Source organism: Opisthocomus hoazin, chromosome 9 (assembly GCF_030867145.1).
Source record: "Opisthocomus hoazin isolate bOpiHoa1 chromosome 9, bOpiHoa1.hap1, whole genome shotgun sequence".
Taxonomy (NCBI): Eukaryota; Metazoa; Chordata; class Aves; order Opisthocomiformes; family Opisthocomidae; genus Opisthocomus; species Opisthocomus hoazin.
Genome location: NC_134422.1, coordinates 34,422,972 through 34,477,670, shown reverse-complemented (window position 1 = coordinate 34,477,670; position 54,699 = coordinate 34,422,972). Strand labels below are relative to the sequence as shown.

General features: G+C 41.1%; 1 protein-coding gene across 1 annotated transcript; it reads left to right on the top strand.

Annotated features, from left to right (window-relative positions):
* The first annotated feature begins 3,979 nt into the window (after positions 1–3,979).
* BARD1 (BRCA1 associated RING domain 1) lies at positions 3,980–51,098 on the top strand. Its single transcript, XM_075431064.1, has 11 exons — positions 3,980–4,131; positions 4,234–4,320; positions 7,639–7,784; positions 15,217–16,214; positions 26,979–27,059; positions 27,770–27,942; positions 35,996–36,104; positions 37,645–37,780; positions 38,797–38,889; positions 48,710–48,807; positions 49,507–51,098. The coding sequence occupies exons 1-11, from the start codon at positions 3,980–3,982 to the stop codon at positions 49,834–49,836; spliced, it is 2,403 nt and encodes an 800-aa protein (XP_075287179.1). The 3' UTR covers positions 49,837–51,098.
* Positions 51,099–54,699: the final 3,601 nt, after the last annotated feature.

Genomic DNA, 54,699 nt, shown 5'->3' with positions numbered 1-54,699 from the left:
AAAATCACATTATCAGTTTAGCACAGCGAAGATGATCGTTGCCTCAGCGGGGTGCGGAGCGGCTGATTCATTCACGTACCGAACGCGACTGTCGCACTACATCACACCACTGCTGAAACGGCTTTACTGGCTTTCTGTCATGCAACAAATTTATTTTAAAGTGTGTGGGCCTTATACTGCCTGGAATGGCTTTACTTGTACTTTAAATACTGCATAAACCAAATTTAGAGATATATTATATATTTCTCGCCTGCCCCTGTTCTCCGCATCATTTTTTTTTCTTCTGACTCTCCAATTGGTTGCAATAATTCACTGCAGAAGAAGACGTTTCTTAGATTTCCAAGAGCACCAACTCCTTAACCTTTATAAAATTAGAGAGAATGAATCACTCGTGACTTTTACATCTTTCTCGAACACAAGTATTTGTTAGATGCTGGCTGCCCAGGGCAGCGCTTTGCCTCAGTTTAACTTAGTTGTAAATGTTTGTAAATTCGCACGTAATGTCTCAACACAAAGGAGACTACGCGCGCACACGGGGATTTATTGAGACGGACACTAAACATATTCCAGCTAAAGGAAAGGAAGACGAGGTACTTATCTGTTTTATTGTCCTATACAGTATGTATCGGCATCTCATCTTTTGTGAACATAAATGCCAGGTTGACTCAAGAGATCTATGGATCAAGTGTTGTTTGTAACCTGCGCTGAACGCTTCAAATTGCGTTAAAGTTTCATCTCAGCAGCAAGGCCTTGTGCCATCTTCCAGTAACTCCGGCGCACCAGGAGACGCCGGGTGCTCGTTTTTTGGCGCACAGGAGGAGCGCACGATGGCCAAGTAAGAGGGAGTAGGACATTAAGGTTACACCTGTCAACTGTTCACATTTAAGGGACAAATGACTGTTTTAGCTCATTTTGTGAGTTTATCCTGGTTTCGGCAGCATTCAGGTCCATCCCCTGCAGTCACAGCAAAGGAGTGAGGGTGCCCTGTCCAGCTGTGCCCCTCTATGTCATCCCTCTCCTGCATCCAGATGTTGTTTTTGGTGCCTGCGCACAGGACAGGAAGAGACACCATGGGATGGGCCTGTCCCCAACCTCGCTGAGTTTGGGGACAAGCTCCCCTTTGAGCAGGACAGGGCCCGGGGCACCTCTCCGTGTCCCTTTCCTCCCCCAAGACAGGCAAGGAGGACGCTGTGCTCTGAAGCAGCTCACCGCAGTCAGCTCCTGCCAGCAACACGCCCGAGCCCGCCTGCCGCCCGGGAGCATCCGACACCTACGCATGTCTCTTAACAAGGTGCAGTCTGCCTTTGGTTTTGTTTTACCTTCACACTCGCCTCCAAGGCTGTTGTTTCTTTCCCCAGAGCTGCTTCCCTCAGCGTCGATCCCCACCACCGGGGATGACAGGCCTTTAGCAAAGGGGACACTGCTCAGTGTTATTAACGCAGCGGGGGGTTTCCTGAGCACCAGAAAACAACAGGCTATTACAGAGATACAACCACACTTTTCACAGCTGGACCCAAGCGCACAGATGCAGCTACCATGCTGCCGACGACAACAAACAGCCGCCTTCCCCGCACAGGCAGGAACGAGAGGTGTGCGGATGGGGACGTCGCCATCCACCCCGCTCCCTCCAGTTCTGCACGGACAGGATCACCTGCAAAGCACGGGCTGCTGTTTGACCCTTCGGACCCTCCACACACCTCCGCAGTTTCCTTCCTCATGGGTGAAGACCAAGAGCTATCATGAAGACAGAGGTGAAGATGGTGTTTGCTGGGATCAAACAGGTGAGGAGGTACAACGGCACTGATTTAACAAAGGCTGAGTATGCCACCATTCAGATCAGCGTGATGGTGTTTCACCCCCGTGACACATCAGCTTGCCCCGGATGACAGTAGCAAATTTTCTTGGATCAATGGAGCTGAGAGATTTCAGAATTCCCCATCCTTGCTGACCTCCTTGCATCTCTGGTGAATATTAGTAGCAAAGATCATAGAATCACAGAATCATTGAATGGTAAGGGAAGGGACCTTATAGATCACCCAGATCCAACCCCCCTGCCATTGGCACGGACACCTTCCCCTAGACCAGGGTGCTCAAAGCCCCGGCCAGCCTGGCCTTGAACACTGCCAGGGAGGGGGCAGCCACAGCTTCTCTGGGCAACCTGTGCCAGGGTCTCACCACTCTCAGAGTAAAGAATTTCTTTCTTGTGTCTAATCTAAATCTACCCTGTTTCAGTTTAAAGCCATTCCCCCTTGTCCTGTCACTACATGCCCTTGTAAAAAGTCCCTCTCCAGCGCTCTCTTGTAGGCCCCTTCAGGTACTGGAAGGCTGCTGTAAGGTCTCCCCGCAGCCTTCTCTTCTCCAGGCTGAACAGCCCCAACTCTCTCAGCTTTTCCTCACAGGAGAGGTGCTCCAGCCCTTGGATCATCTTTGTGGCCTCCTCTAGAGCAGCTCCAACAGGTCCATGTCCTTCTTGTGCTGGGGGCTCCAGAGCTGGACACAGGACTCCAGGTGGGGTCTCACCAGAGCAGAGCAGAGCAGCCAGAATAACCTATTTATAAATATTTAACCTTCCATTAAAAAAAAATAATTTAAAAAAATCCCAATTTATAACATCCCCGGTGTTCAGGAGCTGCAGAGGGAACAAACTACTGAAGTAGAGGAATGTGAAACCTGAAAAGTGAAGAACCTCCTTCTTGGAAGACGAGGACAACTTATTGCGAAATGCTTCCAGCCCTGATTTAAGACTGATCTGAGTAGCAGTCCTTCTCTCCAGACAAGGTAAGAGCTGTGGAAAATGCCCCTGTTGCCACCAGCAGGGTCAGACCAGTCCCTCCCATCAGGCTGCCATTGCTCAGCAGAGCAGTGGTACCCGATGCCTCGCTGCTTTTATTTTGGCCGATGAGCAGGGGCGAGGGGAAAGCACCCCTCACCCGCAGAGAGCCAACGGAGGGAGACGCGGGGCGAGAGACACCACCGAAACCTCCGACTGGCTGCTGGGATGCCGCTCTGATGGCTGCTTTCTACGACTGTCGCCGACCAAATTTCGTGGCTCTGCGCCACAGTATTCTTTTATGATGAAGTTCCCTCAAAGAATAACTCGCTCGCTTTAATCATGTTTGCTCCGAGATTTATGGCTTGATGCTTATTCACCAGCGGAGCTTCTCGATGCGAAATGTCAGTAAGCCTGTTATAAATCGCTCCTGGCATTCCTGCTCTATCTTTTATTTGGCCAGGAGTATTTCTACCTGAAAGTGATAAATTCCTGCTATAACTGCTTTATGCGCTTCAGTAATTACGCTGTACGGGGATGGCGGGGGCTGTGTCTGTGGAGGTACCACCTTGGAAACAGCAACCTGTGAAAAGCACGAGATTGGGCTGAGCCCTGAGGTACTACTGGACGCACAGGCTAAGGAGAAAACCACCTTTGAAACCCGAAGTACTGGTGGCTGGTGAAGTATCTCCGTCAGTCTGAAGCTGGTGAACGGGTGGAAGAGGGGGTAGGAAATTAAACGTTTAAAGTCGGAGCGGAAAGCCATCGGGATGGGGCAGGTGCCCTGCCTGGGCTACGTGCTGGGTGTGAGGGAGGAGGCCCTTAGCATCGCGACATGACACCACGCCCGCCTGCCAGTTTCAGGCCTCATTTGGGTAGGAAATGTTTGTGTCAGATTAGACATGTTCGTTATAGCCAGACAAATATTAGAAATACGTATGTAGATGCATCGGGCTTGGGTATTCGATCAATTTGGATGCTATTGAAGTATCTCTGCCCTGTATTTCAGCCGGCCTAGCAGCCAGCCCGCCATCCCCCTCAGCCCTCCCCTCAGGCGTGGCCCCGCCCCGCTCCCGAGCGCGGGAAGCGCGGCGCCCCGCGGGCCGTCAGCGCGGCCGCTCGGGACGCGCATGCGCGCTGGGGCGGGCGCTCCCTTGGGCGCCTGCGCAGCGGGGGCGGGCGGGCGATTCGGAGCGGCGGCGGTCAGCGATGCGTGAGGCGCTGCGCGGCCGCTCGGGCAACCGGCCGGTCCCTGGCCGCCAGCCACTCACCGCTACCCCCATGGCGCCGCCCGGCCCCCCCTGGGCCCGCACCCGCGCCGCGCTCGGGCGGCTGGAGAGGGCGCTGAGCTGCTCCCGCTGGTAACAGACGCTCCCCCTTTGCCCTTCACACCCCCATTCCCCCCCCCCCCCCCCCCCGGCCCGGCCGCCGGCGCTGTGCCTTTCGGGCCGCGTGTGTTAAAACTGCCGCCTTTCTCCTTCCTCTGCCCGCAGCGCCGGCGTCCTGCGGGAGCCCGTGTCCCTGGGGCAGTGCGAGCACGTCTTCTGCCTGTAAGTAGCGCGCTGCGCCGGGGCTCGGTCCCCGGCCTCCCTCCCCGGGGTCCCCGCCCGCCCCACTGCCCGGCGCCTTAGCGGGTGGGCACCCGTGGTGCTCTCTGGCCGGGGGGAGGAAGGCGGGAGCTGCTGCCCCCCGGGGGCTCTGGCTCGCTGCTCTGGGGTGGGTGTCTGGCTTGCTAGAGCGAAGGCCTGGCTTTGTGAGTGCTGGTTTGGGCTTCGGGGTGTTGGCGAGGTGCAAACGGAGGCCTTGGTCTGATGGGGGGGGGGGGAGGGGTCCGCTCGTAGTGGGGCAGGAGAAGAAAACAGCTTCCGGTTTCTGCTGCCATCGCCATCTCCTTCCTCGCTTCAAAACAAACAAAAAGGAGCAGCCTGGAAGGATGCTGCCTGTTTCCAAGGGGGCTTTGCTGTGCTTGAGGGGACTGGATGCTGCCTGTCATTCCTTCGACCTTCTGCTACGCTAATGGCTTTGCTTCTTCAGGTCTGCCACTGTAACCCTGTATTCACGTGCATCCCAACATGTTGGGATAGCATAAGTACCCCTACTTAACAGTTTGTCAAATAATCTGAGTGTTTAAAAACAATTGAGTCGAGTTAGAAACATCCTATTAGAGGCAGATCTGAGGAGGTGGTAGTTGCTTGGCCTGTCTTAGGACAACGCACTGCATCATCAGTGCAGGCTGAGGTTGAAGTATTTCTGCCCCAGAACTGCATGTGGGGAAGGTGATGGAACCTTCCTGTGTGGCACTGCTCTTCACAGCATGCAAATGCAACCACGGGGAATTAAAAGGTCAGTCATGTATCTTAAACAGTCGTCATGCACAGCACAGATGTGAGCTGTCTATTAAAATCCTATGCTTGTTACAGTGGAGAAGATAGACACCTTCTAACCTCTACTTGTAAGCCAGTCTAAATTTTCAGCTTTGCCTCTGGTTAATACTGTAGTCACTATGTTGGAAAACCCCTTCTTCCCTCATGGCTGCGTATTTACTCCCTGTCTTTAGCTGCACCTTTCTAATGGGAGCTTAAAGCGTTGAAGGCCTGAGGAGTAAAATACTAACAAAAGAATTTCTGGCTTTTTAAAGGAGTAACTGATTATGGAACAGATGCCCTCAGCATCTCTTCCCCCTAGTACAGTTATTTCCTTCTATCCAGACATGTGAGTTCTTTTTCAGCTTTGGCCCTTAATTGCAGTAGAAGATTCTGCTATCTGAAGCAATTTTTTTTGTTACTTGTTCCATTTGTGCTACCTGTCGACTGAGTACTTGGTAACCTCCAGAAGCTTGTACAAGTTATTTATAAATATATGCCTATGTATCTTATAAAATGATTCTTTTTTCTCGTATGTAGTGTGGGTTGCTGAAGGGTAGCATGAGGGTGGCTTAATAAACATAATTGTTTAGTTGTCGGGCATCTAAGGCCTTGTGGTTTTATTTTGGATAAACTCAGTGTATTCTAGGTGATAGATTTCAAACACCCACTGTTTGCTGAAGTATTTTTTCTTTTAAGAAAAATTTTCAAGACATCAGAAGGTGATGCAGTTTGCATTGGTGAGGCTGGAAAGAATTGCCAATAGGAGTTTTAAGCATTCATTAGCAGCTACATCTTACTCTAGAAGAAGAGCTTATTTGCCATTACCCAGGTTATTCTTATATCTGATTTTTTCTCCTTTGTATGCCTGGCCCTTTAGTCAGCAATTTAATGTGTCCTTCGATGACTGAGTGAGTCTTGGATAGTGGCTATTTTTTTAGATAAACCTAAGGAAATTTAGATTAATTTGTTTACAAGCAAATGTGGTAGGTTGTGGATTGGACCTGCAGTATTCTGATGTGAACTGATTCTGATCCATTGCTAAAGGCAGACATTTATTAATATACCCAGGAAGGAGTGGATTGAATGGCCAGAGCTGGCTTCTGATATATGAAGTGAAATACGTGAAACTAATGAACTGCAATAATCAGGTCACACATAATATAACCGGTTCTCCCTCAGCGTGGGTTTTATTACGGGCAGGGATATTTATTAAGATCAGTTTCTGCAGTTTTGTCTGAGTAACTCTACTAAGTTAGTTATAGTTAATGGATAATGACTGTAAAAACCCAACAGCTAGAAGTAATTAGGAAATGTCGTGGTATAAAAGTCATTCTGCTTTTCTTTTGCACTGGCTTTTACAGACATGGGAGACCTGAGGCCAACTTTCCTAGAGAAGGAGATCTGGTCGGTTCTTATCTTTGCTCCAAGTGATTTGTCAATGTCATCTAGAATATGTCAGAGCCAAGAATTGTACTTCAGTCTACTGATCGTAGCAGTGTCTCAACCGCAAGGTTCTTTACCTCCTCTGACCAAGCTGTTTAAAGCACAAAACACACCTAGCAGCAATTTTTGCATACCAAATTTCCTGTCTTGGAATTAACTGAAGGCACAATACTTTTTTACCTTTGGCTAGTATTGTGCATGCTATGTAGTGGTAAGACAACGGAGACTTTAGAAATTAATTCAGTCTTGAGTATGTGAAATTTTAACGTATATTTAATAGGATAGGTTGGAATTGAGAAGTAACAATGGCCCTTGAATGTTGCAGTTCAGATGGCAAATCATAAGGTCCTCTCATTGGACTAAACAAATGAATAAAAGATTTTAGGCTCATATGGGGAGAGTAGCATTACTAAGAAGCTACAAGTGTTAAATGACCTTTAGTAAGTAAACATATTCCCCCACCCCACCTTGATCATCTCCTGACATAAATGCTCTGAAAGGGAGAAGTGATTGAATACTTTGAACACCTACAGATCCTTATGGGAATTCTTACAGAAAAGTGTTCAGACAGGTGATACTTAACAATATCAAGAAAATTTTAAGTAGAAAAAAGTGGAAGTGATAGTTTACTCTGGGTTGGCTTTCTGTCACTTGTTTAAAAATAGAAGGCTGCAGAAGAACAGCCCTGTCTCCAGCTGAGGTGTAAAAGAATGTGAAGTTTTAACTGTGTGGGCCTAATTGTTACCTGGAGACAAACAGCTTTAGCATACCTTGAAATTTGGCATTGGCATGTGAGTCTGTGGGAGTCACAAGATACCATGTCTTTCATGACAGTGTCCTGACAAGGCTCTGGACTTGGCTGGCTTAATTATGGCTTGTCACTTGCTGTGATAAATATGTCCTCTCCTGCATTTGTGACTAACTCATATGGGCTTTACAATAGTGGTTTGTCAATACTAAAATAAGAGATTCTTGCTGAGCATTGGGCTGTATAAAGGTTGATAGCGAATACAGTAGATATCTTACGCTGGATAATGGATTTTTTCATTTGACTTTCAGATCTTGTGTGGGTGACTGTGTTGGCACAGAATGCCCAGTGTGCCACGTGCCAGCCTGGGTGCAAGACGCACAGATAAACCGGCAACTAGATAGCATGATTCAGCTTTGCAGCAAACTGCGGCATCTGCTGGGTGCAGACACCTCAGGTAAGAACAAACCTGGGTCTCTGACAGCTGTCGAATCCAGAACACTCCTTTTCATTTCATGGGCTTTATAGACAATGAGCAGTGCGGCCCTATTAAGATTCTAAAAGGCTGTTCCGAATCATGTTTGGAAAATTTGATTTGAAGAGAACTGTCTGTATGGATTGCTTGTTCTTTGAATCTGTTTTACTAAGAAATCTGCATGAGCAGGTTGGTCCATAATTCATTAGAATCTGTCTTCCAAAATTAGACGAGAGTGGGATAGATTCCAAAGTCACGTGGCAGTTAGTTGCACAAACTGGGGGCACAAGTTGTCATATTTTTTGCTTTTAGGGGAGCAGAAACATGTAATGTTCTGCAGCATACACTTCTTTAGGGGGGCCATATTAAAGGGTTAATGCACATGTTCTCTTGCCTCTTGTGTATTTGTGCACCAAGGCATGCATGCTGTCCCAGTAATTTTCAGTTTAGGGTTATGGTACATGGAAAAAATTAGCTGTGTTCCTTGCCTAAAAGGGGAAGGAGGCAAGTCTTAACTCATTTATTTTCTGGTCCCTAGCAATCAGCTAGTCTGCTACAATGGAATTTTGTCATTGCTGACTGTGCTAGAAGATTGCAGAGAGAGTACTCTGGGAATTCATCTCTTTATCAAATTTTAGGCTGATTGTCAAAATAGGAAAAAGAGAAGTGAAATGAGCGTAGGTGAATGTATGTCTCTTCTGCAAGCCCAGAGAGAAGCATTTTATGTAATACTAAGTTTTAGAAAACATTCATTTAGCTGTCAGATACAGAAAAGGTAATTCTTTCTTCATTGTTGCTTCCTAATGTGTTTGTCTAAATTAAAGATTCTTTTTCTAAGTCAATCCCATGGGCACCTTCACGTTCATTTGTGCAGTATCTCTTTATTGACATCAAAATACATTGAAGTGAGGAGGCTGGAAGCCTATGTCCAACTGTAAAGGAATACATTTTATATAGATATAAACTCCTATGGTGATTAAGTGTTCTGGAGCATAGGAAATGTGGGTGATGGCTTAAATAGGATTTCAGGGAAACATTTGAAGTGATGAAAGCTTTTAAAAACATAGTTGGAGGAGAATCTCTGAGAAGATTTTTGTAATGCTATAAATAAAACATTTAAAATACGATATGATATTGTTACTGTTTAGATGTTTTGGAGAATTCTTACAGATGGATTAACTCTTACAAATTCGTCTGTTTCACTGTACTAGGAGTTGCATAATACATTTAATCCTATAGTTCTAAAATAAGGTTTGCATGGTGTGGTTAAACCACAGAACAAAATGAGGTTCATTTTATCGTTCCTTGTTGTAACTTGAAAGCAGACACACAATTTAAGCTTACAAGAGCGTTTTATTTGGAGATAAAGTTATGAACTAATGTGGGAGTTTACTTTCCATCACTTGTAGTCGTTGTCCTCTACTGAGGATTAATGGCCTTTTGGATGTTTCATACTGAGGTTAAGGGAAAAACCTCCTGAGCTGGTGATAGTTCACTATCAGGAGTGGTTGGGATACAAAAGTAAATGAGCACACCTCTGACAACAGCCAATTGTGTGTTGTACTGTGGCAAATCACAGGATGCTGTAGCTTTAGAGATTTTGAGAGCAAATCCTTTTGGATGTTTTGTCGCTCGTCTCTGGCAAATCTGTCACCTGCCATAGATGTATGTCTTGAATGTATACAAAGTGAAATATGTTTGAGTTTGGAGAATCAAGGCATCTCTTGCTAAGGAGTTGCTTTTGTGTTCTTACACCACTGTGATTCTGGCATGTTCCTGTCAACAATGTTTTCTTTACTTTTTTGTCAGAAAGTCAGAAATTGAGTTTTATTTTCCAGTAAAGGAAACAGACCGAAAAAATCAATCTTTCTGTGGAGGAAAGGAAGAGAAGAAGTTGAAAAAGGAATCTTTCCATACATTTGGTTTATATTTCTTGTACATATTTGTTTTATATGCCTTGTTTTAAGACAGTTGTGGCTTGTCTCGATGCTTCTGTTTGAGATCCTTGTTCGCAGTGAAGTTTCTGATGCAAATGCGTCACATCAACCATTTGTTAATCTACGACATACGTAGTGAATGCAGTAGGTTGTGTGTGTTGTCTTTAAAAAAACAGAGAACTACTGTGACTGAAAAGGATAGGGTTAAGCTCAACGTGTTAAATGCTGCAAGTATAAAAATCCCTGTAGCCTGAGGTTCCTCAGGAGATATGAGGGATGTCACTTTGTTGGGATAAGAATAGCTTTTTGCCAAAAAGCGTGTGTGTTCTTAGAAGCAGCAGCAAGTAATTCAGGAAAGACGGCACAAACCAGCTAATACTTCACTTTTAAATTAAAGTGAAGCACAGCAAATGATGCTACAGATGCTGGACACAGTACTCCAGATGAGGCCTCACTAGGGCAGAGTAGAGGGGAAGGAGAACCTCCCTCGACCTACTGGCCACACTCTTCTTAATGCACCCCAGGATTCCATTGGCCGTCTTGGCAACCAGGGCACACTGCTGGCTCACGGTCAACTTGTCATCCATCAGGACACCCAGGTCGCTCTAACGCAGAGCTGCTCTCCAGCAGGTCCGCCCCAAGCCTGTACTGGTGCGTGGGGTTGTTCCTCCCCAGGTGCAGGACCCTGCATTTGCACTTCATCAGGTTCCTCTCTGCCCAACTCTCCAGCCTGTCCAGGTCTCGCTGAATGGCAGCACAGCCTTCTGGAGTATCCACCACTCCTCCCAGTTTGGTGTCATCAGCAAACTTGCTGAGGGTACACTCTATCTCTTCATCCAGGTCATTGAAGAGTAAGTTGAATAAGACTGGGCCGAGTACTGACCCCTGGGGGACACCACTAGTTACCGGCCTCCAACCAGACTCTGCACCACTGATCACAACCCTCTGAGTTCTGCCATTCAGCCAGTTCTCAATCCACCTCACCGAGCACTCATCCAGCCCACACTTCCTGAGCTTCCCTAAGAGGATGTTATGGGAGACAGTGTCGAAAGCCCTGCTGAAGTCTAGGCAGACAACATCCACGGCTCTCCCCTCATCCACCCAGCCTGTCGTGCCATCGTAGAAAGCTATCAGAGTGGTCAGGCGTGATTGCAAACTATAGGTAGCAAATGCTGAATTGCAAAATTAATTCATTTGTTAGACATGTTCCTAGTCTGTTGCAAGGTGAGGAGAGCTGTCTGAGCTTTTCACTGCCTAGTGTGGTACCTTTGTGATGGTAATAGGAAGCTATCTGGCTGGCAGACTTCGTAGATGGAATGTCTGCACCTCAAAATCTGTAGCCCTAATGTTGCAGAGCCCAAGACCTGTTGAGAATTGGAGCTGATGGAATGATAGGCTTCACAGGTGGGCAATTTGTAAAGAACTTGTTGAATTGTGGACATGGTGTATATAGTGTACCAGAGATGAAGAACATTGATTTACAGTAATGACTTTCAGTTTCTAAATACTTCAGCAGTTTTTTCTTTATGATGCTCTGTAAAAATAAGAGATTGTCATAAATTTTCACAACAACCATTCGTAGATGATTTCACCTTATTCTTTGTAACATAATCTGCTTCACTCTAACACAGTCAAACAGCAAGCCTTCCCCCCCTCTTCTCATACAAAGCTAGACCTTGCAGGTGTTGTTCAAAGCTTCTTAAGCTTATGTTGATGCCGGTGGACAGTAGGAGAGATTAACTTTTGATTAGCTTTTATAGTATCATAATTTAGTTTCACATTTACTGATGTGGAGGGAAAGACGTTGAACTCCTGTTGTAACAGATTACATTGCATTTCATGTATGCTATGACATTTTTCATAATAGCTAGAGATGAGGTTTTGAATGGCTGGAATTTCTCCCTTTTTCCGCCTGTGTTGAATACTTAACTTGCAAAATAATCGTTCTTCAGTGAAGGCACTAATGTTGCACAGATGGTACCAAAGCACTTCCCTTTGATTTTTAATAAGGGACTAGTTTGTCAAAGAGATTTCTCAACTTCTGTTCTGAAACCCATAATAGAGAATAATTTGAATGGCACACAATGTGCATCATTATATTCCTTTGATGCAGATTAATGATAGCTAAACCACATTTTGTAATTGCTCCTTTTTTTCCTGCTCTAGCCTTTTATTGCAGTACAGCAGAACTTGGAGATGTAGCTCTCTAGCTTCAAGGCGCTGTGTATCTCCTCATATTTTTGTCTGCTCTCAACACTTTTAGCATTTAAGAAGTTCAACTCTATTAAATGTTAGCATTAAGAAACGTGCTTATTATGTGCAGAAAAAGTCTAAATTAGAAAGAATTCAGTTAATATATTGTGTATATTAATGTTACATTTAATAGGTAATGGGGAATAAATTTACCACATTTATTATAGGCTGATCTAATGCTGTTATTGTGGATAGTCTTTACACTATTTCAGATGCTTAAAATCTAAAACTCGTAAGGCATGCTTTACTGATTTACCTTGTCTCAATGCATCTTTAAAGATGGGAGGATACTTCTTATGTATGAAAAAGACAATTAAATCTTAATCACGTATAGTAATTTTTTCATTCCCCTTGAGACACAAGCTCTGGCTTCCAACTTGGAGACAGCAAAAAATTCCTTTGGACTGATTTTGCTATGAACAATTTTCTCTGAAGGTAGTTTAACTGAATGCTCTTAGCTACCAGATAATAGCTCTTAATATGTAAATGTTGATTTATATAAAATCATAAGAACTTCCTTCCAGTTTCTTAGCACTATTGTCTCCTCTCTCACTCCCTCTCACAACTCTGGGTCTGTCAAAGGATTAGATTTTCAGAGAGGGTAGATTGGCCATTTGTCCTTATTACTTCTACTCCCTACCTCGTGCGCTTTGGAAAGGGAGGAAAGGGGTAACAGAGCCCAAGAATAACATTTATTTGCAGATGCTACGCAGAACTGTTCAGGTAAAGTTGATGTTAGCTCCAGAGTATTCTGAAAGATGGAGTTAGTGAAGAATGGCTGAGAGACAGCAGGCACCCTGGCAGAAATTGCAGTATCTTCCCCAGCAGGCTTCGGAGAGATACCCTGGGTGTGCGTTGCTGGCCTCTCGATGTGACGAATGTTGTTCGCAGTATGTGTGGCCTTTTAACCATGTTCTGTGAGTGCCTTCCTGTTTTAAAACATGCATACACCTGCAGTAGTTGCATGTGAGGAAAAATAATCCTGGGAAGGTATTTAGTTGGTGTATTTTCAGCAGGTTTTTAGTAATCTGACTAGGAAATCCCTGCTGAGCAACCAGTGATGAACAGATCAGTTTTAAGAACCCTTGTGGTTGATTTTTCGCAAGCTTTCTTGCTGCCATAAGTGGTATATATGTAGCTTCCTGTGTAAATACTTAATTATGTTAGGCTGCTTTAGATCCTACTTCTGAAGGACAGTGCCTTTGATTGAATTTGTCACTTGGACTTTAAAGTCTTACTGTGCTATAGACATCAAAAAGAATTCTGGCCATCACAAAATCACTTTTTCAAGCTGATTTTATTTTTGCTCTTTACTTGGAGATGACTGATAATTCTAGCAAGGTAAATATTCCAGAAGGAAATCTGTTAGTTGTGTAAACAGTGAAGGCAAGACAAGTAAATAGTAACTGTGCTTTGTATTTTGCATCTGTTTGCAATCAAGCTTTTCCATTCTTTTAGATGTTATTGTAAGAAAGAAATTGGCTATGATATCTTTCTGAAGGCTAGCTAGTTATGAGATTTCAGTCTCAATTTCAGTGCTTTTTTTTCCTGTTTGCACCAAGCTCAGCCCTACAGGAAAACCAAATAGCTGCAGCTCTGTATTTGATGATTATGTGTAGGTACCTGAATGATTGAGTAGCTAGACTTAAGCTGCGTTCTTAAAGACACTTTTGGTCTGATGCCTTACATATTACTTTAGCTAAATCTCCTAATATCTAGCATATTTCAATTCAAGGCGTAAGTAGCATAATTTAAATTAAGACTGAGGAAAGATTTAACCTTGAAATATTGTTTTAAAAGAAATCTGCAAATGTCTGTTTTGATGTTGAATTACTAGCTATACAGTTCTGTTTTAAGTGAAATTTGAGACATTTTTTTGTGGCTAAGATATTGAGATTAGTTTGTCTGCTATCTGTGAGTTTATCGCAGCTTGCTGTGGAAAACAGGCTATGGTTACTAACACCAAAAATAGAAGAGAAGGTATGGAAAAGGCAAATTATCCATAGAAAGTTACTGCACTGAAGTGAAAATAATACATTGTTGCAGGGACTGTCTGTCTTTCACTTTTAATAATTGAGACTGTGTAGTTTATTTCAGGATTAGTGGGGGTTTCTTAAACACTCAGTCTCGGTTCTGTTTAGAGATAATAATACCCTACTTGTCTCACTAGGCAAAATTAATATTGGTTTTGCAATTGATTGCTGTAAATCACCAAGACTTTTGTGAATGGTAGTTACTGAGGTTGGAGGCAACAGAAACAGTAACTTGTGCGTTTACTTTGGAGGACTTGTCCAGTAACCTAAAATAACTTTGGTTTCCAAGAAGGAATCTGTAAAAAAAACCTGTTAGAGTTCTTTTGCACTGAAAGAGTTGTTGTCAAATTAAATTAATCTCTAATTTAGAAGTCACTTTATGCTACTTAATTTATTCTGAAGCCATTGAAGACACCATGTATAGCCCTCATTCTCAATTGTTATTTCATGCACTGGGAGTACAGGATATTCCTCAATCATCTTGGTTATTGATTTGTGATATGATGTACAATATGACTTACAAAATTGCTCTACTGCATATTTTTGAAGGAATGTTTGAGATCGTCAAAATGTGTAGCTTCCTTGAATTTATTTACTGCCAAGGAGTAAAGGATCAAGTGACAGGACACAGTTACTTACAGATTTGCTATATATTCCTCTGATTGATCTGCTATATCTGTGGGCTCAGTCAAAATTTGTCAGGAATGTTCAACCTTCTTGTAAGGATGTTATTTTTGCCTGCTTTCTTCCCGTTCATCTTCAGATGAACTGTAGTATCTTTTTAGAAAATTGTTTCTGTGCTCTCTTGTGCATGCGCAGACTACCTTGTTAAACATATTTCCAAGGAAGACTCAGTGAGAGAGCCAACTTCTCTCCTTGCTATAGTCTGGTTAGAAATCTCCTATGCTCATACTACATTGTGAAGCCAGACTGTTGAGGAAATTTCTGTACCAGGGTGCTCACTTGCCCAGTGGATAACTTTAGCTGCGCTCATGAAATCGAGTGGCGTGTGACCTTGCCCAATGTTTTAAAGCCATTACATGTGTATCTTCGGAAGAAATGAAGGCATTCATAGGTTGTATTTAGTAACACTTCATCAGTTATTACAGTTGCTAGTCTGATCTTTTTTCTTTGCATGTTCTACTGAAAAGTACTCTATAAATGATGTTTCCTCTTCCCTGGTGTACTTAGATTCAACAGATGTGTCCACACCAACTGACTCGGACTTTGGAAAAAAGGATAAGAAGGGACAGATAAAAATGTGGTTCAGCCCAAGAAGTAGGAAGATTCGATGCGTCCTGAACAAGAGTCAGCCTGAGACTAAAAGCGATGACTGTTGTCCAGACACATCTTCAATTTACGATTTTTTTCCTTCCCCTCCTCATGAAAAGCCCTCCAACCCTACAAAAAAGCCAACACAGAGACAGAGTAAGAAGATGAAGAAGAAACATCTAGTAGACATTAACAAAGCATGGAGCTTAGAGAAGCCTGAGCAGAAAGGAGGAGCTGAGGAGAAAACTCCCAAGGAAAAGCGTGTGACCATCTGCAGTCAACCAGTAGTCCTATGCACTCGAGAACTAAATAGCCCTGAAGAGACACTTCAGCAGGAGTCTGTAAAGGAAGCTCCCCCCAACAAAAATACAGAAAACGTGAATATACTGCCGCAGGTAAAATCCTCAGAGAAGAAAGATAACCGTGAGGTTGCATGCCCTGCACAAGTCAGCAAGGAAAACAATTGTGCTACAGAGACATCCCTGTTAATAGAAAATGAAACTACACCTTTAAAACATGGAAGAGAGCAATCCAGACTTCCAGTTACTTCTCAGTCTAAAAGACCAAGAAGGACTGAGAGGAGCATTACTGGGACACCAGGCAGGCAGGCAGATTGCTTAGAGGAGTTACCTCAGCATTGCCCCATCTCCCCAGCAACTGAGCACAAGACACCAGTTCAGAGTTCTTCCGCTGTTTCGAAACTCGCTGGCACCGCAATGAAGACAAGAAGCTCTGCAGTCTTGCAAACAGTAAATAGCCCTTTGCTTTCAAAAGCTCCCTCTACCCCATCTACTTCTAAGACTTGTAATCAAGTAGGAATACCACACAGTCCTTCTGTGTTGAAGTCTCCTGGTGGTAACACAATTGCCAAAAGAAATTACAAAGGAGAGACTTTGCTCCATGTTGCTTCCATCAAGGTAGGACAATCATCCTCTAGTGCATTTTAAATAGGGGTTTAAAAAGACAATGTTGTATTAAAAGTATCCTGGAAACCAGTTACTTCAGTGTATTCTATTTCTGGGCCGGAAATCTCATCTTGTGGTCTTTTTCTTCGAGTGTTGTTAGGGAGTTTCCAACCTGATTCTCTTGATTTCATAAAGAAATGACTGTTGGAATGATCAAAGATGGTTATGCTTGAGAAACTCAGTGTAGTACAGTGTCAGTTATACCTATGAGTTCTAGGAAGTGATGTGCATTCAAATGTTTTAGCCTTAGTGCCAGAAAGCTGTCTCTGATTTGTCATAAGGAGTTTAGCGAAGTATTTCAGACCTCACCGAGTGATCAGTTAAACTTGACCTGGTAACTCAGCCAGGACAAGATCTGAATTACCTGCATAAAGATAACTGTGCAACCTTAATTGAGGTTAACTATTTCATAATCTTTGAGATCCTCCATCTGATGCAAGTGTTGGCTCAAGAGGAATGAAATGCTGTGCTCTGGGATTCCCGTGCTGAGCCCTATGCTCTGACCATGATGTCGTCACAGATAGTAGAGAAGGGAGAATTAGTACAGAGTTAGGATGTTCTCAGTAGATGTCACTTTTCTGTAGGATCAATGTTATTACAGTATCACAGAATCACAGAATAGTAGGGGTTGGAAGGGACCTCTGTGGGTCATCTAGTCCAACCCTCCTGCCGAAGCAGGGTCACCTACAGCAGGCTGCACAGGACCTTGTCCAGGTGGGTCTTGAATATCTCCAGAGAAGGAGACTCCACAACCTCCCTGGGCAGCCTGTTCCAGTGCTCCATCACCCTCAGAGGGAAGAAGTTCTTCCTCATGTTCAGACGGAACTTCCTGTGCCTCAGTTTGTGCCCATTGCCCCTTGTCCTGTCACTGGGCATCACTGAAAAGAGCTTGGCCCCATCCTCCTGACACCCACCCTTCAGACATTTGTAAGCATTTATAAGGTCCCCTCGCAGCCTTCTCCAGGCTGAACAAGCCCAGTTCCCTCAACCTCTCCTCGTAGGGGAGATGTTCCAGTCCCCTCATCATCCTCATAGCCCTCCGCTGGACTCTCTCCAGTAGCTCTTCATCTTTCTTGAACTGGGGAGTCCAGAACTGGACAGAGTACTCCAGATGGGGCCTCACTAGGGCAGTGTAGAGGGGAAGGAGAACCTCCCTCGTCCTGCTGGCCACACTCTTCTTGATGCACCCCAGGATCCCATTGGCTTTCTTGGCAGCCAGGGCACACTGCTGGCTCATGGTTAACCTGTCGTCCACCAGGACGCCCAGGTCCATCTCCACAGAGCTGCTCTGCAGCAGGTCCACCCCAAGCCTGTACTGATGTATGGGGTTGTTCCTCCCCAGGTGCAGGACCCTGCATTTGGCTTTGTTGAACCTCATCATGTTCCTCTCTGCCCAGCTTTCCTGCCTATCCAGGTCACGCTGAATGGCAGCACAGCCTTCTGGTGTATCTACCACACCTCCCAGTTTGGTGTCATCAGCAAACTTGCTGAGGGTACATTCTAACTCTTCATCCATGTCGTTGATGAAGTTGTTAAACAAGACTGGGCCCAGTACTGACCCCTGAGGGACACCACTTGTTACCAGCCTCCAACTGGACTCAGCGCTGCTGATGACAACCCTCTGAGTTCTGCCATTCAGCCAGTTCTCTATCCACTTCACCGACCACTCATCCAGCCCACACTTCCTCAGCTTCCCTAGGAGGATATCATGGGAGACTGTGTCGAAAGCCTTGCTGAAGTCAAGGTAGACAACATCCACGGCTCTCCCTTCGTCTACCCAACCAGTCATGTCATTGTAGAAAGCTATCAGATCGGTCAGGCATGATTTCCCCTTGGTGAATCCATGCTGACTACTCCTGATAACCTTCTTTTCTTCCACTTGCTTCATGATGGCCTCCAGGATACGCTGCTCCATCACCTTTCCCGGGATGGAGGTGAGGCTGACCGGCCTGTAGTTCCCTGGGTCCTCCTTCTTGCCCTTTTTGAAGATTGGAGTGACATTGGCCTTTCTTCAGTCCTCGGGCACCTCTCCTGTCCTCCAGGACCTCTCAAAGATGATGGAGAGTGGCTCAGCAATGACATCCGCCAGCTCCCTCAGCACTCGTGGGTGCATTCCATCGGGGCCCATGGATTTGTGGATGTCCAGATCACTTAAGCGATCCCTCACACAGTCCTCCTCGACCAAGGGAAAGTTGTCCTCTTTGTAGGCTTCTTCTCTTACCTCCGGGGCCTGGGATTCCTGAGGGCCATTCTTAGCACTGAAGACTGAAGCAAAGAAGGCATTCAGTAGCTCTGCCTTCTCCGCATCCTCCGTCACCAGGACACCCGTCTCACTCAGCAGCGGCCCCACGTTGTCCCTAGCCTTCCTTTTGCTGCTGATGTAGTTGAAGAAGCCCTTCTTGTTGTTTTTGACATCCCTTGCCAGCTTCAATTCCAGGTGAGCCTTGGCCTTCCTCGTCGCATCCCTGCACGCTCTCACCATGTTTCTGTACTCTTCCCAAGTGGCCTGCCCCTCTTTCCACATTCCATGGACCTTTCTCTTCTGCCTGATCTCTGCTAGAAGCTCCTTATTTAACCATGCAGGTCTCCTGCCTCCTTTGCTCGATTTCTTTCTCAGGGGGATGCATTGCTCCTGTGCATGGAAGAAGTGTTGTTTAAAGTGCGACCAGCACTTATGGACCCCCCTGCCTTCGAGAGCCCTGGCCCACAGGGTTCCTCCCAGTAGCTCCTTGAAGAGGGCAAAGTCAGCCCTCCTGAGGTCCAGGGTTTTGATCCTGCTTATCGCCCTGCTTCCTCCACGCAGGATCCTGAACTCAACCATTTCATGGTCACTGCAGCCGAATCTACCTCCAACCTTCACATCCTCCACCAGTCCCTCCTTGTTTGTTAACACAAGGTCCAGCAGCGCGCCTTTCCTTGTTGGTTCCTCCACCACTTGCATCCATTCTTGGAATGACAGCTGTCACTCATTTTGCTGTTATTATGTTAGCCAGTTCCTGCTGTGGTGGAACTTCATGGCTTTGGTGATTGCAAGGGCTGTCCTTCCCTATACACTATGTAAAACCTGCATGCAGGTGGGGTAAGTTGAATGCTTCCAGTCAAACTCATCAGATGCACTAACATGGCAATTGTCTTCTGAGAGGTCATTTCAAAGAGTTTGTAGTTTGGCAATTTAAATGTACTTTATGCTAAATCATAATCTAGAAATGCTGTGTGGCTAATAAACCGCCTATACTGGTAGAATTAATTCACCTGTAAGCATGCTGACATTTATACAGCACTTCTATTTGTTGAGACAAAGGCTGTTCTTGATAAATAACTGTGTCCTCTTTCAAAGGCATTCTAATAAGCCACTCCTGCTGCAGGAGACTTTTTTAAAAGGGTCTCGGCTGAGCCGAATTGAGTTCAGATATCTTACTTGATGTCATTAATATGGAATTAGGGAGGAGAAAATGAAACATTGTCTTCACAGGACTCAAGAGCTTTAAAGGATAGATTTCTTGTTACCTCTTGTCATAAGTCCTGTATATTCCTCTTTATTAAGGTGCTGTTTACAAATTATCCTTCCAAGATTTTCTGGGAATTTGTAAGGAATACTGTCATGACTGGATAGTTCTAAAAAAAATTGATCTACTGTGATAGTTTTCACACAGGTATGGTTTCTAGCAATGTGTCTGATACTTCTTTGGAATACCAGTATTTCATCCAAGAAAACAGAGCAAGCATCTCTGCTGCTTATTGTGAGACCTGGAGTAAACAGTAATACGCCAATAAGGTGATTTTTCATTACAAAGCATGTGGAAGATAAATGAGTAAAAATTAAACGGCTCATGCTATAGACAAAAATAAGAAGTTTTTATTATCAAAGTTTCGTGGCATAGCTGACACTGCTCATTGACATTGGTACAGCCCTCTCTGAGAAAGGGTGAGGGCTGTTTCAGTTACCACTCTCCTTTAAAGGTAATTAAGGTAAGGCAAGGAGAGTAGTCTTTTGGTTATGGTCTTGTTTTACTTGCCCACACCTTTGTTTCCAACCGCAAAACTTCCAGTGCAACTCTGAGAAAGTTGTTTTACTGTCTCTGAACCTCAGCTCCTTATCTATAGGAGGTTATACAGATTATCTCCTTTCATTTGTGGTGGTGTTTGTTCTTGTTACATAGCTTAATTGTGAGTATATGATGGCATTCCTGAGAAGATGCAGCATCCCCTGCTAGCCAGTAAATACAGGCACAGTTACTAGTCCATGTCAAAGTGCATTAAGACTAAGTTGCTCAAGCAAGCATGATGTGAGGACTTAGTCTTTCTAGAGAACTATTGGTTATGGGTTTTGGTAACATTTTACTTTGTGAAGCAATGAACAAGAAATAGTAGTGATTAATTGCCATGAATCTGCTGCGGATGTGTGGCAATTGCAAGAAAACATTTTTTTGTATGCGAGTATCTTTCATATGACCTGTATGTTTCTGGATCGCTCTTCTAAGTTGTAGCAACCCTGCTGTAGAACTGATAAATGTGTTTTCTCAAAGAATCAAAGAATCATGGGATGGTAGGTGTTGGAAGGGACCTCTGGGGACCATCTAGTCCAACCCCCTCTGCCAAAGCAGGGTCACCGAGCACAGGTTGCACAGGACCTCGTCCAGGTGCGTTTTGAGTATTTCCAGAGAAGGAGACTCCACCAGCCCTCTGGGCAGCCTGTTCCAGGTCTCCATCACCCTCAGGGTAAAGAAGTTCTTCGTGATCACATGGAGCTTCCTGTGCTTCAGTTTGTTTGGGCTGTTGCCCCTTGTCCAGAAGCAACTGGTCTTGAAAATACTAGGCTTTGTACTGTGTGTATATTCTCACTGTGTTTTTTTCCAAAATAGCCCTGTAATTTTTTCTGTTTCTGGAGGAGGTATTTCTCTTCCAGTTTTGTTTCATAGGTGACTTTTTTTCTTGTTCTTTCTACAGCCAGTAATGTTTTTCCATGTGTGTAATGAGAAACAGACTTGTAGCTGCCACGCTTCTCCCAACGTGAAATAAAGTCTAATTCTCTGGGACTTCATTAATTATAAAAATAAATCTGTATTATTTTCATTAGCTGTTAGGGTCTAATACCCTGAATTTAATTAAAGCTAATTGAGTTTTTCCTTTTTTCTTATTTAAAAGAGATAATAAACAACATTATCAGGCATTAAAATTAAGTGTATTGTGCCATATCAAATGATTCTGAGAGATTGTCCCTGTTTACTACTACTAGTTATAAACTTACTGAAATCAAAATGGTTCTGAAGAAAGGTTCTAGTATAGTGAACTTAATGCTGAGTTACACTAGTAAACTAAAGTAAATGCAGCACTTCCCATAGCAAACAGCAATCATGTTTATCTTCCTCCATAGTCATTAAAGGTAAAACTTCCAATTAGTTAAAATACAAAACATGACCTATTCACTCTTAATATTCTAAACTGCTGGAAAATTGCCCCATCAACAGCCCTTCCACATATGATTTTTTTTTTTTTGTAAGTAAAATAACGAGTTGTTCACAGGACTAGCTCTTACGTGGCAATTAAAAATGCAGCACAGTACTACTTAACTAGATAATATAGAGTCTTTAATATATATAGAAAAAAATCATAGTGTCTAGGTACTGTATTTCAAGTCTTGGTTATGCCAGTGTGTCTTCTGCAAGGGAGAAGGGAGATGATGGGGCAGTTCACAGCGTGGAATCGCTGCCACTATGGATTCCAGGAAGAGGAACAGTGAACTGCAGTGCAACAGAGGACCGTGGCAACAGCCATACTGTTACAAAGGAGTGGATGGGAGGTAGCTGGGAGAAGGTTTTGGTTTTTATACTTCAAGTTAAAACAATTAGGGAGTTGTTGCTGTTCTGCGGGAAAGAGGAAATTGCATGTATGCAGAGTATCTGCATAGTCTGAAGAGAGAAAGTAGCAGCATTGGGACCAGTTTTGGTTATGTCCTTTTCCAGGGGCCTTTCAGTTTTGACAGGTGACCTGAAGGGCCTTCATAAAGGCTTCACCTGTGGTTAGCCTGCTGTGCTGGACTCTTCATATTCATTGTACTCAATAGATAATTTCTTCCTCAGCTGTGAGACTGTTGTTCCTTTTTATTGCTTTGTTACTAGTTAATGACACATTAGAATGGAGAGTGAAAGAAGATTTTTGTGGTCTTGTGAGCATGTGATGGCCAATGTCAGAATACATTTTTAGATCTTTTTTCAGGTGTCTGACCTAGTTACCTGTGCATTTCCTTGCTTTTGGTACCAGATGGGTGTGTATCATTGAGTGTTGGGTCATGCATATACATGAGACTAATGTCTTCCCTGCTGCCTTTCCTCTTGCACCTTTAGGTACAAGAGAGGAGTTGTGCTGCTGTGCAGTCAGACACTCCCAGCCTCCTCTGAGCAAAAGTCAGTGGATGGGCAGCATCGTTCCTGCCAGCTGCTTCACAGTGAATGAATGCATACGTTGGTCCAAGGTCTTTTTGTCCAGACCTTGTGATTTTGTGTGGCAGGTGACTTAGCTGTGTGTATAATACCAATTTCATTGGAAAAATGAGGTCTACTGTCAGAAACTAGCAGGATGACTCAGATGCAAGTGTAGCACCTGAGACTGCTTTGAACTTGTGGTTTGACATTCACTCTAACGTTAAAGCCAAGTGGTACAGGAATGGTAAGCAGCCTCCTGATTATGGGTAGTATCCAGCAGGTAGCTTAAGACAAATATGAAGTAGTCTAACAGTTTCAAATGCAGAACTTAAGAATATGAAAATTGGCCGTGAGTCAAAGCAATCCATCTTCCCAAGTGCTGATTTGAAAGCTTAGAAACAAATTGCCATTTCTCTTTTGATAATGCTCGGTTATTACTTCTCTTGTTTCTGAGGTGGGTTAAACTTCTTTTAATGTTTACTTTTTGTTAAAGGTTAAGCATGGCTACTTGTCTGCTGGGTAGGGAATTAATAAATGGTCTGCTGGGTAGGGAATTAATAAATGCTCTGCTGGGTAGGGAATTAATTTAGAGAAATTAGAGGTGAGAAACTCGCTGTTTCCTGGAGAGAGTTGGTTGGAGCGTTCACAATTATAAGCACTCCATAATTATTCATTTTTGCCCTCTTTGGCCACTTATCATGAGCTGTAAATAACCTTGTTTTCCTCCCCCCTGCCATAACTTAAACAAGCGAATGTATTTAGGTTTGACAGAGGGGTTTTCATTTTATTTGACCTAAAGATTGAAGTCACTTGGTTACCTTTGCAAATAAAGGGAGAAGTGTTTGGTTGATGTGGTACAAGTATTTAGCTTCATCTTCATGTACTGCCCTAATTCTTTGGGTCTGTCTTTTTTTGAACTCGTAGAATATGTTTTCATTAACTTAATATTTAAATGTGACTTTAGGGTGGAAGATATCTATGGTTAACAGAAATACTAAAGAGTAAAATGGGAAAAAAAACCCCACCTGGACAACAGGGGTAAAACACTGCAAGTGTTCTTGCAGTTCTCAACCATCCGTCTGCATTGACATTATGATGCAATTGACTTGGGGAAAAAAGAAAGAAAACCACAAAAGAAAAAGCCTTGTTTAAGCCAACTGAGGATGGTTTTCTGGGCTTATGCCATCTGCATCTGCAGGAACTAAATTCTCGTTGGGAGGGAAGTGTTTGTAAAGCTGTGTAAATACCCTTCTCTGTGTAAGCTAATGCTGTCTTCTGGGTCTGCCAACAGATGGCCCCAATGCCTTTCTTGCTTCTGTGGTTTTCAGAGCTCCCCTAAGCTGTAGCAGAGGAAGAGCAAACCTGTTACATTGTTGTGTTGTCACTATGCACGAGCTTTGTTATGAGCTTAAAATGTCCTTTGCTTTGTTCTTCCAAATGGATAATTTTACATTCTGCAGTAGTTTCTGCCTCTTCAGAAGCTGATTGTAATCCTTCATTGATAACGAGATTTAAAAATAAACACTTCCCAGTGAATTGTTAATGCTAGTGTTTTTCTACCTGGTGTTTGTCCTGTTCTCTACTTCTGAACAAGCAGTATCTCCAGTTACGTTTCCACTCTGCTGTTGCTACAGACTGCTAAGAGAAGCTGTGAGGGCCCTTCCTCGTAATATCCGGTACAGTTATGACTCTCTATTTGGGTCTGGTGATTTTATGCTGGCATTGCTAGATCAAGTAAGCTCAAGGAGCTAAATGTATACAGTCTGTTTCAATACTAGTCGAAGCACAAATTAATGAAGCATGTTTGAGTTAGTAATCTCAAAGCAATAGGTGGGTGTAGGTGTAATCTCTTCTGCTTGCTTACTGATGGAGGAAAGACACATGGTGTATGGGTATTTGTGCCTGGGACTTGCCCCTCCCAGGTGCATAGCCTTTCTTGTTTAGAGTTGAGCAAAATATTTATTAACTTTTAAATGTGTGAGTAATCCCATCAACTTTGATAGAACTGGTCAAAGTGTTAACTGCACTTTTTTTACTTTTGTATCACTGTCGGATGATGGTGATCCTCTGTGCAGGAGGGACCCTGAAACATGTCTGCTAAGGATCTGCTTCGTGAAATTTCATCTTCCTCTTTTTAACTAAATATTCACAATATAGTAACTGACTGAAGAACCTCTGAGGGGATGAAAGACATGTTCTCCTAGCTATGAACAATTTTGTTAACGCATCTCTTGTAATCCTGATTGACAGCACCCATCCAGTCATTGTGCAGTACAGCTGGCATGACAGCTTCCCCTCCCTTCTGTCACTGTCATTGCTAGGTGCTGGTTGCATGGAGCAGGTTCCATTTACAGCTGAGGTGATGACAACATTTTTCTTCTGTAAACAGCAAAACACCAGTTCTCTAATTTTGACTTAGACCTGGATTTCATTCTGTGGATGTCGTCAGCACTGGGTCCACATCAGCTACATTTCCTTTGATAAAATTGCAGTAATGTTTTAGAAATCAATGTTCACAAAACTGTTCTGAAAAGCTGTGATACTACCTAATGCCCACACAAATTATTAGCTGTGCCTACTGCTCTGAAGGAATAATCTTGAAATGTCAAACCCTTGCTGTACACGTTTGCAAACTTAACTTTAAATGATAAGCTCAGATCTCATGTATTATAGATAATTGTATCTTCTCTCTGTAGAAAAAGATCTGATGCTGAGCACTGTCTTAACTGCCTCTGAATAACTCTTCAGATTTGATGCGTGTCTATCACCTTGCGACCATAAAGTATTCTAACAGCAGCATGTTCTTTAATTGCTTTGAAAAGTAACATTTTGCTGGAACATCGAGGCTGTGAATATAATGCATTAAATTTATCTCTGATGTGTTAATTTGCTTGACTGTTGTAAAAGTAGTGATTATCAGCATTTTTTTTGTGAATTTTGAGTTTCCAGTTGTTACCTGTTGGATTTATTTCTGCTGAGCAGAGTCAGTCTTAATACTTTCTCTAACTAAAGAGTAAAGATTAAAGCTATTTTGTTCTTCCAAGTGTTTCTTGATAACAAAACCAATTCTGATTAAGTTTATTTTTGTTGTATTTAAAGCTTAATTTAATATTCTCTCACTTTTTGTAAGGTACGCTGTGGCATAGCAGTTAGGAATTCCTTGACTTGCCACTACTTAAGGGCGTGGAACTTTCTTTATGTCATGGATTAAACTTCTCTTCCCCCTTCCATGTCCTAATATTTTATATATTGCAAGTTTGGCCAAGGGCAAGAGCTACATACCAGTTTGTATATTAGTCACTTCATTGGAGGTCACATTACTGTGGTATAGAGAAAGTGCCAGCACTGGTCTTGAAATGCTTGGTTGCAGGGGGATATCCTAGATGTATGTGTGTGTGTATATGTATATATATATATATTTTTTTTTTTTTTTTTAAAAAAAAGAATTGAGGCATTGTGCATGGCTTGCCACCAGTGACCAAACTTGATGCCTACTGTGCTAGTTCAGCCTTTGAAAAGCTTGCCTTATTTAGGTAGTTTTGGTCATTACATGACACTTGGCAATCACATCCTTCCCTGTAACCCTATCAGCTGAGAAATGGTGCGTAACTGCTCCTAATCTGTAATAGTGCAGGTAAAATATTGCATTGGCATGAGAAGTGGTACCTGGTGCTGAGAGGTGTGGGACAGCCTGGCGCCATTAGTTGTGTACCTGCAGCTGTGGAGTGTTCCTGGCATTGCAGCAAAAAATTTGGCACCTCTCTCAGTAGAGAGACCTTTGCAGTTGCTGCTCTGTAGTAAGAAATGCCAGAAGGAAGAACTGGCTGACATTGCACAAAGTGAGTGTTTATAGAAGCTTGTTAGACTTATTAATGTGTTTCATCCATGCATGTTTCTAGCCTGTTATTTAGATTAGTTTGAAAAAAATCAAGTCTGAAGGACAAGGAAATCCTGAATAAGTATTCCTGATTTTAGTCCTTGCAGTTGATTCTAGTGGAGAGATTGCAGTCAGCAAACTTGTCCATTTATTCTGAGTTAAGTCTGTTACGTACGTTGTTTTTATCTAAAAATATATATTTTTGTAAAATGTGTAGATGCTTCTAAATGAACAGTAATGATAAGCCGCGGTCTCCAAACCACTTGAGTTTTTGTTATCCTGACAATGTCTGAATGGAAGACTTGTATAATTACATTTTTATTGCAGCTAAATTTGTAGATCTGCATCTAAATTTTTTGTTGTCTTTGTGTATCTTCTTCATTACTTCTTAATAACAGTATTGGTTTTCCTATGTAGGGTGACGTAGCAGCTGTTGAACAGCTGCTGAAAAATGGGGCAGATCCCAATATTAAAGATCATGCTGGCTGGACACCGTTGGTGAGTCTTGAAGGCTTTTTTTGTCATCTGTCTTTTAATCAGATTTCATTTCATCCCTCCTTTCTTCTCCTATGTTTTAGTTCCCTTTACATGCTTTTAGGTGACAAAGAATTATGCAAAGTGAAGAAGTGATAGTAAACAAGTTTTAAAAGAACTTATTAGCAGCTACTGACCTGCCGAAGTCCAACTCTCCTTTGCTGGGGTAGTGCATGCCAAGAAATCTATCAGCCTGCGATTCTGCAAATGCAAAAAACTTAACTATGAGAACTAGAAACGGATCAATTGCAGACAGCGTATATATTTTACGGGTTGCTAATGTCCTCAGTGTTTTTTACCACTATCAAGTAGTTGCATGAAAAAATTGCTCACTTGAATGACAGAAAATAAACAAAAGATTCTTTTCAACCATGACTTCTTCCTCTCCTGAAGAATACTCTTAACAGAATCTGTAATCTAGGAGGCTTTGTTCCCTCTAGTCTAATTTGCACACAGTTGGCCTTTGTTCAGTTCTTCTCTGTGCTTTTTATTAGTGCAGGGTTCCAAGGTTAATTCATGTGAGGAATGTAATGCAGTATCCTTGCATCGTCTTCACAGCCATCTACTGAGAGTTGTTTGAAAATGAATGTGTTAACTGGTGTGACGTTCAGTTCCTCTGAATTATGTTTCACATGAGTTTTCTCTCTTTACTACTTATGGATTTACGCAACTAGCATGAGGCATGTAATCATGGGCACAAAGAAGTGGTGGAGCTGTTGCTACAATACAAAGCGTTAGTGAATACTACGGGATATCAGAACGACTCGCCGCTTCATGATGCTGCCAAGAATGGGCATGTGAGCATTGTTGAGCTGCTGCTTTTGCATGGTGCCTCCCGTGATGCAATGTAAGTAGATGTGGGATGTTATTTTAAATGTGGCATTAACTACAGCTGCAACTTCCAGGATGTATGTTAAGTAAATATGAAGCAAAGCTAGTAATAAATGTGATTTATTTGGAGTGAGAGGGTAGATGTTAAGCGTATGCTCTGATATACTTGTATCCTCTTTTTCCAGGTAGGTGTTTCCTTTCCATTTTTATTTGTCCTAAGCTTTCTGAGGACGTCTGAGTCATAGATAGCTGGAGTATTTGAGACTGTACTAGAAAAGTAACGAAATACGCTTACCCTATGCTTACACTTTTCTGTTGGCATCTCGCTATAGCTACTGTCAGCTCTAAGATGCTGAGGTAGATGAGTTTTGAACTGCTACAGCTGTTTTTTGTCTCTACTTTTACTACAGTACTTGCTAGCAGAAGATGTTTCAGTCCAGTCTCTTCTACCTTCACAAATGGCATAGACGCAGGCTGAGATATGGGGAGTGTTTTTTATTTTTTCCATTCTGAATCAAAGCACTCATCCTTTGCACACTTCCTAATTAAAAAAAAGCAAGCTTAGAAATATCTTCAGTTGAATCTTCTATACAGTCACGCCTCCTGAAGATTTTGGCATTTGTGTATAGGAGCTGCTAAAGAATCTGTTAGTCTGTGAATAACCCTGCAAGCCATTAGTATTTCAGACAGTAAATGTGGGTTTAGGTGTTGTAGTATTGCTGTTGTGCCAGGGCCTGTGTGTATACAGTTTGAGTCCAATGCATGTTGTCAGTAGGTGTCTGTATATAGTAACACCATAGGATGAAGTCTTGCACAACATGAATTTCCTTGCCAGCCACATAAGAAAGCCTAAACAAGGTAGGCTTAATCACTTCAGCTCTCAATGCTCGCTCTTGAAGCTTAGAGAAGTACGGTACTCGGTGGAAAAGCATAGAGTTTTCAAGAACAGTCCTAATCTTCAATATACTGATGTTTTAAGAAAAAAAAAACAAAACCACAAAACAAACCCACAGAAATTTAGCATGAAAAAGTAAAAGAAGGATCAATTGTTCATTTCACTTTGTTCTTGAACAACAAAGACCAGCGCATTACACCTTGAAAATCTGACTGCTTCAGAAACTAATTTTCAAGCCATATGACTATCCGGAACTGTTTGTGTACCACTTATTGCTTGTCTATCTGGTATTTGAAAGCATAGCACAGCCAACTGCTTTGATGCAGGGTTTTGACAGGACTGAAGCACTGGTAGATGCACGCAGCCAAGACTCCAAATGCCAACAGTGGACTCTTCAGTTCTCTTACTAGCCTTAGTCTCTGCTGCATGTGTCCATGCAAACTAAGATGAAGCTGAACCTCTTTCAGCTCATTCTACCTGAGCAAATACAACTTTCTATTGAAACAGAAGCTTTTTAATCCTGGAAGGAGAGATTTATGTAAACCTTAAACTCTGTCTTAGCTTTTCAGTGAATACAGGTAATGTTCGGTTGTGTATTTGAACAATGTGACACAGGATATGTCACAACTCTGCAACTAGCTGCCTCTTGTAGTACCTCTAAGTATAAAGAAGGACTTCTAACCCATTTCTAACTATGTACTGTTCTTGACTTAGTCTTCAGGGTACTTGGAATCTCTAGTGTGTGATGTTAATAAATGCATGTACTTTTTTTTTTTCTTTTAACTTAAAATCGTTTTGGGAACAAATTTAGCCGCCTTTAATCTTTGTTTCGTTTGTCTGGCAAAAGGAACCACAGGTGCTTCGGAAAAAATCCAGTGCTATGTATCACCCACCACCCGCCCCGAAAAACTGAGGCTTTCAGATCTTCTGTAGGCTCTCTTTTCGTGGCTGAAATGCTACTGTGCATGTTACTATTTCACTGATGATGGAAAGGGGCTGGGTTCTGCCACCCCCTCCCCTCCCACCGCCATTTTTACAGAGAGCATTAGAGGGACAGAGAAAGGGATGTACAAGCAAAGTGTTGAGGCTTGAATAGTAAGACTTTACTGTCCTCTTCAAAACACTACAAAGAAATAACAGAAACATGAACAGTATGTTTGAGACTTCTGAGAATGTCTTGTGCCTCCCGCCTTTCCTGTCCCCTGCTAGCTTCCAGCAATGAATTGTGCCATGATCTTTCCCTGGATAGTGACTTTGCAGATCTTACAGGGTTTTTTTCTGCCACTGCATGTGGTAGTTGTAGTCCTAATTAAACAGTGGTTGGATTTGTCTAGGTAAATGGATTTTAACCTTCTTTAATGTAGAAGGTTTAAATATTTTTTTCTACTGGATGCAAGTACCCTTGTAATGAAGTCATATCTGACAAGAAGTTTGCTTTTGTTCAGTGACTTTTTTCCTAGATCCGTGAGACCTGTAGACCACAACTTTAAAAACAGGCAAGAACAAGGTGATCCCTTAAGCTGATGCAATTACAGTTCTTTTCAGTATGACTAGATATAATTGGCCTCTTTGTACTTAATGCAGGATCTGCTCACCTTCACATTTTTGCTAAAGGATCTTTAAAGTAGAAATTGAACAGTGATGAGTAGAACTTGCATCTCTTCTCGAAGATTTATTTTCTTTAGAAATATACCCAAGGAGTGCCTTAACTTTAGAGATGTGCAGAGTGTGAGCCAAACCAATTTTGCCAAACTGAGAAGTTTGTCTAATTTCAGTTTGCATTTTTCTGGGGCTGTATGAAACTAGTCCTTTTGTGGGGTCTTCAGGCTCTCAATGAACTAACTTTCAGCCCAGGAGAGGGCCCTCTTTATCCTAGCATATTAAAGTGATTCTTCATTATCTCATGGGGGTGGGGAGGAAAGCTTGTTTAGTTCACTGTAGTTACTAAAAGTCTTTAGCTAAGCTAAGTAAGATGTGAACATGATAGATGTATTCAAATGTTACTTGGGACACAATGAAATACATAGCATGGAACCTCACAGAAGTGACTGATGTCTGGCTGCTGTTTTGACTGTAGAATTAACTCAGTTTTGTGTCTGAATGTCCCTTGTGTGTTGGAGAGTTAATCTACTGGAATAAAAACAGAGCTTGTGTTGAATAGCCTGCTTAGAGCAGTAATTCTGAAATTGAGTATCATACTCAATTGTGCAAGATGAAATATATATTAAAGATGTGCAATATTTACTAAGTGCAGGCCCAAAAGTAGGTAGGATCCACTGGTCTGTAGTGGGACGTAAGATATATCTGGAAGCAAATACAGCTGCTTTCTAAGGGACCTTAATTTATGAGGTGCACAGATATTGGTATAACCCTAACCATCAGACAGCTGAGACTTTGCAGTTTCAGATTTAGATCGTCAGGTTCACAGACCCGTCAAGTGCATCTCATTTAGCATGTCTTTCAGGCTAGTTTTTTCTCCTTGCATGTTAATGTGTAAGTACATCACTGTATGTAATATGAAGCAGCTGCATATATTTTGGACCAAGCAAATACAGATGAGAACTACCTCTTTTACCAGAAAGCAGTCCTGGGATTTCAGTTTTCCTTAGCAAAAAAAATTTCTTTTTGAAATCTGTAAGATTTAATAGTTGTGGCACTTCATTTGCCATTTGAAGTTTTCACTGTCTGGGAAAAAATGTGAACTACAAATGAAAAATATTATATGGACCAGTGGACCTATTAATTGTCCTGCTGGTCTAGTTAATTTTTTTAAGTTAATCTCCTACACATAGCTAATGTATATTTTTATAGCTTTTTTCATGCACTTTTTCTCTTGAATTCTGTCTTTTTTCCTTGCTTCACAGCAAGCCAAGTGATTTGAAAAATTAGATCTGCGCATTTGCAATTTCACAGTACTTCCTAAATGCTTTCACTCAAATGGGCTATCTTGCCAGTTCTTCATGCACAACAAGTTTAGCATTGGTAAAAACTGTTGTGTTGCCCTGTTTTTTGGGGTTTTTTTAGGTGTTAGCTGTCTTTGAGTAGTTGTGAGTCTGATTCTGAACAAGCCTGTGAGAATACTGATGGGTCGACTGTGGTCCTCAATTATGAATGGCATAGGGGCAAGAGCTATTATAACCTTCAGTTAATTCCAGGAGGCATTAGACCCATAACACTGACACAACGTTGTCTGCTTTTTCTAAGTCAAGATAGTGCAGGACTTCACTGTGTAAGTGCAAGACAGTATGCTTAACTTCCTGCTGACAGCAGATTAATTATAACCCTGGCCCTGTTTGGATATCAAAGATGGTCATTCTGGCTACACAGATTAAATTTTCTTCCTTCTATCAGGTTTCAAAAAGATTTCTTCTTACCATACTCTGAACATACGGGTGCTGACTGGAGAGCCCCAAACTGGTCGGATTGCCACACTGGAATTATTGATTACAGTACTGGGCTGGAACATGGTTGTGGGACTTCCATTCAATACTGAACTCTTGTGGGCCTGGGGTAAAACTTGGTTTATGCTCAGACGTGGAACAGCAAATAACTTCTTTTTGTCGAAATGGAGCAACTTAAAACTCCTGATTACAAAGTGTTACATAGTTGTTTGCTTGTGTTGGAAGCTGTGCACACTTGGGGCTTCTAAAGCATTGACAAGGGTGTGTATCCCTATTTGTCTTCTCTCTGGTTGCTTATTTCCTGAAAGTTTACTGAAATATTTAGAAGGTTGCTGTTCATTTTCTTTTTGACTACAGCAGTAACCTCTATTGTCTTCAAACCTAAGGTTTCAGCAATGTAGCACTGTAAACTGAATCCCATTTCTAAAGCTTTTCATAAGAAGTTCTTTGATCTGTCAGTCCTTAAGATATCATCTGTCATCTTATGTCAAGTCATACTCAGCAGATTGCATTGAGTTGTTCCTCACTGGGCTCATCTTTCTTCATAGCACAGACATCCTACTCTTTGATTGGAATTTTTTCTAGCTGTAATAGCCCTCTACTGACTATTCAGTACCTTGATGACTGACTAATAGGCGACTGCTTGCATCAAAGGATACATCTGACACTTCAATGTTTAAAACAACTTGCAAAAAGCCCACTTGCATCCTGGTAGAAAGTATATCTTAGAGACCTGGTATTCTAGCTTAAGTACCAGAGACACTTACTTCTCTCTTGTAGAAATAATTGTGTCTGTCTTCCCTCAGAGCGTGGAACTTGTCCTGTTATGCAGACTCGTGCACTGGACCCATTCTCAACAAATCCAGACCTATAGTAGGAGCTCACAAACAGTTACTGATATTTCTAAAAATGCTATGTTTGTGTGTTACGGTGGACCTAATGTGCGTGTCCTGCTTAATTTTGTTTTGCAGACTGGATCAAAATGCATTTGTTTACTCTGAAAAAGGTGGATAATTTCTCTTGTTCAGCTTGGCTGAATAAAGAAAGATTTGAGCACACATTTGTGCCAAAAGCTTCTGTTTCTCATGCTTGTGCCTTACTGGTGTTCTTGTGGCTGCACAGATCTGGTCCTTGATCCTGACCATAGGGCTAAAAATAATATGCATTCCTAATATATTAAAAACAGTTCCTTAAGTAACTGCACTGATAATTGTACCAGCCCAACAGAGACCCGGGCAAAGTCTCTTTCTGATCGTGATTATTTACTTTTTGGATGGTTAGTGGGTGCCTAACTAAAAATGAACTAATCTGGTTTTCGTAGTTTTTCTTTGAAAAGGATGTGTAAATGGAAACAATACCATACTCAAAATCTGCTATCTGGATGTGTTCCTTTTCTTAGTTTTTATGTTGTAAACCTTCTTTTTCTCCTGTTTCAGCTAATTTTTCTCACTTTCCTTAAGCTCAACTACCTGCTTTGATGCAAATATTCAAAACTCTTAAATGCATCCCTTGGGCTGGTGTTTCGTTTTTCGGACCTGAGCTCCCAAGTTTGTCACATTTTACTTCAACTGTGCCACCTCAACATCCTATAAATAGCCATCAAGTCTTCAGTGCTGCATAATGACAAGATAGCATTTTGCAATATGCTGGTAAGAAGTGAATTCTTCACTCTGAGGGTGATGGAGCACTGGAACAGGCTGCCCAGGGAGGATGTGGAGTCTCCCTCTCTGGAGATATTCAAGACCCTCCTGGACAAGGTCCTGTGCAGCCTGCTGTAGGTGACCCTGCTTTGGCAGGGGGCTTGGACTAGATGACCCACAGAGGTCCCTTCCAACCCCAAACAGTCTGTGGTTCTGTGATTGAAATGGTCTTAAAAATGGAGAGGAAAAATTTTAAGTGAATGCAGAGGGGGTAGCTGGAGCTCTTATTTGTACAGTGTAATTGTCAAAAAGTGTCTTATATTAGCTGTGGTGGCCTATATATTTATCTGTGGTAAACATTCATGAGGCTTTTTTCCAACAGGCAAGGATCTTGCTGTGACTTGGGGGAGAGACACTCCCAAACCTCTGCTGCTGACATGCAGTGATTTCTTCCCCCTGCTTAGTTTACAGTAAAAGGTCAGCCATCTAGTCTAAAGGTGATTTTAGTGTGTGTGCTAATACATCCCCTCTTTGGATGCATTGTTCAAAGGATCTGTCCTGCAGCACTTTGAGTCGAATATGGCCCTTATTTAAAGAAAGGGCAAGAGCTACCCTGATGATGCATGACAAAGCAGGAACAGCATGACAATATTTAATGGGCTGCAACTCTCAGGACTGGGCTGAGATTTAACCACTTATCTTTTAGTCTGCAGAATTTGTATTATGCTAGCTCTTCACTCATTAGTAACACACAAGGACTGGCTGTTGGTAATATTGTAAAATTAACAATTGTAGATACTATCCCAGAATCTTCTGTGTGTGGTTTTTGTGAATTGTTGTTTTCCCACGAGGCTATGTTAGTGAGCAGTGCTCTGTAAGGTGCATAGAAAGGTGCTAAGATCAGATGCACCTTTCGGCTTTGCAGTGGCCAAAGCCCCCCAGTTAAGTCAGAGTGAAGACTTAATGATTTGAGCTTCTCTTTGGGCTGGATTGGGTTATGGCCTTATGTGGAATTCCTGATAAAGCTAGATTCCTGCTTTGCACAGGAATGTGTGGCTAACTAAGAGACAGTGCTTCGAAAATGCAATGTGTTTTTGACCTCTTTAAATGTTTCATTGTTTGATGACTAAGCTTGCTGGATTTCAGAAACTGAGTCAAGGCTTTGTTCTCGGTGACAAGCTTCCGCTTCATAACGAGCTCTTACTATGCCTTTTGAGAGCTGGAGCTACATGAGGTGGGGAGAAGAGGATCAACTGGAACAGCCATTATTCTCACAAAGGGCAAAGCAAGGAGAATATTTCCCAAGACTGCTGGCAGAGGATCATGCTTGTTAACGGCAGTTATACCTGTTCTGCAGTTTCAAGCTTTCCTCCACTCACTACTATCCTGAAGCTGCAAAGTTGTGTGAAGAAGAGATAGATGCTACGGCTGTGCTTGATGTTGTGTTTGTAGCAAATCATATCTGTCTGACTAATGTTAAAAGAATGGGGGAGGAAAGGGGTCTTGTGTCATATCTAATAACAATGAGGTGCCACATATGATGAATAGCGTTCAGCAGAATGGACAAAACAAGTAAAATATCAATGAATTGATTGTAATGTGTTCTGTGGAACAGGACACTGTGGGGAAAATGCCATGCATACACAAATTTTGGAAGTGAGGGAGTCACAGTTCCCAAGTAGGAAGCAGATAGCTTCTCACATAAAAGCATAACTGCACCAAGCTCCAGTGTTTAACACAGTATGTAGAATCATCCGATATGTTTTTGTGGCAAATGTGTAAGCCAAAAATACATTTTCTTGGTTATATGACTGCAATGAAAGATTAAAGCTGAAATTTCTGGGACTTGTGAATGATATCGAAGTGCATCTTGAAACAGTTTAACAAGGACTGTGGTTTATTTAACTGAACATACTGCTCTGAACATCCCTTACTCCTCAGCTGAATGCAGCAGCTTGTAATTTGGTATCCATCTGTCTTGGATGCAATTCTTACTTGAAGCTTTGTGGTTTTTAGTTGAAATTACATATTAATAAGAAAGTGGGAGGGAAAGCTACCCAGCTAATGTGCCCAGTTAGTTAAGAATCAAGTCACATTTTATTTACTTAAACCCATCTGTGCTTGTTTTGCCAGTAATATATTTGGTCTGCGGCCTGTGGACTATGCGGAAAGTGAAAAGATGAAGTCTGTGCTAATGTTACCAGTGAAGAATGAATCATTTTCATTTAGCCAACCCTCTGAGGTAAGTGTGTGTGGGTGTTTTTTTTCCTTTTGTTTTGCTTTTTAAAAAACCGTAAGTTCATCCTGTAAGTATTGAAGGCTTGGACCTAAGTACAGTACATCACCTGCCTTTACAGGGAAATTTAAAATAGGCTAGGAAACTAACTTGGACAATATTTGTAGAATGTGTGTGGGACGCTCACAAGTAAGATATTCTGTGTTACAGCTTTATGTTGGAAGACAAAGGATGTTTCTTGTAATGTGGCTTTATTATAGGATAATGAACACTGTGTTATTCTTGAATTATCATTGATTGAACTTTGCTATTGTTGTTGTTTTTCTGCATATTTAAATTTGTTCTAGTTGCCAAACTGGCTGAAAGCAGCAGCAGTCCTTGCTCCAGGTGCTTTTTGTGTGCCTTTAAAAGGCTGTTCCAGTATTGTCCTTTATCCAGCAGTAAAGATATCAGCTCAGCAGTTGAAAATAGCTTTTGGAAGATTGTTTTGGGGTTTTTGTTTCTGTTTTTCCCCTCTTTTTGCCGAAGACTTCTCAGGACTTGTGACGAAAATCAGGTTATTCAGACTTAACAAATTACTGCATTATGAAATGCTTGGCGCTTCCTAATGCGTGATGATTAAACTGACCTGGCTGATACAGGCAGTCCTAGTGTACTCCAGGGTGTACAGCCTGTTATGATTCCTACTCATTGAGGTAATAACATACACGTTGGCCAAAAGTAAACTGTTGGAGCTAAATCAGCAAGGGTATGACTGTTCCTCCCACCTGCAGCAAATGTAAGATGCAGCTTTTCTGTCACAAACAAAACACTCAGTATTTGCATTTGCTTTGGGATGAGTGTGTGCCAGTGGATGATTACCAGCTCATACGGATGACTGGATCCAAAGTCCAAGGTTTTAGGGTAACTGGATCTCAGAGGTATGTCTGTACTATGGAACCTTGGAGTACTTGCAAAGACCCAGGAGCTGAAGCATCACATCTTGTCAGCATAAAACTGGAGCAAACAGTTCCTCTTACTTTACTTTAGTAGTATCCTCATTAAAAAACTTAAGCATTCATTACGTATAGGGCAATGTGTTAGGGACTTTTTAGTAAAAGGAAATGCAAGTATTAATTATGTAGGTTACTCAACATATTGGTAGCGTGTCTGTTGGTAATACTAAAAGTAGGAAGCTTTACTATTTGATTGGGAAAATTTTTTTCTTCTTCAGTGCTGCAGTCAGCAAGGCTGTTTACACAGTGTTCAACCAGCTAAATGTGTGCACACCAGTGTCTTTAAAAAAATTTTAAAAAGCAAGGGATTAAAAACTGATACACAAGCTGTTTTGGTAAATGAGATAAATGAAGTACGTCTAGTGTCAAGCTTTTTTCCTCTAGAATTGGTTTGTTATATAGAGATTTGTTTATGGACCCTGTCCAGTAAGCTTGTCATGAATTGTTTTTCAGAATGCTTACTCTTTGTTAAATAAAGCTGTCAAACAAGTTAGTTGCTTTCTTTACTTTCCCAAACATTCAGCTTATTGTAGGACTTTCTATTTATGCAGGCACTGAGCCCCAGCCAGCAAAGAGATGGACCTCTTGGTATACTGGGGAGCAGTCTTAGTTCGGAGCAGCAGAAACTGCTGAACAAACTAGCAACAGTTCTGAAGGCTCGAAGGTGTACTGAATTTAACAGCAGAGGTGTGTAGTCTTGTTGAAGTGTCTCTGTCCAAATATAAGTAATTACAGTTCCACACTTTATCCTTTAAGATGCTAGCTGCAACAATGGTGGTGTTTTTTTATTCCTAATAAGTGCAGTTTCTGAAATGCCTGAATTATAGCAGTAGTAGAACGATGGTGTCTTGTTGCATGTAAACGCATATAAAGCCTGCCTGGTAACTGAGGCAGGAGACTTCTGGGGGAGCCACAGTTTGACAGTATATTGTATGTTATTTAAAATCCATAAGACCTCTTCTCTTTACACTTCTTTTACCAACTTCAAGGTCTCTGCTTATAGAGACATCTTGTAAGGTTTTTATCTTCCAGAAGCGAGTCTGAGGCAGATGGTGCCTTTAGAAAGAGCATGTGACTGACTAAAAGTTGACAAATTTTTTCTCGCATTCTACCTTCCTTCAAATTTTGTTCTTCATTAAGATGATGGAGGCAAATTATGGGGCTTGGGGTTTTTTATTTTTTTGTTCCCTTTTGAGTGGGGTAACATTGTCTTAATGCCTCCTATTAGTTTTTCTTTGGAGGGCTGCTTCTCCTGCTTGTGAAAGAAATGCTAAGGTAATTTTCCTCTACCATCTTTCACACCTTGATTACTCCTCCAGAACTGTGAGTTGAGTTCTGTTAGTTTTGTGTTAAAGCAGTGAAATCGTATAGCAAGATTCCTGTCAGAGTTAAACATAACTTTAAAAGGATTGAAAAAAATACTATCCTATAAACTGGAGCCACCTCTGAAGATTTAAATGTTAGCTTAGAACTATAAAAATGTGACTTCCCTTTTTCACGGCAAGTTTGTGTTGAAACGCACGAAATTTCTGATAGCACTCCTACTGACTTGTATCTAAGTCTCAAAAATCACATACTTGTGCTGGAAAGAGTGGTTGATAAATTACTGTAGTCTGTTTATTCTTTAAATGGTGATTGATTGCTTTTAAGCCAGGCATGTTTCTAATTTTTATGTGCTTTTACTGATGTAATCTTTCTCCTAGTAACTCATCTTGTTATCCCTGATGTTCCGATGCCTAGTACTGTCAAATGTATGATGGCAGTTCTGACTGGATGTTGGGTCCTCAAGTTTGAATGTAAGTGTTAAATTCATAGGATTCTTTTGGGCTATTTAAACATGGTAAATAGGATATCAGAGAAAATTTTCAACAATTGCCCTAGTATCAACACTAGATTAATGTAAAGGATGAGGGTTTGGTTTTTTGATCTCCTGAATGACGAGATTTAATTAAATACAACTACTTCTTCCTTGGCAAATGTATGCATTTCATTATTAGATGTATTGGGTAGGTCATACCCTAAGTATCAGTGAGGAGTGAATTTGTTCATTGCTACATTATGAGTGATTTGGAAAACTATGGAAGATATACTGGGAGAGGAGGAAAGAATATGTTAAATTCTTAGATTTCTTTTAAGGAGCATCCATTGAAATTGATAGGAAGCTTTTGCTTGCTTGGGGTATGTGACTAAGGCCTGTAGGAATGTAAGGTGTTGCCGTTTTTACATGTAAGTTGAAATCTGTTGAAAGTTATAACTTCTAACCAAAGTTATGCTGGCAACTGATCGTAACCCCTGTTTGTACTTTCAATGAAAAGTTCTCTGTTTGTTGAAAAAGTTGCCAGGTTCTACGCAATCACAGGCTCAGGTAGGTCAAATGTATATGTAACTTTCGATACCTGTTTCTGTACACGTGAGCCCTGCAGACTGGAGTGCTCTTCAACTAAATTAGTAACCTCCAAGATGACTTGCATAGTGTCCCCTTAGTATGCAAGTAGTTTTCATACAGTGCGTGGTTTGCCATGCAGCTGTTATGTGGCCTCACACCCCATAATCTGCTTTTCATTCATTCTTTCTAATGTATTTCTTAGTATCTGCTTTCACTGTAGTTGTAGAAGCCATCTTATTCCCTCTGACCTTTATGGCTAAGTCCTTTTAGCTAAGAAGTACATTACAAATAAGTTAATTATCAGTGGAAAACTCACAGGCAAATTTCATTCCAGTTTTCTACTGTGTGACTAAACATTGGAATATAAGGATTCTTTAATGGTCTGAGTTTTCCAGTCACTAATGTTTATGAAGGCACTGCTTAAAGCTTCAAAAGGTGTCTACTAGTTTTTCAAATAATGCACGTCATGAGACTCTTTGAACATTGGACTCTTTTTCAGAGTGTTCATTTGGCTTCCATGGATTTGTTCCATGCTTTTTTTAAAGGGTCTGTTGAATTAGCATCCCCTCAAAGGCTTTCTGCAACACGTCCAGTGGCTTCTGTTCATGGCCTTGTAAGTGTTTGCAAAGGGAAAACATTGTGTTGTCTTTGAGCTGCAATTCTGACAAATACGAGTAGCTTCTCGCTGAATATATAACATGCAGAAATACTATTTACGCTTAAGCAAGCGGATAGATTTAATAATCTCCAGACTTTGTGGAAGAACTTTTATATTTAGAAGTGATTGTGAAAGAAAACGAAAATAAAATAGTGTGGGGGTTATTCAGGGAAATTTTCATATTTTTTGTTTGCATTTGAGTTTTATGTTGTTAGTACTGATTAGTACAATCCTGACTGCTAATGCTCCCAGCTTAGTAAGCAACATACTACTTAAAAGCGAGTGATTCTCCTCCCTAGTGGGAAATGTTAGTAATAACTCATGGGGTCTGATGCAGCTAAGTGCCTGTAATTAACAGCACTGCTCCATCTGTTCCCACCAGTCTGTTATTAGTCTTCTTCAGAGTCATTACAAGTTAAAGATTGTTATAACAAATAATGGGACTCCTGCTGATGGAACATTTGTCTAGGAAAAAGAGGTCTTTGCTTTTCTTTTTCATAATTTCTCTCTTTATCGTGACTTTTGAACTTGTATTTGTATAAGTTTCCTTAAATGTGGTGCAAATAAACTTCCAAAAGTGTGTGCATATTCTGGCTTACTTCTGTCAAAGCCACTGCAAACAAATTGAAGGAGCTGCTTATAGTGCAGTGTTGTAAACCATTCACTTAAAGTAAATTCATGTTCACAGACTTCACTGAAATATTTGAAAAAACAAAGCTCGGTAACACTTAATGAAATGCTGACTGTGCGTAGTGAGTGTTTTGTTGGTTTTTTTGTTTTTTTTTTTACTACAAGGTAAGCTGCATTTGACTGTTACTTCTAAAGTTATATGTTTATAGCCTACATATAATTACAACACTTTTTGAAAAACACTGCATTCTTGCAAAAAACAGTATTTCATTTAAAAGTGTATTTTTTATGTTAACTCTTCCATTATTGCAAGCTTTCAGGCTGTGTTTCTGTAATAAAAAGCAATTCTTCCACTTTTATAATTCTACGCTGCTTCTGTTTACGTGTGTCTGTACACATGGATATAGCATCCCTTAGTATTAGTAGAGAGGTAATGTGGAATTTTCCAGCAGAGTTTGAGCTAAATATAAGGCCTCTAAGTATTAGAGAGCCAAGATTGAAATATGTATCTTCAGTTTTGGAGTTCCCTTTTGTCTTCAGGTGGAAGGTGAGGATGACAGGATGTCATCACTGTGCAGTATTACATCTTCATAGAAGAAAAATTTCACCTTACCAGTTGCAGTTCCGTATTTTCCATATATAATACACTGTCAGCAATATATCCACTTTCAAAGCAGCATGGAATTCAATTGAGACAGTGTTGTCACTGTGCTCCTTGCCCTTGGCCATATCTTTCATTGGTTTCATTATTTTATTGCCTTCATTATTTCTGGGATGGTAATAGGGCACAAAGTAGCATGTCGTTATCCTTCTGCAAGTAGGCTGAGACAAAGATTCAAGTATCACTGTATTTCCTCTGTGCTTTTTTGTAGAGCATAGAATAGTGTAATTAAAACCAGCAGAAGTCTTTAAGAGCTTTTCAGCTTGTTTTTTCTTAAACTGATTGTCATCTGTTAAAGCAGGGAATGAAAAAGGGATCTCAGTAACGATATGCATTGAAACAAGCTTGTGTCAGTCTTTGCAGCAAAGTATCTGGTAGAATTCTAAGCATCTGGTTGCTTATTCCTTCATTTGTTTTGCTTACCTGGAGCAGCAGCAATGATTCAGCTCTGATCATTTAAAAGAATGCAAAAAAACCCTGCTTTTCCTGTAAGGACTCAGAAGAACTGGGAGTTGACTGGAAGAGCTAGGGGATTGCATGACTGACATTTCAAGGCAAAAACATCTTTCTGAATTCCTTGGAGCAATATGCCCGTCCTTGTTTAGGCTATTAGACAAGAGAAGTGCAAAGCTGTTTGAGCTGACTGCTGCTCGGGCTGGACTGTCTGTCTTCCATGCATAAACATCTTTCAGATAACAGGCTGATACTCAGAAAAGCCCTCCCTTCTTAAAACAGCTCAAAACTTTTGATCCCTGGAGTTTCACATTTGTTTTGCAGTTGGAGACTTACTTCAACTGCCACCTTCTGCAAAAGGATTCGCAGCTCTGTGGGAGGTGGTAGAAATCTCCAGTGAGCATATGCATGTTCTTGTTGTATTGGATATACAGCAGAGGGGAATGTTTCACATCGACAGGGTTGAAACTTCTGCACTCCCACAGTGTCTAAACCTTCTGGAAAGGAGGAGGGAAACGGGTTTTCTGCAAAGTGGCACAAGTTCAGACTGAAGCTGATGGGGTTTGCAGAGGAGAAAATGGGGTTGGGATGTCTTCAACGTGGTGTTGCCTTTGCCTGCAGGACTGGGAAGTGCACTGGTTTGAAATTAGGTCTAGAGGAAAAGGAAACCATGTTTCCACTACTGTTTCTGTTCTGTATCATTCAGATGTTCCAGTTTTTCATGTTTAGAGAGTCCTTTTTTCTAATTAATTTTTGATTTGAATAAAACATTTCCTTACAGTTGGCTTCCTTAATGTAAAGGATGGGGAATATTGCCTTATTAATTTAAAAGCATGTGACATGATCCAGAGTGAGGATGAGTGCTTCCAATGGAATTTAACCTGACCTCTGCACCTTAGGAGTGGCTACCTCCAGTCACTGGATCAGTCTAGAAGACAGCTGTGGCAAATAGTGGTTTCTTAAAGAAGATAAGACACTTGGGATGTTTTAAGTGAAGTAATGATTTTCATATTTTTCACATGTTTCTAGCTTCTCGGAATTGATGTTTAAGGACTTCCTAAGCATCTGCTCCATCATGTCTAATAAATAGCACTTGGATTAACTTGTTAACTCCCATTCTTAAGCAGAGTCATTTTAGTCTCTGCACCATCTTGTGGCATTTCCATGTGTTGGAAAAATGGACTGCTCTTGTTTCACCAAATGAGATCTCCACCTCACCCTATGAAAAATCTCTGATTCTGAAGTTACTATGTAAGCAAATAAGAGACGACATAAAAATTCTTTTCTGTGCTGTAGCACAGACCAGTAATGCTGTTGATGAAAGCAAATTGAAGCTAGCCGTGCCAGATTCCCCTAAGGCTTTCTCTTGGTCCTGATTTCTTCCTTTTCTAGGAAAATAATCTCATCAAGCTGTACTCAATCTGCATGTAAGTCTTAAAACCCAGTGCAGAGTGGGCTGAGGAAGTTTCACTTGTAATCTCTACTGGATCTTGGATGTGTAGTATTTTATCATCTTTGTTGCTATTGTGTATTTCTAAATTACTTTTAGCTGTTCTAAGAGATTTTTGGGACTAACCCCTGCTCTTTGCTTTATTAATGCAAATCCAACAAAACTCCACTAAGGCTAACTGAGTTATTGAGAGCTACCCCTGGGTATCTGTGGGTGATTACAACTTGCTCTTGGCAACCAGTTCTTTTTGTACTTCATCCTGTTTAAATTGTTTTTGCTGATGCAGTTAGTTTCATTATAAACCAATAAGACTTACATGAATAACGATTACAGGGCTCTGATTTTAAGTTTTGCGAATAATGGTTCTTTATTTCCAGTACCAGTAGCTACAGATGTATCAAAGGTCAATTAACGATACTATTAGCGTGGGCACTCTTTTAACCTGCTTGCTCCTTATATACTGGAAGGTGAGAAGGTAGGGGCAGCTGTTTGGTGAAGTAATAAGGATCAGTGTAAGCAATGATGCTTTACTGATCTTGCTAATGAGGGAAAAAAAATGAGCAGTATTCTCCCTGCCAAATGTGGCACCAAGCTACAATGCGGTTGTATTAAACTAAAACCTTTTTCTGCAATATATTCTAGGCACCTTAATGCAGGCTTGTTTTTTACTAGAATTTGGTGCAAATTATCTTGTTTATATCTACAAATTGCAAGTGTGAAATTGGCTATTTAAGAAAATTTACAATGTTCTGTATTTCTAGGGAAGAACCTTGCATGATCCTTCTGCACATGTGATCTTGCCCCCAGTGTGGCCTTCTGTCAGGCAAGCTTTATTAATGAGTGCTTGCACACTTGAACTGGGCATTACAAAACAGCTGTTTTGGTCCATGTGAACTGGAAAAATGCCACTTGCCTTGGTACAAGTCTTACCCTTCTGTGGGTAACTGATCCAACTACTGTGATTAAAGTAGAGGGCTATTACAAGGTAGTTGTAATAATCACCCTCTTCTGTTTAGGGACGAGAACATGTTAAATGAATAAGCTTGATCAACCTCAAACCTAGAAGGTCCACAGCTCTTATTGGCAATAGAAACAGGGAATAAATCAAGATTGGTTGAGATCCTGAGTAAGTTGAGTGGTTTTATTTTATAATAGAACATGCCAGTATTTTAGTCAGGTTTGCCTGTAAAGAATGTGAAGACTGTGTATGTGGGAAGGAAAAAAGCATAACCCTGGTCTCTACCCTCTCCTAAAATTACAGGTGTCCTCTCAAAAGTAAGTTTACTTTCCCCTCCATTTTCAGAGAGCTTAAGGATGTCCTTGTCCTTCCCAGATGTCAGTCCTGTTCTGAAATCTTTTTTGCCCAAGTACTTAAGAAGTCCATCTCAATTTCAGAAGGGAGGTGGCGTACTATTGATGGTGTCCTAATCACTTTTTAATTAGGATAATAGCAATTCTTTTTTTAAGTCCATTCATTTGACCAGTGTCTTGGCATCAAGCTTTCACTGGTGGCTTTTCAATAGGGTATTGAACAAAGAATCTATAATCTCAGGAGTTCTGGGAATCAATTTAACATGGCTCCTGTTTGAAGTCAAAGGGCACTCTACCTCTGACTTAAATGGCAGTGCTGTAAGGTCAACAGAGTTTGTGGAAATGTCCCTATAAAAGTAGTGATATACCTTTGAGTACAGTATGGAATTTTATTTCCTTTTATATGTCCTCTTAACCAGGATGACAGTCAGTCTGATGGAGAGACAATTAAAAGGGAATTGTCATGTTATCCAGCCACTTATACACATTAGCAGCTTTAAAATTAATAATGCCTACTCAAGTAAAAGGCCTGGACTTTACTGAGTGAACTCAGCTTCGCACTCAGTTGTCACAGAAAATAAAATCTCTAGCTGTTAAAAAAAAAAAGTTGGAAGGAAGGGCCTACAGCATGCTCTAATCTTCTGTTTGTATCCCTACTCTTTAGGGTGAAACTGAGGTTTTTTAGCACAAGGTCATCTTGCAGTGATTGTACCATCCCTTAGAAGAGTGATAAAGCTTGTACGTGCCTGGTTCTTCCAAATGACACTGTAACACAACCAAAGCTGATTATGCTGTATATGAGAAGCCCACTTAGAATATTGGATCCCGTTGGAGTTACTGCATCTGAAAATGATAATACAAAATTAGTGATATAGAATTGGGGGGGGGGGCAGGAGAAGAGGGGGTATTAAGTACCTTCTGTTTAGACAAATGCATAATGAATTAGGTAGAAGCACAACTTGAGCCCTCTGTCTTTATCTCTCAAACATGGGAACAGTGGGATATTGTCCTTTATTGTTTTGATTATTTCATTTTTTGTTATGGTGCGTGAATCATTTAATTCTTTAATACAGTTATCTCTTACTAGTATGCAGGAGTTGCTGAAGAGAAATGAACAACTTGAGAAGAAATCAGTCTGAATAAAGTCTGCAGTTAAAGGACATACTGATCTCTCTCACTTATTTTAGTTTCCTGTGTCTATTTAGGAAACCATTCCCTGTGGATAGATGTTCCTTGACTGTTCACCTTAGGGCTGTAAGCACCTTCTGCAAACATCAGTTGCTAACTGCATCGGTTTTCTGAATATATAGCTAGATCATGATTCTGATGACACGTGACATGCCGTTTACCTCATTTCTTTGTGCTTAAGGCTCTCCTTTTGCTGTTGCCCTGTCTGTGTTGTCTTGTCTCTTTCCAAGTGATACTCTTACAAAGGATTAGTTGTGCTGTTGATTGTAAGATTGCCATGAAGTATAGTGAAGCGTGGTGAAGCCTGAAGCACCCCACCCCTTATGAGCTTGAGGATTCCAGTGACTTTCTTTCCTTATTTGCTACCTGCATATAGACAGCGTTACATGAGACTGCCTGAAATGTCCCTGAGCACAATGGTTCCAAAAAGCACTTGTTCTTATCTATCAAGTATGACAAGACCCATGAGTCAGAGCAAGTTCTGCTTTTACATCTTGTATGAAAAATATGTTCGAGAATTGAGACTGTACTATTTTTCCATCACCAGAAAACATAACCTGCCCCACAGTTGTGTGTGCGTAGGCCAAGTAGTGTTGCCTCTTAACATATTGATGGTAAAGAGAAACACCTGGGCACTGAGAACTTATGTTCAGGGCTTTTTATCCTGTCTAGAATACGTAGTTTTTGTGCCACAAATCTGTTAAGATGCAGATCTGTTCTGATTTTAGCTGGTTGAGAAAAGTTAAAATTAATGAGAATGCCGATCATGCAGACGAATGGTCTGTTTGTATATTTCCAGTTTTTCAAGGAAACATATTTATCTTGTGGTTCTTACAGATGCAATGAAAACAGGACGCATGTAGACGAGTCTCTCTTCTTGCTCTCAGGGAGGATTGTCGTTACGTGTGACAAGGAACTTTGAGGCATACAGATTCCTCAGAGGACTTGGCAGTGTAAAATGGACAGACAGACATATGCAAAACAGACATAACCTATTTCGCATTTTCTGCTAAAATAGACATTCCACTAACATTAGTCATTTTCGTGACTTAATTTTATTTTTTTTTTTTAGGGAAGTAACAGTGCAAAAAGACATCGTATTCTTTTGTATTCCTTCAGTCTCTTATTACTTTCTTGTCAAATTTGCTTCATTTACTGATGCTGGCACTGGATGCTCAATTTGTGATGTACTCATATAAAAACCTCAGCACTGTAGAGAAAGTCCTTGAAATTGAGCCTTTGATGGTAGCTTGAAATAAAATGTGCACTTAATGAATGGATGGTCCTGTTCTTAAGACTAGATGAGATGGTTTTTCCTTTACTGGAAGTGGCACCCGTTAACATCTGTATTTTCTTGGAAGGAAAGAATAGCCATGTAAGTTAGAGGTACGTTGACACAGGAAGTCTTGTGGAGTTGTGATGATAAAAAAAAATGTTGAAATAACTTTTAGGTTTTTTTTCTGAGTTACGAGTACTTTGAAAATAAGTTATCAGTATTCATTGTTGTTACCAATAATGAATATGTAGGTTGCTTTTCTGGAAAATACACAACTAGATTGCCCTTCTGGTTTTGTACAAGTTCATGTTAATTTTTCCTGAAGGAATGAACAAGTGCAGATAAGGAACCCCATACTTGTACATGGATGGAGATCTGTATTGCCACAGTATTTATTCAGCCAGTTGTGGTTTTCTGTATAGGTTTTATCTTTTTTGATTTGAGTACATTGGAGGACTTACAGTAACTAAAATATGAATTCTATATTTGTATATAGTTTGTATGAACTGATGGTAAATTACTAACAGTTGGCTTTCAAATTTCCTCTGGACTAGAGATTCCTGTGTATTGGCTACTTATTGCCATGTTATCCAGCTACCTTTGTCAGTGATACTTCTCTTCATAGTCCTGGGCTGTTTTCCTTTTTAGGATCAACTCCTCCACATTTTACTTCTGAATTTGTTCAGGTGTTTTTTTTTAGACATTGTGGATTTCATATTTGCACAGTGGAAATAAGTTGCCTGAATAAGAAACAATGCAAGGAATGAGGTACTACTTTAAACGTTACAATCTTGGCAGCGTTGTAAATCCTCATGGAACAGTTTTCAAAATCAGCTTTGCAAAGTTTCTTTCTTGGGTAATTTTTATTAATGAGTGCAATATAAGTGGAGGCAAAATATTCCATGTGTGAATGGGTGACCACAGCAATTTCTGTTTCCAAAGTGAGGTCAGGTAGGATGTTTAACTGATCTTAGTGATACATTAGCATCAGAGCATTCTGTATTGGAAAAAATAAGTAGCCTTAGAACAAGGTAAAACCATGTTGACTCTAAAAGACAATCTCATTATGCAGCAGTGCTAACAAAAATGAATGCCACTGTTCAAACCATGCATAAATCTCCAGTTTGTGCTGATCTTGAAGACCTTGAAATCCCATCTGATTTGTTATTTGAGGCGATAGCGTTTGGAAACAGCTCTGTGCTTGCTTTATAATTGCTCTTTATCAGACAATTGCTTCCGTTTCATAACTGCAGAGTTGGTTCTACATGCTGGCTTTAAGCTTCCAAATGATCAGCAATTTGACATTTGACATTAAGTGGTTGACCTTTAGTGGGTAAGAGGAAAAGCTAATAATTGCTAGTGTTTACAGCACTGATTCTAGTGTGATATTGCTTCTCTCCATCTAACTTAAATCTTCAAGAGCTATTGTAAATTTTTTCAAGTTTAAAAGCAAATTGCTAAGGCACATAAGCTTGATGCTATGTTTTGCATTGTGGGTAATACTTTTGTTTTAGTGCAACTCTTTAGTCCCTAAAATGACATGCAAGCCTCTGCTAAAACATGGGATCTTTAATCTTTGCCTTCTTTACTGTGGTTTTTGTAGGGGTACAAGCCTGTTTACGAACCACAGTACGAGAACAAGAAGAGAAGTATGAAATCCAAGGTGGCCCACAAAGAGGCCGGCTCAACAGAGAACAGCTGGTGGGTTTTATTGCTTGAGACAGATTATCTTAATGACCTTTGGTTCATGCATTTTTGCCCTTTGCCACATGTGCAGTAGATTTAAAATTTCAGTGTGGTCTTGTACAGAAATTTGATTATATGCAAGGTGATGGAAAGAACAGTGAACACCCATAAAGCTGTCATTTTTCTCTATTAGTGGATATGTTGATGTAACCTTGTCAGAGGGAATGCTCTGTTACATTCGTGGAAGAATCTGTATGGGGCAGGAAGTGACGCTGCTTTGGCCTTCTTTGCTCCACTTTAGACACTAGTGGAAATCTGAAAGTAGATAGAAAAATGTTTTTATTACTTCTTGTTTCTGTGTAGGGCCACTTTTATATTTAACTGGGTTAATTTCTGGTTACTTTCTGCATCACACTGAAGAAGTTCATTAAATGTATTGTAACAGTAACTGTAAATATTCCTAGCTCATACTTAAACCCTGTTGTGCTGGAAAATATTTAAACATAAGCAAGAATTTACCATTCAAGCAAGCTTTGCTTCATTGCATACTTGTACTGAGGACCTTCATGCTAAGTTACTGTTCTAGCTTCCAGCGTTGGTTACCTTAAATTGTATATTTTTTTTTTTTGTAGGCACTGATTGTTCCTTTCCAATTTTTTCCTGTGTGCTCTGTTGTGAAGTACTGTATTTATACTTTTTTTTTCTTCCGCTTAGTTGCCTAAGTTGTTTGATGGATGCTACTTCTATTTTTTGGGATCTTTCAAATGTCACCAGAAGAGTGATCTTATGGAGTTGGTCAAAGCAGCAGGAGGACAAATTCTGGTTAGGCAGCCAAAACCAGACAGTGATGTGACGCAGACAATCAACACGGTGGCTTACCATGCAGAACCTACTTCTGACCAGAGATTTTGCACTCAGTATGTAATCTATGACGCATCTTCTAAATTCAAGCCGGAGAAAATTCGTCAGGGCAAAGTCTGGATGGCCCCTTCCAGCTGGCTTATGGACTGTGTGATGTCATTTCAGCTCCTGCCTGTAAAATGAATATCAGTGTCTCCTGAGCAAGGTTTTAAAATGTGGTGAATCTTGAGTAGGTCAAACACTGTGGTGAACACTGGTCTGATGCTATGATTTATGTTTTGCACTTAGGAATACAGGAGAGCTTTGACCATTTAAATGAGTTACTAAGATCACTGATATGCTTGAATAAATGAACTTACAATGGAGGAGAGAGAAATATACTGCATTGAAAAATGTGGATTGGCTTTTTTAGTGTGCTTTATCTTTGCATTTAACTTGAGTGTAGTAATCACTGACATCTTGTAAACAAGATTTTGCAAAAGGAAGCCTTTTGCATTCTTGATTTAAACCAGTCCTCCCTAGGTGATAGACCGTGACCCCATTTCTTTTCTGTGTAACATCCATTCACAGGGATCTACGATATATGTCAAGATTTCCCGGCCAGGCCACAATTTGTACTTTTTAAAAAAAAGACTATGCATTTGAACATAGTCATTTGCCTGTATAGAGATCTCTTCTGTCAGATGACATGATGTTTCTTATAACTTCTTATAACTGAATTTTGCAGGAAATTCTTGGCATGAGATAAGCCTTGTAGAAATTAGAGTAGAGCTAATGGCCTGAATTCATTTGAAAGCAGACAAATTTGAAAACACAGTCTTTAAAAATCTTGGTCTAAAATTCCTTATTTGTAGCAAGAGCAATGCTTTATTCACTTCTGTCCTCTTTTGCACTTGTAAATGTGCAACTTGAATTCGATTCTATTTTTTGAAGGTTTCTGAGTGTCAGGATCCGTATTAAATTAATAAAATAAATATTTCTGTAAGTATGGATGGTTGCTATCATGGTTACTTTAATGAAAAAATTCAATGATTACAAAAGAATTAAGCCTCACTTTGCACAATTGTACTTAAACTTAGCTGGCTACATTGGAGTATTTGATTCTTTCGTATTTGTTACAATAGATTTTTAATTCACTGCTCATAATCGATCATGTTATTGTCAGAATCTTACTTCCTCACTCTATGCTCTTATGTAATGCGTTGCATCTTTTGTGTTGCCTTAGTTTGTCAATTCATAACTTCAACAATAGTATCTTGTAATACTATAAAATGAGAATGATGGTGTGTGTGATAAAACTAAGTTTCTTGTTTGCTTTTGTATTGCTTGTAATAACAAAACTTCTGGTGCAAGTAAGTTTGAGTATCTTATTGTATGAGCTTAGCTGCGGGATAAGTACATGGTCTATGTAAACTCAACAGGTAAATGGAAATGTAAGTACTTTTCTGTGAAGTTGATACAGCTGTGAAGATAGCATATCCATCTGCGAGAGCAGCTCTTCAGTGTAAGAGACAGTTGTTTTCTGTCACCATGGCCATTGGAGATCCGGTGCCAATTTTCAGCATGCTCTGCAGAACTCTTAGAACTGTACACTTCATGTAGAACAGGTATAGTTCTCAATAGCATCTACTAGACTTTAGTAGCTGGAGTATCTTGATCTATCATGCTAGACTGAATCAATTCTCCTCACTAAATGCAGGTCTCAATTACTTGCATGTCTGTGAGCGAGCAAAAACGCAAGGCTCATCAGTAAATGGAACGACCCATGGGATGAGTGTGTTTTGGGTCTTTGTGCAGGTAAAAACTGGCAGCAAATAAGGTACTGAGTCAATACTGTGTGGCCTTGGTCATGTATTTTAACAATTGTAGTGCATTTTAACTTGGCATTTCATAGCACATCAATATACCTAATGCGATATTCTTTGCACAAGTAGCAGTGAATCTCCACCTCCGCAGAATTCTTAAGAATGGGGCTTTTCTGCTATGTACCAGGAAGAAATCTGGCCCATCTGCAATCCTGTTCTATGTCCTAATGTAGAGGCAGCAGATTTACAGATTTTAAGAGCCATTGTTCCTTGGCAGCTGAAAAGAAACTCTTGTTAAAAAATTGCCATCAATCCTTCTTTTTTTTTTTTTTTTAAGCCACGCTGAACTTTTCCTAAGGTCTTAATCCTTTGAATCAAGTCATGTTTTCAAGCGGAGTTACTATCAAATCACACTAAGAATCCTTCCATATCATACTGAGGAGTGGTCCTTACTTACCGTTCTCATTGAAGTGCACTCAACTAACTCTGGCCCATCTGCTTCAGGTCTCTTCAGGAATTCAGAGTCTGAGTGTGATCAGCTTATGTAGACCTATGCATTTACAAAGAGCATCACAGAACTCTTGTAAGTAGACTTTGACGCCAGAATTGCAGCAGGTGTTGAACACTACTGAAGCAATAGGTAAGTACACAAAAGCTAGAGGTCAGTGACACAGACCTTACTTAACTTGCTCTTGCTAATCATTAGAAGCAGAGGGATGGCGCTTGATAAAACATGTCTGAAAAAAGTCTTGTAGGAAGGATAAATCAAGTCCCTTAATCCATTGGATGGATTTTGGCTCCTGAAAGCAAGGTTGTGAAATCATGAGGCATGTTGTAAAGGGTGTGTAGGGATTGTTTCTCACTGTCTCTTCTAGTGCAAGAACAAGGGTGCATTAAAGGAAGCTGGTTGGAGGCAGGCTCAAAACAGAAGAGGGATTTTATGCAATGTGAGCAGGCTTGCGGTACTGACAGCCCTCGCCCTTTTTGGGTCTTGTATGTTTTGGCATAGTCTGAAGGTGGGAGTAGATGAGTCAACAGAAAATCTATTAAAGGTTAGTAAAGAACCTCACCTATAACACAGATTTATATTAGTATTCTGTTGCTAAAGGGCATATACTTAATGTGCGTTGATGACTGGGGCATTTGAAGAGGTAACAATCCAAGACTTGCATTCTGGGTTATAGCTGGTTTTATTATTGCTGTATTTATACCTCAAAAAGGCTGTGAGTCTCAGAAAGGCTAATGATTTTCAGGCAGCTTCCCTTGAAATTTATCTGTTGATCTCATTATGAATTAGTTCATCAGGGACACCTGACAGCACCTCCAGTAGCAATGTCTGGAGTTCACGGATATCAGTTTAACATCACTAATAGTTAACAGAAGCAAATATTTAAAAAAAAAATACCGTACATTTTGAATGGCTGTGGCTTGTGGTCTAGGGGAGAATATATGAAGCCTGGCTGGGAGAATATATGAAGCCTGGCTGGTTTTTTTGTTCGCTTTTCTCTTGTTGTTTTGTATGGGCTTTTTGGGTTTGCTTTGTGTGTGTGTGTATTTGAAGTGAAAGACACTTGAGAGTACAGAGATTGCTTCCTTGTATCAGTGTCCTGGGTAGATCCCAGGAAACACAGCTGTAGAATAATTCATACTTTTGGCTGCTTCTACGTCTATTTGATTGGTTGTATTTAAAGATCTCACAGGCTTTTCTTATCCCTAAAACATCTCTTCCTCAATCTGAAGTAATTAAAATAATATACATTTTTGAGAGGAAGAGATTCATTTTCTTAAGATAAGAGTACCTGGTGGGCAAGTTGGAGGAAGGCTAATTGTAGTGGGGATGCTGGGAAAATAGTTCTCTTTGGGGTTTGTTCCTCCAGCTATAAAATAAAATCTGTTCTCTGTTGCTAAACACTGAGGGTTCATTTGTTGTTTGAGATACTGAGAAGTGACTTTTCTGAGGTAGAAGCAAGCGGCCTGTAAGAAGGCCTTACCAGAGCAATGCAGCAGAGCTAGACGTTGCGCTGTTTCTGCAAGTGTTTTCAGCGGAACAGCAGGCAAAGGAGTAACACCAAACAGTGGTAGCTGCTTTTGCTCTGAAGTTAGAATCGGCGTGTCTGGGAGGTGCTTGGGGTCCATCATCACGCAGTCCTCTTCCTAATGAATAACAAGTATGAGAGGGTCCAAAGTCTGGCAACTCTCTAATGACAAAGACCTCCCCCAGCTGGCTTCTACACAGCCTTTGTTAGGCTTAAGCTAAAAGCCCCTCTCTTCTCTATGGCAAGTGTCTGAGCTGAGGTTGGACCTGACCGGCTGTGCAGGATCCATCACAAAGTTATCCATGATCAGCCTGGGCAAGGCTCACAGAAGGAGCAAGAGCAATTGAAGAGAAATAATTCAAGGAAAGGAATAATTCTAGGTAGGGAATTGAAGCTGGTTGTATTCCTTGTTTAGGTCCAGTGTCTTCATTCAAGATCAGACTTAATCTGGAGTAGTTGTTCTATTCTGCAGTCTTCCAGCAGATCAGCACTTTGGCTAATGAAACCCTTGCAAATATTCTACTCAGGACAAAGATGTCTGTGTGGAAGCCACAGCCTGTTCTAAAACTACACATTGATGTGTATTATTTGGGGAAAATGTGTAAATGTAGGTATCATCTGGTCCCCCTGCCTGTGCTTTCTGTGCTGCTTCCTATTCATGTGGGCTAGCTTTACAGTTAGGGTGGTAGAGGGAAGGGGAAAAATCAGTTTGCAGCTGCCAGCGCCACAGTGCCAACAGAGCTGCTGGGCAGGAGCGTCTGTTCTGGCCCGTCTTGTGGATTGGCTGAACTGCCAACAAAATCTGGGCAGCGGCATCTTGGGATCTTGTTGGGGACAGGTCTATGAAACATGGAAGAGCAAAGCTTTTCTTTTTTCTTTTCTACTTTGGTGCTGGAGGGTCACCTATTTCTGCTGTTGGAAATGGGATGAATTTGATGTCAGATTGATTGGTGTTAATCAGTTTGGCCCCCATGTCCTTTTTCTGCCTCTCCCATACTTTGCAAGAAAAAGCAGTTTGATGGAAAGATTTGAATCTTTCTCTCTGGTAGCAATGCAGACTACACTGTGTTGCAAAAGCCAACAAAGTAGGCTTCAATATCAATTTAAAAACTAAAGAAAGAGGTCTTTGGACAGCCAGATAGTATTGCCTAGGAAATGGACAGTGGCGTCTCGGATGGAACAAATGAAGATTCAGCTGTTTTTAA

Excerpts from the sequence above, each read along its gene's own strand:
- BARD1 (XM_075431064.1), top strand. The coding sequence starts at position 3,980 with ATGCGTGAGGCGCTGCGCGGCCGCTCGGGCAACCGGCCGGTCCCTGGC. Across the intron at positions 4,132-4,233 it reads GCGCTGAGCTGCTCCCGCTG|CTGCCGCCTTTCTCCTTCCT; the intron begins GTAACAGACGCT and ends CGTGTGTTAAAA. Across the intron at positions 27,943-35,995 it reads GGTGCCTCCCGTGATGCAAT|TAATATATTTGGTCTGCGGC; the intron begins GTAAGTAGATGT and ends TTGTTTTGCCAG.